This window comes from Chanos chanos, chromosome 8, assembly GCF_902362185.1.
Source record: "Chanos chanos chromosome 8, fChaCha1.1, whole genome shotgun sequence".
Lineage (NCBI taxonomy): Eukaryota > Metazoa > Chordata > Actinopteri > Gonorynchiformes > Chanidae > Chanos > Chanos chanos.
The window spans coordinates 20,490,592-20,562,680 of record NC_044502.1 but is presented as its reverse complement, the minus strand read 5'-3'; the positions used below and the strand labels follow the sequence as shown (position 1 = coordinate 20,562,680).

General features: G+C 40.4%; 3 gene segments (V, D, J or C); all 3 read left to right on the top strand.

The window, feature by feature from the left end:
• The first annotated feature begins 14,524 nt into the window (after window positions 1–14,524).
• LOC115819429 (Ig heavy chain V region 914-like) lies at window positions 14,525–34,320 on the top strand. The segment is given in 3 exon segments: window positions 14,525–14,567; window positions 23,263–23,590; window positions 34,179–34,320. Coding segments are annotated over 3 exon segments (513 nt in total).
• A 3,948-nt stretch (window positions 34,321–38,268) lies between these two features.
• On the top strand, window positions 38,269–38,711 carry LOC115819428 (Ig heavy chain V region 5A-like). The segment is given in 2 exon segments: window positions 38,269–38,311; window positions 38,392–38,711. Coding segments are annotated over 2 exon segments (363 nt in total).
• A 10,165-nt stretch (window positions 38,712–48,876) lies between these two features.
• Window positions 48,877–58,978, top strand: LOC115817977 (immunoglobulin heavy variable 3-43-like; the record flags this gene model as incomplete). The annotated part of the segment is given in 2 exon segments: window positions 48,877–48,919; window positions 58,677–58,978. Coding segments are annotated over 2 exon segments (345 nt in total), but the record flags the coding sequence as incomplete, so codon positions are not given.
• Window positions 58,979–72,089: the final 13,111 nt, after the last annotated feature.

The following is a 72,089-nucleotide window of genomic DNA, read 5'->3' as shown; positions in this document are numbered from 1 at the left end:
GTTCTACAGACCTTACAGAGGGCCAGACTTTTGTCCAGTTTTCCTTCCTTCTTTTAAAATGTAGATGTCTTCCAAACTTTAGATTTTAGATTTGATGGTGCTCTGTAAACCGTGTCAGCGCTGTCAGGCGTGTTCTTGTTTTAACCCTGCATACAAAGCTAACGTTGCTCTTATAAAAGGTAAAAGGTCAACGCGAGACTCTGTGCAGATTTAGTAGCGAATGAGAGGCGGTCATTATCATTTTGAAAGTAACATGACTTGTAATGTTAGATCAGGGAGTGGTCCACAGCAGCTAAATACTAGAATTAGCAGCAAAGCTTCAGTCAACCGATTCGTAACTTTAGATTCGACCGTTTTTTGGTACATTTAGACCGATCCAGGGGTCTGCGTGTTGATGTATTCGCATCTTTAACGTTAAAACCGGTTTCCGAGTTGGATCGGTGAATCGTTACACCTGTACTAAACATAGTACAATAACTTATAAACAAGTCATAAGTTTCCAAAAAAAATAATACAAGTAAAGTACAGATACTTGAAAAATGTACTTAAGTACAGTACTCAAGAAAATGTACTTCGTTACTGTCCACCCCTGATAGTAAGTATTTTCTAACGTTGAGTATACAAGGAGCCACGAACCTTCTGCAGAGGCTTCCACCGGCAGACTGCAGCTCTCTGTGCTGCTGGCGATGGCGTCCAAAAGCCTGACTGCTGAATCCTTTGTGTGCGCATTTCCGGTCTGTGGCCGAGGATACCGTCCAGAGTGCCATGCCAATTACTCGTTTTCGATCCGACCCGCTTTTGTTGTTATGGTCTTTTATTTTCTTGTAGTACTGCTTAAGTTTCTTGATTTTCCCTCTGCACTCTTTCGCTGTGTGGTGGATACCCAACGAAGCTAGCTGAGAGGAAATGCTAGCGAATATTTTCATGTTTCACTTGGAGGCATCAAAATCGCGCTGAATTTCCTCCGTTGAATATAGGCTCAGTAAAGCCTGAACTTCACTGTCGGCCCATTTTTCAGCGTTTTGTCCATTTTATAATCCTTGGTGCTGTGTTCTTCTTCTTGTTCTTTCTGTTATCTGTTTGCACGGCAAACAGGTTTTTAAAAATGGCGGTTGCATGCAGTACGCCTATGTCTGGACCAATCACCATATACCTACGTCTGGACCAATCACTACACCTACGTCACCCGAAGGTTCCTATTGTGCTGCAAAACCTACCCTGGAGTAGGGGCTAAAATAGCCCCTAAAACGGCATTCTTAGAACTAATTAGAACTAATTATTCTAAATTCCTGCGGTGCGAACACGCGTAAAAGGGGGTACTTTCTCCAACAGTTCTAAGAACTATGGAAAAGTTCCTCTGGTGCGAAAGCGCCTAATATTATAACCTAGTTTGCAACTAGATCAACATGATAATACTGTCTGAATCAGGAATTTACTGTACATGTTATATGTTTTCAATGCGATTGTTATATGTAATGCAACTTGCTGTGCATAACTTGCAATACTACTATCCCTATACTATAAACAAAAAATATACAAATCTAAACTAATCTAAATAGGAAAGCTTGAATATGATCAAATGAGATTTCCTGGAAAAAGATGTTGACACACTTTCCTGAACAAATATGAGGGAAAGCAGCTGTTACAATTTTCTTTTGCCTGTTGTTGAAGACATTAAGTCGATTACTACATTTACGTCAAGATCAGTATATGAGTAGTATATGGTATGCCATTTCGGACACAGCCGTAGTCTAGAACAGAACAGTATACTTATGTTGACTGAATTTGTTCCAAATACAAGCAAACTCATTAAAGAAAAAATACTGGTCACAATTGTTGTTTTATCTGACATTGTCACTTTTATGCATCTAGAGGGCAAACAATGTAAACCATTCCAACCTTTATAATTACATATAGAATCTGTTCATCCAGGTAAACCATTCTATCCTTCATAATCACACACTAGACCTGATAATAGGTATGAGGATGGTGATTTTTTTCTTCTTCTTCTAATTATTATTATTATTATTATTATTATTGTTAACAATAATAAAAATAATAATGAAAAGAGATGTACCAAACATAACTTTTTGAATCATAAGGAAATCACAAATTTCAAACTTCGATCACAGTGTTACTCATTGTATCTATTTATACTCTACTTCAGTCCTTTATACTCACATCTATTTTCACCTCTGTCAGTTTTGATGTATGAACCTGAATACTTCCCAGTTTCATATAATGCTTTCAGATTTATTATTTTTTTAATAGATTTTATTTATTTATTTTTCTCAATTGACTGTTGTATTCACTCTGTTTTCAGATGCACTAGGTCAGACATTGGCTGCGTCCAAAACCGCATACTAACGTACTAAATAGTACGTCAAAACAGTACGCCATCATTAGTAGTACATCAAAATACATAGTATGCATAGAGTAGTATGTGAATAGTACCCGGATCAAATACTACTTCTGTTGGAAAAACGAAGTATGCGAGCACTGGACACTTTTCAATCCCATAAGGCCATATGGAAAAAAGGGGCGTTTCTGATGCGTTGTTTAAATGTACAGCTGTTTCTGTTTACAGGTAATCGTCATTAAACCGCGATTATAAAGCTCACGCGCAAAATGTGGCGCATTTTGATTACCTCATTAGTGCGTCCAAATTCTAGCATACTTTGTCTAAAATCTTTTAGTACGTACTGTGCACTACGTACTTCAGTGCAAGTTTAGTGTGCAGTACGTTAGTATGTGGTTTTGGACGCAGCCACTGAGTCTGAACCAGTCTGAACTTGGTGGATCTGACCTGCGCAGCCTCGGGGTTTGATGTTGGTGGCTATGGCATGAACTGGATCAGACAGCCTCCTGGGAAAGAACTGGAATTGTTGTTTTTTTTTTTTTTTTCCTCAGCTCAGGCAATGTTTATTTATATATCCTTCCCTCAACAATACTGGACTAATATGTAACTGTGACAGTGCTTACATATATTACTCCAGTGTTGTTGAAGGACAGTTCACCATCTCCAGAGACAACAGTAAGAATCAGCTCTATCTACAGATGAACAGTCTGAAGACTGAAGACACAGCTGTGTATTACTGTGCCAGAGACTCATAGTGAGAGAAAGGGAGGAAGTGCTGAACAATAAACTGATGGAGCCATTGGCAGAAGTGTAAAAGTATAAAATCATCAGTAGAAAATCATATATATATATATATATATATATATATATAAAAAAAAATAAAAAAAAAACGTCACTGGAAAAGTGCTTAATGACTCATGCTGAAGACAGAATAGAGCAAAAAACAACTGATGATCAAAGAAATATTTACAGTGAATACAGTCCGGTTTATCAAGTTAAAACTCAAAATAATATCAACTGATTCTTTCTCTGAGGTTTAATGACAATTTCATTTCAATTATTTGCACGTCTACTTAAAAATGTACATTCACAAATGCTTACAACTCATTTCTTTGGCAAATATAAACGTATATTTTCTTTGTCAGTATCACGGATTCAAGAAGGGGCTGGGTGCATGTGCAATGTCAGAAGTTGCTGGGCTGAGAAACTAAAAGGAATGTTAAATTTGGATTAATTTTGTCATGGAGTGACTAATATTCAGTGAATGCAGTGAATACATTTTTCCAATAGCCAATCACTGTCTTTATTTTCATCCTGACAATCTGATTAAGTAATTCCTGTCCAGAACACTAAGAGTCACATTTAGTCCTCATTTACATAGTGTCTCTCACATACTTATAGAGCCAAGAAGTTCACACTGCTGTAGTGTGACATTTCTCAGTAAAAATGGATGTTCTGTAATATGGAGTGTTCCTGGCTTTCAGTTCAACTATGAAATATTTTCATGAATAATATGAGACAAAACTCCCAGAGGACTTGGTATTTATCCTCTCACTTTTCCAGGTGTTTATGGACAGTCACTGACCTCTGAGTCTGTGGTGAAGAATCCTGGACAGTCTGTCACTCTGTCCTGTACTGTGTCTGGATTCTCTTTGAGCAGCTATTACATGCACTGGATCCATCAGAAACCAGGGAAAGGACTGGAGTGGGTTGGATTCATTAACAGCAGTACTGCTATGGCATTTGCCCAGTCTCTCCAGGGCCAGTTCTCCATCACCAAAGACACCAGCAAAAACATTCTGCATTTAGAGGTGAAAAGCCTAAACGCTGAAGACACAACTATTTATTATTGTGCCAGAGACTGTCACACAAAGAGCTACAGTGCTGAACAAAAATCAGTGAGAGTTTTGCATGTGTCAGTGCGAAATACTGACATGGGACAGGACTGGACTAGAAATATTTTCTATGTGAAAACCTAATGAACAAAACAAACAGAAATAAGACAGTATAACAAAAAAGTGGCTTGGGTTAGCTGTGATCCCTTTCTGACCTGAGTGCTATGCAAGTAGCTGATTTTAGTTATGACTAATTGTTGGGAGTCTGCCTGTATGTGGCACCATGTATGTAAAGATCTACGTAGACATGAGGGTCGACCAGAACAGGCAAGAGGGAGTGTGATGTATTTATGAAAGTAAATGATTGGAGTTGGAAACAGTTCATCTAAGATCATTTCATTACCTCTAGTTTATATGTTTCTTTACCAGTTGGCCATGTGCTGTTGTGTTTGTCAGCAATCAGTGTAAACAGGTGGCCACTGTCTATAGTGTTGATCATCCTTTCCTGTGGTCTCCTATCAAATCCATAGAGCAGTGATGAATTATGACTCAGACTTATGTTCAGGGCTGGTAACAGTTTAGTGTCTCTGATCATTTTACTGCTAATGTTTCCACTGATTTACCCATCACAGTCCATCTTCTGGTGGGACATTCTATTCCACAGACATAGAGATAACACCCTATAAAAAACAAGCTTTTCATAAATATTCATGATGTCACATGACACACTCAAACACAGTTAAACAACCAACTATCATCTTGCAGTTATTCAGGAAAAGATCCAAAGAGCATTATGTAGTTACTTACCCACTTAGTCTACCCCAACCCCACCCCTCCATTTTCATGAGTTCTGCAAGAAGTGAATAATTGTTTTTGGTTTTATGAATTGTGCATTTAGTATTTACAGTGTGTCATGGTGTGACTGAATATATTTCACTCTTTGAGCACATTTTACATCATTAAACTGCAGTTTGCATCATTGAACTTTTGCCATCATCATATACTTGACTGCCCATAATACCTAATATTTTCTGAAGAATATTTGTTTCCCAAAACACAATTTGGCAGTATGTTTGATATACTAGTTGTGGAAAAATATTATAAATAAAACTGGATATTAGGAATATTCCAGAATATTGGTTTTCCCCACAACGAAACACCTTGCAAATTTCACACCGCAAAATTGCACACTGGGGGTGTGGTCGAAACAACAGAAAGCAAGTCACGTAGCTCAAGAGTGCATACTGTGGCATACAGTGCTCTACTTGCCCCAACCAAAGCTGCTGAGAGAGTTTTCATGCTACATGTAGCATTTAGTCTCTGCTATTTTGGTCAGAATTTTTTCTGTACTCTCACCTCTTGTCAGGGCGGAGTGGAGTGGACCCAAGCGCAAGACACAATGATGGTGGTGACAAAAAGGAGGACTTTACTTACAAAATGAAGATGAATAAACAGGTGCAAACAGGAACAAAAACCAGTAACAAAAGGGTGCAGCCAAACAGTGTGTAACCAAACACTAACAACAATAGACAAAGGACAGGTCAAAACACAAGGGCTTAAATACAAGAGGAGAACTAAACAGGGCAAACATGATTGGTTGAAATTAACAAGGGGAAAACGAGGTTAATAAATGGGACAAACAGGATCAGGTGAGGGGCGGAGACAGACACAGAACAGGAGCACAAGACATATCAAAACAAGAGTCCAAAGATGAGGTGCAGGCTGTGAGGATCTTTTCTAAGATTTTTGGACTTTTTTTTGGACTATTCTCTTTCACAGCTGTGACCGGTGGGATTAAATGGCAAAATACTCTGATCACCAGAAGTACTGATGTGGTTTGGGACGGTGTGATGGGTGGAGGAAAGACACGGACACGGTGAATCAATGTGTAGAAGGTCCGCGATATATTGGGGATATTTACAGAGCAATATTTACAAAAATGCACAAGTATATTTACAAACACACACACAAAAACACACGAAGATGGGAGAGGACGACAGACGGTGCCAAAGGAAAGAAACTAGTAAAACAAAAAACACCCTAAATGTCTACACCAAAACACACACTGAACTACAAAACAAAAAGGTGGCAGAGCCAAAGGAAACCTCACTGCACTGGCTATCTAATAACGAAACATACAAGAGTGGCACCCGCCTCTAACCTAACTCTATAAAGAGTGTACACTACTGTGGGGATCCCCTACCTTACCTGTCCTTCTCCCCGCGATAACCACATCACCAAAGCCGATGCGCAATCCACAAACAAAGTCAATAAACGAAAATTCAAAGTCGTACACAGAATGGCAAATTTGTAATACTAGAGAAAACCACGAAAAGCACAGAAACAAAGCCAGATCCAAATCTGAAAATGCACCCCATCCAGCTTCTTTAAATGTTGGCGCTCCACGTCCGGTTGGCCAAGCCGAAAGGGGCACTCCATTCCTGGTTGGCCAGGATGGCAGATGGAGGCGGGACGTAACATCAGGCCAGATGGAACTGACAGATTTTCACGCCATAGCTGGGTACCTGGGGTGAGAGAGAGAGAGAGAGACCCTTTTCTATGGAGTGGCCCCTTCTCTGTCTGCACCACGCATGCGCCACTCCGGTTAGACCAAATATACGAACTTGCGTTCCTACAGCTCTTTTTGGTCCTACCCTGCACCGGTAGTCCTATGCTACTGCAACAGAGATAACCAAACAGACAGACTAACAGAGAAAACAGAGGGAGACACGACAACCAACAAACATTACAACACAATAAGAATGTTTAAACAAAGCGATATGTAAAATTGAGACAGGACAAACATTTAACTGTGTAATTGTGTGTGAGTGTAAACTGATAAAGACAGTAACGGTAAAACCAACAACAGTAAAGACGCTAGCAAACATTTAGGTGTAATTGGGGGTGTTTGTAGGGTGTTTTAAACTGTAAGATTGTGAATGTGAATTGGAAATGTTTGTGTGTATGAAACCGGGTAACCTGCTGCGTGCTTCGAGTGTACACCCTCAAAGCTAGCGCAATATTTTATTGGAATTTGTGCGTTATTGATATACATGAATGACGTACATGTAACAGTACACAAACATGAATGAACACTGTACAACTAGGGAAAGTTTGGGGGAAAAGATGCCGCTTGTGGCCTGAGACAGAGCCCTCTGTCACAGTCCCTGATAGACTGCACAATTCTATTCAACATTATTCTCACTATTCCTGCTTAGAAAGAAAGAAGGAAAGAAATTCTACAATGGCAACAAACATACTTCATAGTGGTCTACATAAAGTCAGTGACACTTTTCTCTTGTTTTCCTGACTGACAGGTATTGATTGTCAGATATTCAATCAGTGTGAAGCTGTAGTTAGAAGACCTACTGACCTGTACATTCTCTGGACTCACATTTACCTTTATTACGCCTGGATCAGGCAGGCTCCTGGGTAAGATCTGGAATGGACTGCATTGATGGGAACAGCTGATTGTTGCTGTGCCACCTTCTCCACAGATGACCCAGCAGTAAGCTGTAATTAGAGTTGAACAGTGTGAAGACACTGCTGTGTATTACCTCACAACAGAGTCACAGTGAGAGAGAAGAATCACAAATCCATACAAAACAACTTCCCCATATATCTCAAACAAAACAGTTTATGTGGTGTGCTTACACAGTGCAGAAGTTTACAGAAAAAAAAAAAAAAATCTTTGTTTCATATATCAACTGAGATGCAATTTATATAGAATGACGCTGGCTATTAGTGCTTTTTATGAGAAAATGACTCGCTCAATGCAACTGCACTTTCTCCTAACTCATAGTGGTTAAAGGAGGCAGTAAGAATCAGTAGAAACCTTCACACTCCTCACAATAATACATCTAATCCATAGGGGGCATTTATTTTCTGTTAACTGAATCTAGATGAGCTTCTTATGCTTTCATTTGTAGATCCTGTGGATTCACATGTCCTGTTTATGCTAATGATCTCTACTTATAGCATTACTTGTTGAAACCCATACATCAATGCAAATTTGTTGAATTCTTAATTACTTTCACTATTTAATCAGCTGTAGTCTGAAAGTGAGGATATTCCTCCAAGTATCTGAAAAGTTCTAAATCAGCTGTAACCAGCATCAGGATAAACAGTGTACCCTGTTTCTCTGTTACTGCTGCTGGTGGCCTCATCCTGTGAGTTTTTTTTTTTTTTTTTTTTTAGTGTATTGATTTAAGAAATACTTAAAAATGATAACAGTGCCACTATTCTCTGAATAAATTTGTGTCTGTGTTCCAGGTGTCCAGTGTCAGGTTATCCTCACACAGTCTGACCAGTCAGTGGAAGCGTCCCCATTTCTCCATCAGTTTATAATATTTGATTATAATAGTCAGTTCTTTACTCTTCACTGACATTGCTGATCAGTTCCACATATAGCCACATAAACTGATACCTCTGTATTTGAAGAAGAACATGGAAAAGAGTTTCAATGAGGAAGTTCAGCTGAAATTGACTGTAATCAGCACAGTTTTAACATTTTACAAAATATGGCTGTAGCTGTGTTTTAGATACACATGGCCCATAGCTCCAGTCTGTCTCAGCACTATGGAGTCATATAAACCACTCCCATAGTAAGACTGCGAGGTTGCCTGTGATACGGTTAAATTAGGTTAAATTCTCCTTTATGGAAAGGTTTCATCTTAAGGAGGAAATGCAAACGCTGATCAATAAATCCTTATTGTACAACACTGACATAATTAAATTTATAACAATATATTTTTATGAAACCTACAGATGAATGTTTATTAATGAAATCTTCTGAAAAAGCACAATGAGATTAAAAGATCTGTCAGGGTGGCACTTGGATTGAGTAGAAAACTAAAACAAGCAAATAATTCTCATTATGTGTTTAAGAAAATGGATTTGTGAATACACATAGTGACTGGAGCAGAGCTCACAGTAAATGAGGAAACATATGAATTATCTCACAGTGCTCTCACACATAAAATATGTAAATGTACAGTATGGTCAATGGACTGTGTGTTACAGTAAAGAGAGCATGTTTAATCAACTCATATTTGCCTTTTAGGTGCATGTTTGATGAGATTCAGAAGAGTCAAAGTGTATTTTGAGAAGTGGACACTGTCTTTGGTCTTATATTTGCTGTGAAACAGAACTCATCAGCAGATTTCCCAGCCGGCACGCGACCGACCTTCAACCTTGGAATATAGCTGAAATAATGTCAGTTGTTGTTTCAAAGTTAAAAAAAACGTTGAAACAATGTGTAATGCTAATGGTTGTGAAAATATTAACAAAATACTTACAAATCAACGTTGCAATTTCAGCGTTGAAAGATCTGTACGTTGAATCAACATAATGTCTTCAACAATATACAAAAGACATTTCTGCCTGTTAAATTAGTAATAATAATAATAATAATAATAATAATAATAGTAATTGATTATAATCATATATAAAGTTATGTTCTTATATTTTTAGATACAATATAGATCTTACATAAAAATATATATTACATTCTCAAGCCCATCTTTATTTTTCTGTTCCATCCTGATCCAGATAGATTCAAGTGGTGCAGTAATCTCGCAAGATTACATGATTTGGCTCTAAATGACACATCTATAAGCACTCTAATCATTCAATCTAACTATCTACACATGTCTGCCCCAATGTGTCACAGAGTCAGTCATGTGAAGTTGGCACAGAATTTTTTTTTGTTGTTCTTAATCCCAGTTCCTTGCAGAATGAAGACAGACAAGCTGTGTGTGCGTGTGTGTGCATATGTCTGTGTGTGTGTGTGTGTGTGTGTGTGTGTGAGAGAGAGAGAGAGAGAAAGAGAGAGAGAGAGAGAGAGAGAGTTTTTCTGGGCATTTCTGGAGTATTTACAGGCTGACTCATTAGATATTTTATATACAGGTTGATTGGACATAGAGGAAAAAAATGAACAATCCTTAGAGATAAAATCCTTAGAGATAAAAACAGAATCCAAAGGGGGAAAAACTCCACGTTTGTGGATATAAAATCGCTCTCCAACAACTGTAGCTGTTGACCTACAGGGGTGATATCCATCCTTAAATGACACTGCATGATGTCTGAAAGGTACATTTTCTGAATATGTGGACAGAATTTAAACCACTAGAAACTAGATATTAATCTGGCCTTGAAAGAAATACATGTGAGGGTAAAAAAAGAGAAAATACTGATATAATCTCATTCCTTCACATTGGAATAACAGGAATTAAAAGTTTAAAGGTTTAATTTAATTCAGATGATGCTGTCATTTCAATCTGTTTCTTTTTTCTTTCCTTTTTATAAGTGGATAAAATACGTAATATATTACATTGGTGACATTGGTGAAAACGTCACCAATGTCATCGTTTATTAATTTTTGGTGCTGTCTTCAGCAAACCTTTGTTTGCTGAAGACAGCACCAAAAATTAATAAACAAACTTTTTGGTGTCATTTTCTTTATTGCTTAAAATATTGCTCTTTTTGATTTTTAGCAGGTCAAGGCCTGTCTCTACAACAGAACATTGTGTCCATGACAATAGAAGTTGTATACTAATAAACTCATTGCAATGACATGGTACCTACCAACAAAGCTAAACTGGACACTGGCAAATATCTGAAAATGTCGTAACAAAAAAAGAAGTTAACAATTCAGTTAAAACACATAGCCATAAGTATTAAAGCTAAAGGGAATGTGAACAGAAAAAAAAAAAAAAAATCAAATTCAAACAAGAAAATTTGTTGTTCCAGCAGTGTGTCAAGCAGATCCAACACATCTTTTAGCTCATAGAGCCTGAAGTTTGTCCTCCCAAATTAATATACTTTAATTGGCAGGAGATCTTTTCCTTCTGTCATTATTAAAAGATGCAGATGGAGAGTTCTGTCTGCATATTTTAAAGTTTAGTTACTTTTGTCAAAAGTAAGGGTTAAGGCAACTGAAGAAGAAAAAGGATATTATTTGTCTCACACACACACACACACACACACATAGAGTAGTGAGCATACACACACTAGTAGCTAGGAGCATTGGGCAGCCGCAGGCGCCCGGGAATCAACTCCAGGTCTTTTTGGCAGTGCCTCAGTCAGTGTCTCACATACACACACACACATGCACGCACACACACGCACGCACGCACGCACACACACGCACGCACGCACGCAAACACACACACACACACGCACACGCACACGCACACGCACGCACGCACGCACGCACGCACACACACACACACACACACGCACGCACGCACACGCACGCACGCACACACGCACGCACACACACGCACACACGCACGCACACATGCACGCACACACACGCACGCACGCAAACACACACACACACACGCACGCACGCACGCACACACACACACACACACACGTTCACACATACTTACATACACACACAGGTGCATCTGCCTGCATCTTTCATTCTGCCGGTCGTCCCTTTTCCCTTCCCATTTATCATTGTTATTCTGTTAAACCGCTGATTCTGTGATCACAAGCCTAGTGCTCTGATTCTCTGTTTCTCTTGATTCAGTTCCTGACTAGTGACTCATCAGTTCCCCTTTTCTCTTCGTAGAAGAAAAGGACATGATCCACTTTACCACCAGGTGAAGCTTCACCCCCTAACTGTTCCTTTTCTTATGCTCCTGGGGCAGAAAAGAAAGGTGGGGGTGTAGCTCTAATCTATAATACTAAATTTTCTCCAAGCACCCTTAGTTTGCTTAATTTTTGCCTTTGAGCTGCTCTCTGTTAAGCAATCAGGTACTGCCTCATCTTTTCTCATAGTAGTGCTCTATCGTCCCCGGGAGCCTATAGTCAACTTCTAGATGAGTTCTCTGAATTTATCTCTGTTATTCTAACTAGACTGGATAAAATCCTGATATTGGGGGACTTTAATATCCACATCAATAACAGTTCTGATTCTCTTAATAAAGCTTTTACAGCTATCATAGACACTTTTGGCATTAACCAATATGTCACGAACCAACTCATTTCAGTGGCAACACTTTAGATCTTATTCTAGCCCGCAGACTAGATATCTCTCACGTAGTCATTTCTCCTTACTAAGCTGCCCTCTCAGACCATTTTCTTATTACTTTCCAAGTAACTCTCCAGTTCACACCAGTTGTTTCTACCACGATTCGTAGTTGCTGTCGCATTAATGCTTCCACCACTACTGTGCTAGCTGACTTGCTTCCTACTGCTCTCAACTCTTTCAATGATCAGCAAAGATCTTTGAACAACTTGATGGACAGCATAAATTTTACCCTCCGTAATGTACTAGATATGGAAGCACCATTAACTATATAGAATAGGCATAAACACTCAACACGCTGGTTTAATAATGAAATCCGTGCTCTGAAACAGGTGTGTAGGAAATTGGAACAAAACTGGCGGGCAACCAAACTGGAGATTTTCCACCTCGCCTGGCACAACAGCCTGATAGATTATAAACATGCTCTCTCCACAGCCAAATCTGCGTATTACTCAAAAATAATTAATGTTAACAAAAATGACCCTAGGTTCCTTTTTGATACAGTATCTAAACTTACCCAGAATCACTCCCCTCAATCTAGCCCTTTTACTGCAAATGTTTTTCTTGAATTTTTCTCACAAAAAATAGACTTAATTCGTCGTAATATTCAAATTAATTTATCAAATCAGACTGCCTGTATGCTCTCTGTCATTGCACCTGAGATTAATCATGATGTGCACACTTTTATTCAATTTAACCCTGTCTCTCTAGACGCGCCATCCAAACTGGTGCACGCTGCTAAACTAGCCTCTTCCCTCCTTGATCCCCTACATGCTAAATTTGTCATGTAAATCTGGTGTTTTACCCTCCGCTTTTAAAACAGCTGGGATCAGGCCTTTACTTAAAAAAAAAAAAAAAAAAAAAAAAAAAAAACCTTTACCCTGAAGCCTTAAATAATTATAAGCTGGTATCTAACCTCCCATTTCTTTCAAAATATTTGAAAAAATTGTAGCTGCCCAGCTGATAGCCCATATGTCCTCTAACAGTCTTGAAATATTTCAGGCAGGGTTCAGGTGTTTTCACTCTACTGAAACCGCATTTACTAGAGTAACTAATGATCTTTTATTAGCCATGGATGCTGGTGCTACTTCTATTCTTATTCTGCTTGATCTGAGTGCAGCATCTGACACAGTCGATCACCCTATATTGTTAAAGCACGTAGAAACTCAAATTTGGATTCGTGGCGCTCTCTTGGTTTAAATCTTATCTCTCAGAGAGAAAGCAATATGTCCCGTATAATATTGTGACCTCTGAATACCGTGAGCTTAACTATGGTGTTCCTCAGGGATCAGTCTTTGGTTCTTTTATATTGTCCATTTACATGCTCCCTTTGGATGACATTATTCGTAGTTATAACATTAACTTCCATTGTTATGCTAACGGTACTCAGATTTTCTTACCAATCAAGCACAATGACCACTCTGAATTGGCTAACCTTGAGGCGTGTCTTTGTGCTATTAAGGGTTGAATGTCTTCACATTTTCTGATGCTTAAACACAGGCAAGGCTGAAATGCTGGGCCTTGGTTCCCCTACACATAAGCATCTTTTTAGTGACCTTACCCTAGATTTTGACAACTGCATCATCTCTCAAAACTCTACAGCTAAAAACCTTGGTGTGATTTTTGACTCTAGTCTCTCAGTAGTCACTCATATCAAAAACAAAACCAAGATTGCCTTTTATCACTTCTGTAATATCGCTAAAATCAGGCCCTTTCTAAATATGTTCATGCATTTGTCACTGAGCTTGCACCTTCCTACCTGTCTGATTTAATTTCAGTCCTATAACCCCCCTCACACCCTGTTTTCTCAAGATTCTTGACTGTTAGTCATTCTAAGAATTAATAAGAAGTCCGCTGGCAACAGAGCCTTTTCCTACTGCTCTCCCTTCCTCTGGAATGGTGTACCTACAGAAGTTAGGTAGGCAATGTTTCTCCATACCTTTAAAACCAGACTAAAAATGTATCTATTTTCTCAAACTTACAGATAAAATCAATCTGATTTAACTTTGGTATATTCATGTAAATATACCAATGTGATATTGGGCACTAAATAACCGTGTTATTATTATTATTATTATTATTATTATAATTATTATTATTACTATTATTACTATTATTATTAAGGGTATAATTGTGACATATCCTCTCAGATGTACATGATTAGCTATCACCCTATTCAAAGCAAACCTTTACCTTTTATTAACAGAGTCTGTGTATTAATAAACCAACAGCAGTCTCTGATCTCAGGAGAATAGAGAGAAGCAGATCAGACCAATTTGTTCAGGACAAATCATGACCCCTTTACCACTGTTACTGCTGCTGGCAGCTGCATCTTGTGAGTTCTCAGCTTTTCTTAAATAAATAGGAAACAGATAGTTGACAATATTTGCAGAGGGTTATATTTCTCTTGTCTTATTCCTTCTGTTTTCCTAATTTACAGTTTTGAGTGTTACACATTCACTCTGTCTGAAGCTGTGGTTAAAAGACCTGGAGAATCTCATAAACTGACCTGTACAATCTCTGGTGTACAATCTCATCTTCAGTGACCTTTATTTAGCCTGGGTTTGACTTTGGTGACTACTGGATGGCTTGGATCCCATCAGCTATTCCCAGTCTATTGAGAGATGACTGTAGCTCTAAGCTGTATTTACAGATAAACACTGTGAAGAATGAACACACACCTGTGTATTACTGTGCCAGAGTACAGTGCGAGAGAAATAAACTGACCTGTAAAAAAACAAAACAAAACCAAACAAAAACCCACTTCCCTATTCATATCAGCTTGTTTAGCCATCTTGAACCATTTTACCCTTTGTACTGACACACTGGATCTGTTCATCCTTGTAAACCATTCTACCCTTTAAAATCACACACTTGACTTGTTAATAATATTGAGAATGGTGATTATTTTTCTTCTTTATCTTCTTCTTATTAAAATTAATGTAACAAACATAACTGGATTATCATAATCTACCCTTTAATAATGAGAAATCTTCACAGATTCCAAACTCTGATCACAAAGTTTCTCTCTGTATCTATTTAAGTCTCTGAAGGGTGGACCATGCAAAGTTATACTCCACTTCAGTCCTTTATAATCTCATGTCTGTTTTCATCTCTGTCTGTGTGTACAGTATTTTCAGAAGCAGCTCCTGTCAGCTCAGTTAAGGAGTCAAGAGATCTTTTGTTTTTGATCATCATGTTGATGCTTGAACAATGTAAGACAGTTCTAAACATTTAAGTTTATTTTGATGCATGAATGTGAATATTTTCCAGTTTCACATGATGTTCTTAATTTTTTTTTTTTTTTTTTTTTAATTATTATGTATTATATTCTGTTTGTATACAGATGTAATGGGTCAGACACTGATTGAGTCTGAACCAGTGATCATTAAACCTGGTGGATCTCATAAACTGACCTGTACAGCCTCTGGGTTTGACTTTGGTGGCGCCTGGATGGCTTGGGTCAGACAGGCTCCTGGAAAAGGACTGGAATGGGTGTCAACAATTAAAGGTGACAGTAGTGGCAAATATTACTCCAGTGGTGTTCAGGGAAGGTTCACCATCTCCAGAGACAACAATAAGAAACAGCTCTATCTACAGATGAACAGTCTGAAGACTGAAGACACAGCTGTGTATTACTGTGCCAGAGACTCACAGTGAGAGAAAGGGAGGCAGTGCTGTACAAAAAACAAACAGAGCCGTTGAGGCAGCAAATCATCTACAGTGGGAGAAATACTTCAGTTATCCTACAAAAGGAGCAGTGAAAGACAGAACACTTTTAAAGCTTCAATTTTACTAAAACTGTTCCGGAACAGAGAATCCAACAGTGATACTGAAGGACATGATTTTGCTGAATATAGAAAAACACACTAACTAACTAACTAACTCACTACCATTTGTGCATTTATGCATTAGCCCCATCAACCAGGGCCGGCCCAAGCCTTTATAGGGCCCTAAGCAGAATTTGACTGGGGGCCCCCCACCGCCTCTGACCCGCCCCACCAATACTATTGACTATTATCAACACTTGATCATTCACACACCTACAATAAATCTAACACACGCATTATCAATTTTATTAGTCGCAGCTGTGCTGCTTACATCATAACAGTCAGCCTGGCATGTTTTTACCCTCCTATGGTTTTTAACTTAAAAGGTGGCAAACTCTCAAGAGTGGTCTGGTGTTATCTGCACTTTAATATTCAAAGTGATACAGTACCAAGTGGCTTACTGAACGTGGTGTACTGAAAAATAACCAAATAAACCAGTAGACTATGCATTTAATGTAAACAAGTCAACCACAGGTACACACAGGTTTACAGTTTTGTTCCTCATTTTAACACAGGCGACCAGGGGTGGACAGTAACGAAATACATTTACTTGAGTACTGTACTTAAGTACATTTTTCGAATATCTGTACTTTACTTGAGTGTTATTTTTTCTGGAAATGTATGACTTTTACTCCACTACATTTGAAATACAAATATCGTACTTTTCACTCCACTACATTTCTATGAAGGTTCTCGTTACTCGTTACTTTAACGCATAGCTTTGAAGTCAGCGGACGAATTTTCTTTTCTAAAATGTAATAGGCCATATTGTGTTCATTGTGTTGAAAAACCAATCACAGTAAACTGCTCCAATGCTGTCAGTCAAGTGCGTGCTGCATTGTTTTTAACAACTGAACTTGGCGGTTTTACTGATGGCTACTACAATGGAAGATAAAGATGATAAAGATAAAGTTTCCTCACCAGAGCAGCCATGGCCATATCTTAAGTCCATGTCTGAGACTTTTGAAATCAACTGGTTTCCAAGCTAATTGCTTCCTGTATGCGTTCACGCGCTGTGTTCGCCTAACACTTACAATCATTTGCCACAGTAGATATGAGATGTGACTTGAAAATTGCGATTTATATGTTTGTGAATGTGTGACGAATCTGGTGACAGAAGCAGACCGCAACTTCTACTGTTAATACAGTGTGTGAACACCTATGGAAACCAGTTGGCTTGAAAACCATTTTGGGCATAACACCGGGTCCTGTATGAATCCACTGCTGACGCATACTAATAGTTAGCTAGCGAAAATGCCGAGTTAACATTACTGACAAAAATCCTTTCAGAAATATATGTTTTAATCTTGTCAGGTAAACACAGTAATATTTGTAAGGTCAGCAGATTCACATAGGACCCGGTCCCAATAAGATGAGGGGGGCAGGAATCAAGCGGTGATGATGGTCATCCAGCTGTTTCACATTTCAGACAATGCTATGTAGTAGAAGTAAAATTAACCTAGCCTACAACATTATGACATGTTTATCCTTTTAAGGCCAATCTGAGTTAACCTTGTGCCTGTTTAACTGAAGCTATACACTGTCTTACAGAGGAAGCATTTGGTTCAACTGTGTTTCTATAGGCTTTGTAGCATATTCCACAAGCTTTTTATTCTACAGGTTCTACAAGTAAGTCAGTGTATTCAGTAGGTTATTTCAGAGTCGTTCGACTCTGTAAATACATTGTTGCAACAATACAACAATGTGATGACATTAAAAAGAAAATGTACTTTTGAATACTTAAGCATTTTTAAAAGCAAGTACTCCAGTACTTTAACTCAAGTAAAAATTGAACTGAACAACTTTTACTTGTATTGGAGTAATATTTGACCAGGAGTATCTATACTTTTATTCAAGTTATGGAGTTGTTTACTTTGTCCACCTCTGCAGGTGACAGGTTGCTCTTCTGATACTCCCCCTCTAAAATAACACATAGCCTAAAATCACGACTTTATTCTTGTAATATTGTGAATTTTTCCTCGTAAAATTACAACTTTATTTCAAGCACTCTTGTAGGCTCTCTTGTGGCCACGAGAGGGCCCTAAGCAGCCACTTAGTTCGCTTATGCGTCAGGCCAGCTCTGCCATTAATTAACCTACTCACCTGTGAATTAAGCTTCTGATCTACGGTTACTTTTTTCCTCCCTTCTTCAGTCCTGCAGAGAAGACAATTATTTGGCCTTAATGGACATTTTCCATCACCTCCACATATGCAGTTTTCTTACTGTACTCTGAGCTGTCTGTGCACTTTGTCCATTAGTTACTAGATATTTATTATTACTTAACTGTTAATTACTGCTGTATGTGTCTCTCTAAGTAAAGTAATGATACTCTCTATCAATTATGCTATGAACTCATGATAAAGATAGAGCTACTTACCGTTGTCTTAACCAATATCTACTTGTCTTTGTGGAAGCAAGGTGGAAACCATCATACATTATTTTTAACTAATTTATGCTGTATGATTCTGAGAAGTATGTCAAACAGGAATCAAGAACACTTCCATTTTTTTTACTTAACCTAACCAAGGTAAATATACCACAGACAAATAGCAAACCTGGAGAGTTTTGAAAACTTGTTTCATAAAACTAGGAAAAAAAAAAAAAAAAAAAATCTGGAATGGCATTGTCACGTGGCAAAGAAAGGCAAATAATCCTGCTCAAACACAAATTTATGTGAATGGATTTATATAAACACAATCGTGTTGTAAACCGTGTAACTTTCTGTAAGTTGTAACAAAACTTTGGCTTTATGGTTTGACATCTAATGCCATGACAAACAACAGTGAATATGTGCACATGTACACACACACACACACACACACACACTTGTACACACTGAAAAACATTTAAGATAAGCATTTCAATGAATTTAAGTTCAAGTTTCTGTGATTACACACACACTGTGAACAGTCAACAGTGAATTTGTCCTCTGCATTTAACTCATCTAACACACCAGTAGTGAACACACACACACACCAGACACAGGAGCAGTTGGCAGCATTCCTTGCGGGTTAAGTGCCTTGCTCAAGGGCACGCAGTTGTGGATGTTGGCCCTGGGAGTCAAACCAGCACCTCTCCAGTCACAAGGCTGGTTCTCTAACCTTTAGACCACGGCTGGCCCCCAGCGATTATGCTAGTTATTACAAGGCTAGTGCCAAATTAAACACTCTTTTCAGAATATTTAATATATTACATTGGAATATTGTAAAAAGTGTGCAGAAAAATGAATGTCTTTGAGCTGGGATATATACTGTAACTGCTCAGCTTTTAATAAAGGTTTTAGGAGTGAACCTGTCTAACTGATAAAAACCATGTGACCCTCAGTGGTGAAGTGGATAAGAGACATATTTATACCATGTCTGAGTGTATGTTAGCAGAGAAAGACCAACTCCAAACACATCTGTGTCCTCTTAGACCATGTTCTCCTCCTCTCTGCTACTGCTGCTGCTGCTGCTGGCAGCTATAAACAGTGAGTACCAGTGAATTCACCTGAATTTTAAAAGTGCAGAGGGAATGTGAATTAAATTATTTATATTTGACTGTGTTTGTGCCCTGCAGGAGTCCACTGCATTGAGCTGAACCAGCCTGATTCTATGGCTGTGAAGCCTGGTCAGTCCATGACTTTATCCTGCAAGGTCTCTGGATATTCACTGACTGATAGCAGCTTCTGTACTGACTGGATATGATAGCCTGCAGGAAAAACACTGGAATGGGTTGGAGCAATATGTGGTGATGGTAACACATATTACAGTGAACAACTGAAGAATAAATTTCAAGTCTTCTGCGATATCTCAAGAAGCAGAGTGTCTCTGCGAGGACAAAACCTGCAGACTGAGGACACAGCTGTGAATTACTGTGCTTGACAGTCACAATGATGCAAATCAGAGACCACCCTGTGTGAGAGCTCTACTGCTGTCAAACAGGCCTCTGGAGAACTGTAGAGAAATTGACAGTAGATCTTTTTGTGCGCAGTACACACAAAAATGTGCATCATAAAACTTTACTCCCACAGAAACAAGACAAGACATAGCCTCTCTCTCTCTCTCTTTCTCTCTCTCAGTCTCTCTCTCTCTCTCTCTCTCTCTCACACACACACACACACACACACACACACACACACACACACACACAGGGATCCATTAAGAGATCCATGTATCAGATGTCTGCCTTGATCTTCGGTCAAACAGTGAAACAGTAAAATCTAAATCACTGACACGACCGGAAAACTTATAAGTGACATTATTCTGTCCCCGGTACTGTGATCAATACTGCCACATAGAGGCGTAATTATGCGGTCTCACAAGTGAATTTCATTATGGCAGCCATTTTGGTTTTAGCTTTTAGAGTGGAAGGAATGTAAAAGAAGTGTCTATTTTCTTTGTTTACTGCCCTTGACACAGGACAATCTGTAAGAATCAGACAATTAAGTTCTATGATATCCCCTAGTTCTATCTGGACACATATCAATTTTGGTACTTTATATTACTGTATTCATGCTCAAGTAGCATCCTAGACTAGGCAGCTAACTTAGCTTGGTAGTGTTAAAGAATATTTATCAAGTCTGCTTGTTGTACCTGAATTTTACAACAGTTTTTTGTTTGTTATTTAGAAAGTAGCATTCTGATAAATTACTGAAGCATATTAGTTAACTTTACATACATATGTCATAATTTTGATTGCTATGTAGTTTATTTACATAAAGCTCTGTTAATTGAAAAATATTTTTATTTCTTTGTGTTTTACAGTTTTACAATATGGTTTCTCAGCAAACACTCTTAAGAGTTAGCAGTGTCCTGAGTATTTACTACAGCCTTGTTAAGCTCTCTGTCTAGGCTGTGTAGAGACACATAAGCTGAGGGCAGAAGAGACACTGAACAGTCTGCAGTTAAGAACATAAATTACTTGTTCTGCATTAACAATAAATTCTCATACATTAACAGTAGATGGCGCTTGTCTGCTTTAAATAATGCCGAGAGCATTCAGTCAGGACTGATATGAAAACTGAATGGGAACTGTGTATGCCACAGCCCCAGCAGGCAATGCAAATTCTCTACCTATAATAAACATGACAACCATGCAGAAAAAAAGCAGTCCAGTGAAAATCCCTCTGATCTCTGGAGAGGACTGAAGAGCAGCTTCCATCAGTTCATTTTCATCACAAAACATGTGACTTGTGTGTTTACTGCTGCTATTAGCAGCCATACAAAGTAAGTTCATGCATTATTTAAAACAAATAAAGGACTCACTTTCCAGATAGCTGTGCTACTTGTGATCTTTTTTTTAAAATGTTTTTGTCTGGTTTTCCTTCAGGTGTCCAGTGTCAGGTTCTCACACAGTCTAAACAGTGGGTGGAGCCCACAAACTCAACTGTGCTTGCAGTGGATTTAATTTACTGGATTTACTCTGGGTCTGTCAGGCTCATGGAAAAGGACTGGAATGGATTACGCACCACTACTCAGACTCTGATAAGGGAGCAGCCCAATCAGTGCAGGGCCGCTTCACAGTATCCAGGGACAACTCTAATTTCTACCTTCATATGAACCAACTGAGGACTGAGGACACAGCAGTTTATTACTGTGCTAGACATTCACTGTGATTAAACTCATACAACCAGCTGTACAAAAACTTAAAGGGGTGGGATGTAGGAGGAGAGTTGTAATTATGATACTGTAAGTCTCCCCCCTTAGGACTCATACATTCAGCACAACAGTAACATATGGTCAGACAGACATTTATTTATTTTCTCCACTGAATTTTTAATTACACATGATTGTCTCCCCCTCGCATGGCAGCCATCTTCATCTTGGTGAATGGACTAGAACATTCTAACCATGAACTGTAAAATCAACAATGAAGTGTTACACACTAACATCTGCAAAAATGTGAATCAATACAACATGTGTATTCACTGAATTCAACCTAAAAACCACATAAAATCCTTATGTCTAATGAAATGTCAAATGAAGGACAGTTTATTCATAAATATTCTTTATTAAAATACTTTTTTTTTTTTTCGTTTTTACCTTGTGGTAAAAATATACCAAAACGACAAAAATGGAACAAACGCTTAAACACTATTACTAAATACTCTTTTTTTTTTTTTTTGAGCTCCAACTTATAACTATGCTTTCCATATTTTCATATATCTCTGTGCTCTAAATAACACCTGCTTTTCTACCTCTGCTTATATACGAACTGACTCTCTTTTTCTGTTTTGTTTATCCTCTAGAGGGTAAACCATTTTACCCTTTATAATCACATACTGGATCTGTTCATCCATGTGAACCATTCTACCCTTTTACCCTTTATTTACAGATGTTTTGGGTCAGACACTGACTGAGTCTGAAGCAGTGATCATTAAACCTGGTGGATCTCATAAACTGACCTGTACAGCCTCTGGGTTTGATTTTGGTGACTACTGGATGGCTTGGGTCAGACAGGCTCCTGGAAAAGGACTGGAATGGGGGGCAGCCATATATGGCAGTTCTAACATATTTTTTTTTAGTTGTGTTCAGGGAAGGTTCACCATCTCCAGACAACAGTAAGAATCAGCTCTATCTACAGATGAACAGTCTGAAGACTGAAGACACAGCTTCATTACTGTACCAGAGACTCACAGTGAGAGAAAGTGATGCAATGCTGTACCAAATCAGCAGCAGGAGTCTACCTACAAACTAGATATCATAAACTAGAGCATGTGGAAATAAGTTTGAAGAGAGAGGAAAAAAGAAAAAAATCCCCCTCCTTTGCGTAGAGAATAAACTGCAATTAAAAATCACAAATTCCAGGTTTCACATGATTCCAATCATGCTGTATTTGTTTCTGGAAAAAACAAAAACAGTGTATGAAATATGTAATCACTCACAGCATTACAAGAGAAAAAGATGAAAGCATGGATCACACAGCTCATGTGATGTGAGTCCCCTATGCAAATTATCCCCATTTCTGATTCATGTGACCAATCTCTATTTAAATCATTTAAACAGCCTCTGAACTCTACAGGGGACATTCTCAAAGGTTGAGCTTCAAAACCAATCATGTTCTCTGTGTCTCTAGTGCTGCTACTGGCAGCCACATCCATTTCTTTGGTCTAATTACAGAAATGAAACCTGCTGTATTTCATAGTCCATTTTACAGACAGTATAATGTTCTTGACTGAGTGTCTCATGTTTTTGTAATAACTATCGAATCTCTTTCAGGTGTCCACTCTGATGAGCTGATTCAGCCTGACTTTCAGACTGTTCGTCCAGGTCAGCAAATGACCATCAACTGCAAAGTCTCATATTCTGTTACTAGCAAAGCTACAGCTTGGATTAGACAACCAGCAGGAAAAGCTCTGGAGTATATAGGATTGGTCAGCAGTGGTGGGAGCTTAGACTACAAAGAGTCTCTGAAAAACAAGTTCAGCATCTCAAGAGACACCAGCAGTAAAACAATAACATTACAAGGGAATAATCTGCAGACCGAAGACACAGCTGTGTATTACTGTGCCCGTTACACACAATGTTTCCATCTGGTAGAGGAGCTGTACAAAAACACACAGCCTCAAAAAAAACACTTTCATACATTTTTACACTTTACAACCCTGCCCAATGATCTTGCTACATATAGGAATATGTGTTTTAACTGTATAGCAAATATTTATTTTTTTCTGAACTGCGTGAAAAGAGGTGTATCCGGACTGGAATACTCCTGTATATTCCCGGATACTCCACAGATAATCGGCTGTATCCGGCAGTTTGCAGCTCTGTTATGCGGCATGGAATACTCCTGAATATGTACCGTGTTTGGGGGTCTGCCTAGAGCCCTTAGTTGCCATGGTGAATAATCCCTTGGGGATGCTTGCAAGGGAACATTTGCACTTCACATCTTGGGCCACCAGGTATCCTGCAATTGGTCAAAAGTCTTTCTTTGGATTGGTGGAGCAATGTCTTGCCCCTCCTCTAAAACCCTTCCCCATTGGTCCATTGTGGGCCCCCAGACATGAATTCATATGGTTTATATTATTAATATTATCACTATTATTATTATTATTGGTGGTGGTGGTGTTGTTTTATGTTCATAGGTAGATTGTATAGATAGTCTGGCAAACAAAAATGAATTACACAAATTTTATTATAAATAAAGAAAATACAGTATAACACAGATTATAAGGCCTATAAATTGACAATTATATATATATATATATATATATATATATATATATATATATCAGTGTACAATATATAACAGAATAGAATACATTAGAACAGAATATACTGTAATATCATAGTATATAATACAAATGCTTTTTGGGAGCATAAATGAAACTCTAAATGTTGAGCATTCCCAAGAACAACCCAGCTTCCGTGGTCTCTATTCTGTAGCACCCCACACAGTGCAGACAACTCTGTGCTAGGCGGGAGGACCCACGCTGGCCTTCCATCCAAGATGGCGGCGTCCTCTTCAGAAATGATATCTACTGATGCGGTCTTCCATATGGCAGCCTCTTCCTCAGTTTCAAGAACACTAGCTCTGGCCTTGCGCAGATGCAAAACACAGTGAAAACAGAAATTAGATCACTGAAAATAGCAAATGGAGAAAAAGTCTAAGAACTACTGGGGAAATGATGTTTTGACTTACTCTTCTCTTCCTTTGCCTCGTTCGAGTGGCGATCCTGCCCCCCTCTTTGTTCTCTGGATTCACCTGGTAACTCTTTCGAATAGTCTCAATCGGTCTTTCAGGATGCTAGAGAGAAAAAAAGCGGAGAAGAAAGGAAGATTGATTAAAAGTTTGTTTAGAATTCCAAGCACTGCTATGAAACAATCGCGACGATATAGTCTATCAACATAACACGTTGTATTACCTTGTCCGTGGATCATATCTGTGGGTGTTGTTTTCAGCATTATGCATTATCCGCACAGCTTCCTGTAGAAGCAAAATTAATACAAGAGTTAAATTCAACCACATTGAGGGATAAAGCAGATAAAGAAATGCGAACGTATCAGAATGCGCGGCAGTCAAAGACGAAAGCCAGAAGGCTAAAGAAATAAACTTACCGAAACAGAGTTATTCCCCGCTCGTCTTCTTTTTTTGGGCAGACTCCTCTTGAACCTCTTTGATGGGACTCCATCCTGTCCAACCGCCGAATGGCATTCTCCATGAACGTTTACTGCTGTTCAGACATCTTCTTAAAAATGCATTTAACGGGGACACCAGTTGTTTGTTTTCGTTTGGACTCGGCGTTGGAAAAATTGGATATTCCCGGCGCACGAGTAGCCTCTCCACTCTGCTGTCCGTTCGAAAACTCAAGTGTTCTTTTGCAAGTCATCTTCAAAATGCACACTATCGACAGAATACGGAGTACAACTTCTGTAATCCTTCTGTGACTTGCTTTTCCTACTTACAGATAACCCCTTCCCCAAAGCAAATTTCGCGCTGCAGTTGCACACAATGCTATTGGTTACTGTCACTCTACGCCATGCATGCACAGAAAACTGATTGGACAGGACTCAACCTTAGATTCTAAGTGGGTGGTTTGAAAACGGGGCGCGTTCTCGTACTGAGGAGAAACATTCCAAACAAACAAGCGAGGAACATACTGAGATAATGTCCCGCATTTTCGCTGGTCGTTTGGTTTTTAACTGTCAGAAATAAAAAATATATGGATCCATTATTTTACCCGCCCGCACATGAGCCGCTTATGCCATTGTGGCATAGTTTCTAATCTATTTAATAGCGCTATGTCAAAAGCAGTAAAAATGCAACATAGCCGAGTTTTTTTAAAAGCCTTGCTTTCACCAAATGGCTGAGAGGAGAGCGTTGAGGGCGGTCATCAAGAGGCTGTGGCGGCTGTCAATCAAACTGTGCAGCTGTGGGGCCGACGGATTTCTTTGCCATGTCACAAAAACCAAACTTAGTAAAACTTTACAGATATGAAGGTAAACGCTGTCAGCCGACATCATGGTCAAAAAGAAAGGAAAAAGTTCTTTTATCCCTTCTGACCATGCTACTCATCCTATAGAGATTTTGGCTTGATATAAAGATTTGCATTGAAATTGTTTTATTTTATGTAATATTTTATTTTGAGCCTTATTTATTCTTATAGTTGGATTTGGTCAGGGGTTTAACTTGAAAGACTTGAGCTGTATGATGCCTGCTTCTTTGCTTAAGTACAGTTGCCTTTGATGGGCCTGTAATGGCCAATGCATGCTGGATGTCTATCAATACAAGTGTCACTGCGTGAAAAGTGGTGTATTCGGAAATATCCGGACAAAGTAAACTTCCGCTAAACCTGCTGTTTTCCGGAGGTATTCGGATGTCCGCAGAACTTTGTCATGCGGACCTGAAAACTCCCGCAAATGTCCGAATACAGCTGTTAGACGGCAGTTTTCAGGCATCCGCGTGACCACAGTCGTTAGCTGATGGCTTGGCCTTTCAAATGCTAATAACAGTCAGTGGTCTAGGTGGGACTGAGTATAGAAGCCTGCCCCGCTTCCTCGCTGTAACTTTCTATCAGTTAGCCTATATGTAATATTTAGCCGATATTTTGATAACCACACAAACTTCTTAGGTGTTGCATGGTGTATAATATAGCAGTGGTAGGCCCATTTAGCCTTTAATGTCACTGTACTGTCATGCAGCTAAATTATGATGGACTCTTCAAATGGAGCATACAAAAACACACTGAAAACATAATTTAAAAAAGTCTAAATGAGAGGTTCATTAATTACATATTTGATGGTTATGCAACTGTCCTTTACTTGGGGTCAAAGGTACAGGGTGACCAGATGCAAACAGACCAAATGGGGGACAAGTAGTAAGTTTGTGTTGGACAATATGGGACATGTTACTAATGCTGAGAGATGATGTAAAACTTAGATATAATGTCAGTGTAACTGTATAAGAAACACTTGTATACACTTGCATTGATAGACATTCAACATGCATTGGCCATTACAGGCTCATCAAAGGCAACTGTACTTAAGCAAAGCAGCAGGCATCATACAGCTCAAGTCTTTCAAGTTAAACCCCTGACCAAATCCAACTATAAGAATAAATAAGGCTCAAAATAAAATATTACATAAAATAAAACAATTTCAACGCAAATCTTTATATCAAGCCAAAATCTCTATTGGATGAGAAGCATGGTCAGAAGGGATAAAAGAACTTTTTCCTTTCTTTTTGACCATGACGTCGGCTGACAGCGTTTATCTTCATATCTGTAAAGTTTTACTAAGTTTGGTTTTTGTGTCGTAGCAAAGAAATTCGTCGGCCCCACAGCTGCACAGTTTGATTGACGGCCGCCACAGACTCTTGATGACCGCCCTCAACGCTCTCCTCTCAGCGATTTGGTGAAAGCAAGGCTTTTAAAAAAACTCGCCTATGTTGCATTTTTACTGCTTTTGGCATAGCGCTATTAAAATAGATTAGAAACTATGCTCATGTGCGGGCGGGTAAAATAATGGATCCGTATATTTTTTATTTCTGACAGTTAAAAATCAAACGACCAGCGAAAATGCGGGACATTATCTCAGTATGAGGGATGCGGGACAAAGGATACAGGACTTTAAAAAAAAAAAAAAAGTTTACAGGGCATAGGAGTTTTTGTTGTTGATTCTTGCTTGTTTGTTCTGAATGTTTCTCCTCAGTACGAGGACGCGCCCCGTTTTCAAACCACCCACTTAGAATCTAAGGTTGAGTCCTGTCCAATCAGTTTTCTGTGCGTGCATGGCGTAGAGTGACAGTAACCAATAGCATTGTGTGCAACTGCAGCGCGAAATTTGCTTTGGGGAAGGGGTTACCTGTACGTAGGAGAAGCAAGTCACTGAAGGATTACAGAAGTTGTACTCCGTATTATGTCGATAGTGTGCATTTTGAAGATGGCTTGCAAAAGAACACTTGAGTTTTCGAACGGACAGCGGAGTGGAGAGTCTACTCGTGCGCCGGGAATATCCAATTTTTCCAACGCCGAGTCCGAACGAAAACAAACAACTGGTGTCCCCGTTAAATGCATTTTTAAGAAGATGTCTGAACAGCAGTAAACGTTCATGGAGAATGTTATTCGGCGGTTGGACAGGATGGAGTCCCATCAAAGGGGCGCAAGAGGAGTCTGCCCGAGAAAAGAAGACGAGCGGGGAACAACTCTGTTTCGGTAAGTTTATTTCTGTAGCCTTCTGGCTTTCGTCTTTGACTGCCGCGCATTCTGATACGTTCACATTTCTTTATCTGCTTTATCCCTTAATGTGGTTGAATTTAACTCTTGTATTAATTTTGCTTCTACAGGAAGCTGTGCGGATAATGCATGATGCTGAAAACAACACGCACAGATATGATCCACGGACAAGGTAGGACAGCGTGTTTTGTTGGTAGACTATATCGTCGCGATTGTTTCATAGCAGTGCTTGGAATTCTAAACGAACTTTTAATCAATCTTCCTTTCTTCTCCGCTTTTTTTCTCTCTAGCATCCTGAAAGACCGATTGAGACTATTCGAAAGAGTTACCGGGCGAATCCAGAGAACAAAGAGGGGGGCAGGATCGCCACTCGAACGAGGCAAAGGAGGAGAAGAGTAAGTCAAAACATAATTTCCCTAGTAGTTCTTAGACTTTTTCTCCATTTGCTATTTTCAGTGATCTAATTTCTGTTTTCACTGTGTTTTGCATCTGCACAAGGCCAGAGCTAGTGTTCTTTAAACTGAGGAGGAGGCTGCCATATGGAGGACCGCATCAGTAGATATAATTTCTGAAGGGGACGCCGCCATCTTGGATGGAAGACCAGCGTGGGTCCTCCCGCTTAGCACAGAGTTGTCTGCACTGTGTGGGGTGCTACAGAATAGAGACCGCGGAAGCTGGGTTGTTCTTGGGAATGCTCAACATTTAGAGTTTCATTTATGCTCCCAAAAGCATTTGTATTATATACTATGATATTACAGTATATTCTGTTCTAATGTATTCTATTCTGTTATATATTGTACATTGAGATATATACAATTGTCAATTTATATGTCTTATATTATACTGTATTTGCTTTATTTATAATAAAATTTGTGTAATTCATTTTTGTTTGCCAGACTATCTATACAATCTACCTATGAACATAAAACAACACCACCACCAATAATAATAATAATAATAATTATTATTATATAAACCATATGAATTCATGTCTGGGGGCCCACAATGGACCAATGGGGAAGGGTTTTAGAGGAGGGGCAAGACATTGCTCCACCAATCCAAAGAAAGACTTTTGACCAATTGCAGGATACCTGGTGGCCCAAGGTGTGAAGTGCAAATGTTCCCTTGCAAGCACCCCCAAGGGATTATTCACCATGGCAACTAAGGGCTCTAGGCAGACCCCCAAACACGGTACATATTCAGGAGTATTCCATGCCGCGTAACACAGCTGCAAACTGCCGGATACAGCCGATAATCTGTGGAGTATCCAGGAATATACAGGAGTATTCCAGGCCGAATACACCTCTTTTCACGCAGTGTGTACACAAGTGTTTCTTATTCAGTTAGACTGACATTATATCTAAGTTTTACATCATCTCTCAGCATTAGTAACATCTCCCACATTGTCCCACACAAACTTACTACTTGTCCCCCATTTGGTCTGTTTGCATCTGGTCACCCTGTACCTTTGACCCCAAATAAAGGACAGCTGCATAACCATCAAATATGTAATTAATGAACCTCTCATTTAGACTTTTTTTAGATTATGTTTTCAGTGTGGTTTTGTATGCTCTATTTGAAGTAACAATTGTAATTTACCTGCATGACAGAGCAATGACATTAAAGGCTACATGGGCCTACCACTGCTGTATTATAAACCAAGCAACATCTAACAAGTTTGTGTGGTTATCAAAATATAGCCCAAATATTACATATAGGCTAACTGATAGAAAGTTACAGCGAGGAAGGTGGGCAGGCTTCTATACCCAGTCCCACCTAGACCACTGACTGTTATTAGCATTTGAAAGGCCAAGCCATCAGCTAACGACTGTGGTCACGCGGATGCCCGAAAACTGCCGACTAACAGCTGTATTCGGACATTTCCAGGAGTTTCCAGGTCTGCATGACAAAGTTCTGCGGGCATCCGAATAGCTCCGGAAAACAGCAGGTTTAGCGGAAGTTTACTTTGTCCGGATAGTTCCGAATACACCACTTTTCACGCAGTGCTCATTCAAAAGTTGCTTCACCATCTCCAGAGACAGCAGTCAGAATGTTCTCTACTTAGAAATCAGCAGCCTGCAGACTGAGGACACAGCTGTGTATTACTGCGCAAAGACTGCCACAGTGTTACTGTACGTTCACACTGAGAGCGGCGAGAGCGTCAAGAGTCGCCCAAACCTCCCTGCCAACGACGCTGTTGAACACTGTGGACGCTCTGCCGTTGATGAAATAGGCGGGTACAAGTTCCTTCGGAAAGCTTGGTTATGCAAATGTTTTTAAAGGGGCTATAAAGCAAACAAACAGGTCGAGCGGTATCTTTGTGCTGACTGACCACCAGTAGGCTATAAGTTAACCTTTATGAGATATTTTAAATGTGAAGGTGCGAAATCGACCGATGACAGAAATAAATAAACAATGCTAATTACATATTTCGTAACAAAATTAACTAATGAAAAACACTACTTAAAAGCTTTTTGTTGTTGTGTGTCTTTTGTGTTAATGATAGGCTAGGTCAAATTCCAGCATGGAGTTTATAGGACACGTTTACTAGCCTTGGTCTTTAATTAACACTAACGTTTGTGCATAACCTACATTACAGTACAACATGGGGAAACCCACCACCGATATAATCAGTTTCTCCTCCATTTTGCTTAGGACCAAAAGTTTTGTGGGAACAATAGTTTATACTGTTGTGTTCTCTACAATTCTCTAGAGCAGAGCACTTCCAAGTTTCTATTGGTTGCCGCCAAACCGCGTCATATCTCATTACCATAAAGTTAACCGAACTTCAACTGTACTTTGAATTCACCTCCTGAATTGAGCCACAATAGAATATTTCAGTGACACAAACAAGCTGCTGAAATAGATATCATGCTTCTTAATTTTACTAATATATTACACTTTAAATGCATGAATTTCTAACTTTTGTATCAGAATTTAGAATAAGACTGAATGTGGAAAAGGGACTTAATCACTGTCCTGATTCTGACAAGAGACAAGAGTAGTGCAGGACAAATTTGAAATCAAATGAATACTGTCAAATTTCTGCCTGTATATGAACCAACTAAAGACTGAGGACACTATAGTCTAGTACCTACCCATCTGATACTTTAGAATTACACCTAACAATTATACTTTTATACGCATGTCTGCGTATGAATTTACTATCAGTGTCATTCTGCACGTCTTAGTCTGGGATCAGAAACAGCTGACAGTACATTTATTTAATTATGGGTTATAAGTATAATGACATGTGTAATTATGTTAGTGCAGCCCTCCCACTAAGCTGATTTTTGATTGTCTTAAATATGTTGTTACATATGTGTTGTGGCCTGCTACCACTCTATACACACGCAAGGGAGGAGCTTAGATGGAATCCACTGGCAGGATATATGTCTAGGGGTTAGTCTTGCCAAGGGTGTCTAAGAGGCCTGGGTTAGCCTATGAAAATGGCTATAATTTATGCTGGATGGATGACCTCCCTTGCTTAATCCACTATTAAAAATACGAGCCCCAACTTTGAGGTTAACCCTCAAAGATATAAGCGGTAAATACTGTGTCCTACAAATGAACACTTTAGTTATAAACTCACTAGAGTAACTCGCACAACGACAACCTACAGTTCATTTACCCCCTTACCATAACACACATACAAATCATTTAACTTTACCAACAATTACATTTATTTGGCCGCTCACGCTATCAGCAGTCAACAGAAGTTACACACATGCACGCACATATATTCACACAATAAACAACCAACAAGGTGACATAAAAATAAAATTCCCGGGTTTTGACATACAAAGGCAGTCTGGGGTACCCCTTAGATGGCGCGCATGTCGAAATGGTGGACCAAAGCACGTATTTTGTACTCACGGAACCATTTGACTGTTCACAAAAGAAGTACGGGCGGACCTCCACGGCTGAAGAGTGAAAAAGACCACGCTGTCTTTGCTGCTCCGTCCGCGCTGAAATCTCAGTGGCAGTCGTCCTTAACAAAGTCCAGGAAAACTCAGTGTCCACTGTAGTAATCCACAAAATAGCGAGCACTCGAACTGTTCTAATTTCACCAGCATCAAGAAAAAAACACCTCCAAAACTGTCCCGGAAAACAAATATACACTGAGGAAAAAAACAACAAAACGAAAAACGACACACGTACTTTGCGTTTCGCAACTTCTGGTTAACTTTGGGACACTTTTGGGTTTAACTCAACACAATTCAACATCCTCTCTACGCTCATTTTTCTCTCGCCGTACTCTCTCCCAATTACTTCTCGAACTCTCTCTCATTAACCAGACACGCCCATGTAAATTGCCGCAGTCAAACGATAGGGCAGTTTTAACCAATCATGTCTTGTTTCCTTATTTTGTCCTCCAATGAACTAGTTTTAACTGTACCACGAACATCGTAATGAGCTCTTATGAAATGAAAACCCTTGCAGATTTTAACAGCATTATCACGTTTTTTTCCCCACTTTTAAAATGAAAAGAGTAGGAAATTTTAACAGCACTTATTAAATGAAAACATTTGCAGATTCTAACATTATTAAAGACATTATGATGAACACACATGAAATGAAAACAGTTGGAAATGCCTCAAACATTGCAATCACACTTCTACCACATCTTGCCATTGTACACAGCAGTATACAAAAATAAAACTATGCCTCTCACATGGGTGCTACATTAGTTTCATAAAATCATGGTTTTTCACACTTTATATAGCATATAATTTCTGATACAGAAAATGAGCGTTACATTTATGATTTGACATAATATGCAGAATTTGTGTCTGGGGATTTTGCCAGGTTTGACTGAATAAAACAGTAAAATTTTGGATGTACAATATAAAATATGTATCCTTACAATTGAGTTTTTTTTTTTTTTTGCTTGTTTAGATGCACCAAAAAAAGGTCTTTGTCCTCATTCACACTGACTGACATATTTATCTCTGTCTGCATGCAAATGTCTCTCTATATGTTAGTGTTCTGGTATCTACGGTCATGAAGTCATGAAGTATTTAGGGGCTTCCAAACTGATCTGAGTTCAGAAGGGTAGCTTGATTCAGAGTCAACATGAGCATGTTTTCTGTTTCCCTACTGCTGCTACTGGCCACTCCATCCTGTGAGTCAAATGCTGGATAGACTTGTTGAAATTAAGAGATTTGTTAAAACATTTGATAATGAAATATTTTATTGACCTTATTGAGCTTATTCTATTGAGTGTATTTAGCCTGCTTCACTGGCTGTTAAACCTGGAACATCGTTTTCCATCTCCTGTAAGATCAAAGGTTATTCAGTCACAAGCTACTGTACCAATTGGGTAAGTCAAACTTCAGACAAAGCAATGCAGTGGATTTGATACATATGCGGCAGTAGCAGTGGCACCACAGATTCATTGAGAAGCAAGATCACACTCACCAGCGAACCAATAACACAGTGTTTTTACACGGGCAGAACTTTCAGACCGAACACACAGCTGTATATTACTGTGCCCGCGACACACAGTATTTCCATCTAGTACAGGAGCTGTACAAAACCCTCACACACAGCTTCAAAACAACACTTACCTACAGCCTTATACTTTACAGTGTTATATATTTCACATAAATCCTTGTTCATTCATAAATCTCTATTCATGCATTTTATTTGAGGGGCCTAGTAAACCTTGGATTTCTCACCCAAGACCAGTCTAAATGGGGTACATATGAATACATCTAATCAACTTCTTATTTCGTTCTCACCTTAGTTCACTCTTTCAGGTCAAATTATTTCACACTCCTAATCTGTGGATGACTGTTGAGTCAGCGTTTCAGACACAGGTCAGTGTGTTCTTTCAGTCACTCGGAGTTTATTTCAAACTGATCCATATTTATATATGAAAGACTGGCATTCTCTTAGAATTGTGTTTGTTGTACTCATAGTAAAAATCCTGTTGATTTATTATTTGTTTTATTGTAGGTGTAAGTTTAATGATGCTATGCCTGACAGCTTTGCACATCAGGCACTGGATCTCCCAGAAACCAGGGAAAGCAGTGGAGTTGACTGGGAAAAAATGTATTTATCAAGCAGAATCCCAGAAAAGCCAGCTCACCCTTACTGAGGATGTCTCCACAAGCAAGGCTGCCAGTGTAGCAGCAGGTCAACTCAGTGCTGCTTTTGGACTGATTACATTGTAAACTGCATATTTTAAATTTAAATTACTTGTCCAATGTAGTGGTTTCGGCTACTGTTATGCAGTTTAATTGTGTGATATATATTCTGTCACAATCCAGCCCGGTCCGTCCACTGTCTAGCCACGTTTACCCTCTCTGCGGTTTGAGTCCTGTTCCTGGGTCACACCGATCACCAGCCTTCCCTCAACTGACCTGTTCACCATCTCCTCATTAGACTGTTTTTAAAAGCCATGTCTCACCCATTCAGCCCTTGCCAGATTATCTTGCCAGTTCTTGGAAGGTTCTCTCGTGTTGTTTCATGTCTGTTCTGGTTCTTGCTCATGTTTTTTTGACTTCTGCCTGTTTTCTGGATTTCTGCTGTTGTCAAGCCTTTTTGGTTTTGGAGAATTCTGGATTTTTATGTTTTCTGTCCTTTGCCTGTGTTCTGCGAGTACTGTGTTTGCCCTTTTTGTGTTTTGGATTGGATTTTAGACTGATCTCTGGTTAATGAACTTTGCCTAGATTTTTGACACGAATTTTTGCTTAAGCCTCTATTTTGCCTTTTGTCTGATCACCTATGTGCCGACTCTGGATTTCCCTTTTTTGACTGTGAACACTGCCTGCTGATTTCGGATTTGCTGACATTTTTGATCATTCAAATTACCGTTTTGAGAGATCTCAAAAGAGTTTGCTTCTGGGTCCATACACCACATCCCAGGCCTAACAGGCCATGACATATTCCAAAGTTGTCTAGTCTTATTACTATGATAATATGTATATGAGATGCGACAAATATCCGTGGCAACTGAATTGAGGTTTTTGGTTTGATATGAAAGTTTTGAATCACTTCTACTTTAAATGAACCCACTCGCTTTTAATGCACACATACATGCACACACACACACATCTTCCTGCATCTTTCATTCTGCTGTTTAACCCAGTTCCCTTCTCACTTAACATCGCTATTCAGATCAATACCTGATGCTGTGACCAACAGAGCTTTGGTTGTCTGTTTCTCTTGATTCAGTCCCTTACTAGTCAGTCACCAGTACTCCTTTCCATTTCATAACAAAATGGATATAATCCACTTTATCACAGGGTGGCACAAAGGGTACCATAACCATTACATATACACTCAGCTGGACATGATTTACTGTCACTCTATGCAAATCAGTCCTCTTCCTTTCATTAACAGTGTCTGTGTATTAATGAACCAACAGCAGTCCCTGATTCTCAGGAGAACAGAGAGAAACAGATCAGACTAGTTTGTTCAGGACAAATCATGTCCACTTTACCTCTGTTACTGCTGCTGGCAGCTGCATCTTGTGAGTTCTCAGCTTTTCTTAAATTAATAGCAAACAGACATTTGACAATGTTAGCGGTGGCTGATGTTTCTCTTGGCTTATTTTTTCCTGTTTTCCTATATGAAAGTTATTGTCAGACATTCACTCAGTTTGAAGCTGTATTTAAAAGACCTGGAGAACCTCACCTCACTCACTCATTATCTAAGCCGTTTATCCTAATTAAGGGTGCAGGAGTGCTAGAGCCTATCCTATTCATTGGGCAGAGGGCGGGGAAACACTCTGGACAGGTCGCCAGTCCATCACAGATATCATAAATTGACCTGTACAATCTCTGGATTCACATTCAGTGACCTTTATTTAGCCTGGATCAGACAGGCTCCTGGGTAAGGTATGGAACTTGGACAGTGGATTTTCTTTCATCTCACCAATTATCTAGAAATGTCAGAGCCTGCGCTGGTGAAATTCATATTAGAAAACTTTGAAGATGATTCCGCAAACAAGAAGTGCTAGGCAACCTACAAAGCATTTCAATCAACAAATCAAAGGGTGCAACATCTTCATTCATGAGGTAACTTTCTTTGTTTTTGATGCAGCTATCATGCTTTTTTCATATTATTTCCTGTTTGTTAAAGGGCTTGGCTAACATAAGCATTGCCTAGCAGGGCCAGTCAGTTACAACTCCAGTGGTAGGCAGTGTTCCCTGAGGAGATGGATGATGTCAATGCCTGAACTGCCACATCCAGCTAGATCTGGTCACTTTAAATTTCCGTCAGAGAAGCAGTAACCTAACTCTCATGACATGAAACTTTCAACACTGACACCATTATAATACATAACCATTATATTAATCTCCTTCACTATTTGAAATGGACATTGTATAATTTACTTTGTGACTTTGCCGCATTGACTCTCGTCACCAGACATTTAGCCTAACTGCACATGTTTGAAATGTAAATTACAATGACAACTCACATTACAGAATTATTAGGCTATGACAGCTCAGTGTCAAGAGATGTTCTTGATCTTCATGAGAAGAGGAAGTTTTTAGCAAAGGCCCATCGTGTTGCATGCACTCAGAACTTTTGGACAGACCGTATGTGTCATTCTTTCATGACAGTAACAGCTCAAACACTTGTTGATTTCTTAGAAAAGTAAGCACACTGGAGCTAGGGTACAGAGTTCATTGATAATACTCTTCAGTAGAGTGATCTTCACTCCAAGGCATGCTTTTTAATGTAACAAACATAATCTTGCACACCAACCTTGGGCAACAAGCATGCTCCACACATTCACCACAACTCATTGTGAAAGATGAACTGGAGAAACTACGCGGTTTGAGGGCAACAACAGCTAAACACAAAAAGCCTGTGAGTTTTCTGCACCACAGATCCCCAATTCTAGGAGGTTTTTGAAGATACATTTGGACAGAGCAGGTCAATACATAATGCCATTTTCACAAGGTGGTACAAACAGAGGTAACAGAACTAGTCAATATCCTGGAGCCATTCGCTAAAGCATCAAGGTGTGAGCAACACACTATAATTGGTGTGGTTGTGCCATCAGTGATGACATTGCATGAGCGCATACTCAAAGCAAAGGTTTTCTGGAAAAGCAGCCAGAGCCAAACATTATGTAACAATTATAACCATTATGTTTTATTCTTTATGCGGCCAATTTGATGGCTTGTTTCAGCTCTTGCACATGGCCACACCTCATCATGCTGAATCAGAAAAGATAGTCATGTGGCAAAACAATATAACAAATATTTTCTGACCTTGTCCCAAACTACAGTTTTGCATGGTTAGAGAAAGATCACCATGTCTGAAGATGTGAAGTTGTCCTTGAAAAACAAAAGCAACAGATGGCATCATCAGAGAGCTGAAAATCTTCCTGATGTTGGAATCTTTAACAGCAGTTCTGACAGAGACACCAAACAGCAGAGAAGAACTCATGGATGGCCATCTTATGCAAAATGAAAAGAAAAGCCTGTACCCACCCATACCAGGTCAACAGTGGTCTGTTCACTGGTTTTGAGTGTTTTAGAGAAATATCAAGGGTGATGATGATCTATGGCAGAGTTTGCAAGAAAATGCTCTCTTCACTAAGCTTCAAATAATATTTTAAATTCATTTGTGTTCCAGAGACCTCCACTGAGGCTGAGAAGGTATTCGGCCGAGGGGCTCTATTCATGACCTCCACAACTCCTCTCCTTTTTGATAAACCACACATGTAACAAGCGTGCATAAGAAATTTCACAGAAAACATGAGACTGTGTAATATTGGGGAAAAATATTTATGCATTACCTCTTAGTTTTAAAGAGGAAATGATTATTTTAAGATATGTTCCCAAGTGTTCAGTTTAAATTTGGATTAGTTTTATGTCATGAAATGACTAATATTCAGTGAAAACCATGAATATATTTTTCCTATAGAAAGTTATTGTCTTTATTTTCATTTTTGCAATCTGACTGAGCAAATCCTGTCCAGAACACTAAGAACCACATTCAGTCCTTATTTACATATAGTCTCTCCCGGATATTTAAAGAGCTGACAAGTTGTCACACTGCTGCAGTTTGACATTTATCAGTAAAAATGGATGTTCTGCAATATGGAGTGATCCTGGCTTTCATTTCAAGTGAGAAATATATTTTTACTAAGAAGCTCTGAGATGAAAAAATCTCAGATGACTTGATATTAATCCTCTCTTTTTTCCAGGTGTTTGTGGACAGTCACTGACCTCATCTGAGTCTGTGGTGAAGAATCCTGGACAGTCTGTCACTCTGTCCTGTACTGTGTCTGGATTCTCTATGAGCAGCTATTACATGCACTGGATCCGTCAGAAACCAGGGAAAGGACTAGAGTGGATTGGATTCATTGACACTGGCACTGGTACAGCATATGCCCAGTCTCTCCAGGGCCAGTTCTCCATCACCAAATACACCAGCAAAAACATTCTGCATTTAGAGGTGAAAAGCCTGAAAGCTGAAGACACAGCTGTTTATTACTGTGCCAGAGACTCACAGTCACACAAATAGCTACCGTGCTGAACCAAAACTACTCAGGCATGTCTCAGTGAGAAATACTGACACAGGATTCAATATGAAATATTTTCTATGTGAAACCTCATGAGCAAAACAAACAGAAATTGCTGCTGTCAACGGGGAAAACCCAAATGCAGGATGCAGACTCAGCTTTAGAATAAATGAGATTAGGTTTATTTTAGTTTTAGTGAAGTAGACAAGGCAGGTGAGTGAAGACAAGGCTGTGAGCATGGCTGGATGAATGGTCAGCAGGCGAGAGGCAAGCATTAGATACAGGCAGGCAAGAGAAAGATCCTGGGTGCAGGGAGACAAGGATTAGTTCAGTAAACAAACAGAAAACACGAGAACAGGTAAGAATTCACAATTCTAAATGGTGAAGAAACGAGCAACAGGGGGAGCACAGGAGACACAGGGGAGAGGGAAAACACTAGAAGCATAAGGAATAACAGGAAACACGGCCGCAACCGTGACAGCAACCCCCCTAAATGAGAGCCTCCAGGGGGGGCACTAGGCTTATCTGGATGGTTGTGATGGAAGTCTGAATAACGGACTGACAGATACAGGCTTTAACTGGGAGACATGGAAGGTGGGATGAATCTTCATGGAGCTGGGAAATTTGGATTTAACAGCAGAGTGATTAATGATGCTTTCAGTTTCAAAAGGAATACAGCGGGGCTAGAGAGTCTGTCTTTAGTGGAATTTCTTTAGAAGGCAGCCAAACTTTTTAACCTAGTTGGTAGTCGGGTGCAGAAGTCTGGTGGTGATCAGCGATGCATCTATTGCAGTCGGCGGAACAGAACAGAGCTGAACAGGCATCCTTCCAGATCTTGTGGCATCGGCTGAGATGGGCCTGGACAGATAGTATAGCAATCTCACCCTCCTAAGCAAGGAACAAAGGGGGTTGAAAGCCTAAAGAACATTCAAAAGGGGACATCCCAGTGGCAGTTCTGGTCAGAGAGTTGTGGGCATCCACGATCCAGGTAAGTTGTGAGCTCCAGGAGGACAGATTCTGCGCAGAGACACAGCGAAAAGCTGCTTCCAGGTCCTGACTGGCCTGTTCAGTCTGTCTGTTTGTCTGTGAGTGGAAACCTGAAGAGAAATTCACCGAGGCGCCAAGGGCTTGAGAGAGGGATCTTCGGGCTTGATAGATGAATTGGGGTCTCCAGTCCAAAATGATGCCAGAGGGTATGCCATGAAATCGGAAGACATGATAGATAAGGAGATCGGCCATCTCGTGAGCTGTAGGAAGTTTGGGGAGAGCCACAAAGTGCACAGCTTCAGAAAAATGATCCATAATGGAGAGTATTACTGCATTGCCTTGGGATGAAGGTAGACCAGTGACGAAGTCAAGAACAATGTGAGTCAAGGGGCGACTAGGGACAGACGAGGGGGAAGCAGCCCCGCAGGTGGCCAGTGGGAGGCTTTTCTGCGAGAACACACAGTAAAGGTGGACACAAAGGCACCGGTGTCAGCATCCATGGTGGCCCACCAAAAATGCTGTTTCAGGAGCGAAGGGGTGCGACGAATGCCTGGATGGCAGGCGAATCGGGAAGTGTGCCCCTGCTGGAGAACCTGGGAATGGACAAAGTCAGGCACAAAGAGACGATTAGGGGAACAATGGCTTAAGTCAGGTTGAGTCTGTCGGGTCTCTTTTACCATGGAGTAACAGCAGCCACAACACAGGATGACGGAAGGATGGAAGGACTCCACGTCCGCCTGCTCCAAGGCCAAAATACAAAGAGTCGTATGTACGGCTCAGAGGGTCATCGCCGGCCACCTGCCCTCTATCAAGGACCTACACCACTCCAGGAAATGTGCATGGAAGATTGATATTAACAGGATAAGAAATGCATTGTCATTTCAAGATGCTGAAAAATTGGTTCATGCTTTCATTACCTCTAGGTTAGACTACTGTAATGTCTTACTGTCTGGATGTTCTAATAGGTGTATAAATAAGCTACAGTTAGTTCACAATGCAGCAGCCTGAGTTCTTACTGGAACCAAAAAATCTGATCACATCACCCCTATCTTATCCACACTGCACTGGCTCCCAGTCAAATCTCGTATTGATTCTAAAATCTTACTATTAACATATAGAGCATTAAATGGTCTTGCGCCACAGTACCTGCGCAAACTCAGGGAACAGCCTCCCAATTAATGTTCGAGACTCAGACACAGTCTCTATGTTTAAGTAAAGGCTGAAAACTTATCTGTTTAGCCAAGCCTTTTGTCCATTCCCAGGTTCTCCAGCAGGGGCACACTTCCCGATTCGCCTGCCATCCAGGCATTCGTCGCACCCCTTCGCTCCTGGATGTTCTAATAGGTGTATAAATAAGCTACAGTTAGTTCACAATGCAGCAGCCTGAGTTCTTACTGGAACCAAAAAATATGATCACATCACCCCTATCTTATCCACACTGCACTGGCTCCCAGTCAAATCTCGTATTGATTCTAAAATCTTACTATTAACATATAGAGCATTAAATGGTCTTGCGCCACAGTACCTGCGCAAACTCAAGGAACAGCCTCCCAATTAATGTTCGAGACTCAGACACAGTCTCTATGTTTAAGTAAAGGCTGAAAACTTATCTGTTTAGCCAAGCCTTTTGCTAATAGCTCCTTATTAGGCAAAGGAGCAGATCTGGAGGGTTCTCGGGCATAGAATGTTTGGTGAACTGGGATGTTTGGATGCTGTCCCCCCCCCCCCCCCCCATTCTAACATGTTCACTCAGGTTTGTTGACTGTGGAGTGGGTGGCCGCCTTGTGTCCCAGAGTGCCATCATGTCCGTATTACCTTCTAGCTCTCCCTTTTAACTATGCTGTACTAGCTAGTCTTGCTCGAGTCTCTGCCTGCACTCGGCACACGATGTATATTTACCTTAACCATTATGTGGAAATGAACATCTAACAATGTGTCTCTCTCTTTCTCTCTCTCTCTCTCTCTCTCTCTCTCTCTCTCTCTCTTTCTTTCTCTCTCCCTCTTTCTGTCGAGCCACACATGCTACTCCTGAGACACCGGTGATCCTGACTCCCCCTGCCCTGTGGACCGATCTATCCTGGTGTTATCATCTTTCATACCCGTGTCAGCCTCCTGTCTACATCGCTATCCCCTTTGTTCATGCCCCAATTTACTTTCAGTTGTCACCTAGCCCACAGCCTGTTTGTAAGACTCTCCTCAGGTGTACGTGTGAATCAAGACCAAGAGCACATGACAGCAAAACAGCTTCTATCCCAAAGTGGTAGTCCTTCTCAACACCTCCTGAACTCTTGCACTGTTTGTTGTGTCAGGGCCCTAGAAAATTCTTTTTTGTGTAAGGCCCTTAGAAAAAAAAAAAAACTTTGTTAATGCCTTTCTGATATTAGTGATATTTTGGTTGATGTTAATGCTCTGTACGTTGTATATTGAAAATAACTACAACTACCATAATCCTTTGTTTTTACTTATTTGGTAATAATGTGTGTTGCCCCGCAACCTTAATGATGTAACCAATCCTGCGCGAGTTTAAAGTTGTGATGTGTGTTGGGCCAATCAGAAACTGTGAGACATTAAGCCAGCATCTAGAAGCTACTGCTGCACGGCGGAGTGGAGAGGGAAGTTGGATTTGGTGCCACGAAGGTTTCTGTTGGAGAAACCGGGGACTAGATCGAGTGAAAGCGGACTTTGCCAGCCTGTGAGGCCACATTGTAGCTGATCTGCTGAGGAACTGCTGCTCAAGAGGAGCCTACAGGGTTTATTTTGTGAGGCTAAACTGTTCTTCGTGCCGCAGGGTAAGCGCGACTGCAAAACCAAGTGAGTGAACTTTGATGTCATCTATGTCGGATCTCATTCTCCATTCGGAGTTTCACGAACTGTGAGTTTGTCTCAATGTGCACCAACATAACAGGCCCCAAAGGTTTATTGCAAGTTTGTAAGGTGTAGTGAAGAGTCGAAACTTTTGCTTGTGTGTTCAGTGTATTTTGTTTTGTGATCAGTATCCATTGTAATCTGAGACCACTGTGTTACAACTGTATTGTTTCGCTGTCATTTTGTGAAGTTAGTGGGTTGCCTCGCTTAGCGAGTGCGGGGAGAGTATTCGGATTGCAATTGTTTTCTTTTGATAAGAGTTATTATTTGTCGGGTTGCCACGTAATTGGGTATGGTGACAAAACTGATTTGAAAGTATATTTGTTATTTCATGTTAGATAATCACACACACACCCCCATACGCTCTCATCCACATACACTCACGCACGCACATTCACACACATACATGCAAGCAAGAACATATCCACACTCACTTCTTTATTTCATGAGAAGTTACAAAGGGTAAAATAAATGTCACCAATTTGTTAAATTTCATCAACGTGTCATTTCATTACTGTTGTTCAACTGAAATACCGATAGTAGGGATCATTCATTGCATTTATTACTTTTATATTAAATATATCTGAAGATCTACATATTTTCTGCCAGGTAGCACTGGTATCGTATTTCTTCAGTGGAGGCACTGCTCTGTTTAGTTTATTCTCATCTTACTTGGGTTTTCCTTTTGTTATCGTCCATTAGTATCTGCAATCCTCACCTTTTCTAACCCTAGACCCGCAGGTCCTAATTTTAGTGGTAAACAGGAGATCCAGCTAGCTCACCATCAATGGTAGGGAACCCAGGATTCTGTTTTATTATATCAACGGGAGTGTGACTCGTGAGTACCTTCTGGCGCCAGGGAAGAAGGGGGTTACAGTTGTATTTGTATTTATGTGGAACCACTGTGCCTTCAGTATTGACTACTCATACTACATTACCACCTTCTGTGCCTCTGTATCAATCATTCATACCACACACCACTGACCTACTGTGAATTCTATATATCATCTACCATTTAGCACCTATCAATTGAATTACACCATGCACTATCCTGGTGTTGACTGTTGTACTGTATATCATACTGTGTATTGCAGATTGTACTGCATATTGAATTGTATTGTCTATAATACGTATATTGCAGGTCCTGTATTGCACAGTGTTGTATATATTGTGTATTAATTGTATATTTATTGTGTATTTTGTGAACCGCATGGCGAACACCAAGTAAAATTTCTTGTACACGTAATGTACCATGGCAAATAAAGGTGATTCTAATTCTGATTCTGAATTTGAGAAGTGTAACATTACTGGACTGTGTCCTCAAAACCTGCTGGGTGCAATACTACAGTTAAAGCAGGGGAATTTCCCCTCTCTTATTTTCAAGTCTTTTACATAAATGTTTCATTTCCATTTCATACTTTTCAGTTACTTTATGCAAATGTAGTGTCACCCATCTGTTTGAAAGAAAATGCCAAACAAGAGCAAATTTTTTTCTGTAACACTGATTTCCCCCAAAAGCATATATCAGAATTAATTTCAGAATTGCTTTATTAGTTTTATACGTTTATATGTGACAATAGCTTGACTCCTGAGTACCTTCATGGAGAATGTAATGGAATCTCTTAAAGTCACAAGACTTTGTTTTGCTTAAAATCTTGTGGGAAAAGGCTTCATTAGGCAAGATCTATAATAAGAAGTGGTTTCTCATAAGAGTTTTTTTTTTTGTATCATTATTTTCACTTTTGCACAATTTTAAAAAGTCCTGATTTATGTCATTTTTAAAAAAAGTAAATAAACTCTGTATATGAGTACAAATACGAGACAGTTCAGAATAACTGAATAACAAGAGAGAAGAGAACAAAATCATTTTCCCCTACAATCTGCATTTGAATTTCCTGAGGACAATGTACAGCAGTTCACTCTCTACTAAAGGTCTGTATAACAAACCCATCAGCTGCATGTTTGACTGATTTACTCACCTGTCAACAGCTTATCATACAACAGAACCATGGAGCTGTGGACTGTCCTGTCTTATCCCAGTGTTATGGTCTATGAAATACAAGATGTGTTTGATACGGGGGATGTAACAATTCATCTGTAGACGACTGACAACCGCAATGTTTAAGGGATTCATAATTTAAGTTTGAAATGTCTAAATGAATCAACAAATTTAATAAATGAAAATTTTTCATCTATAAAATTTCATTGTTAAAATATAGAAATTATAGAAAATATAGAAAGCCAAATCCTACATACTGAAATGTCTCCAAGACAAAATGTAACAAAATCTCACGTGAAACCGTCTCAAGACCTTGATTTTTTTTCTCTATGTCCAATAACAATGTTACTGAGTCAGCTGAGCTGCTCAGGATTAGTGACTAAATAGTTTCTATTTCCCCATCTCCTGACTCTGAATGACAAGGAGACAAAGAGACAATAAAGAATGATGAACTTGTTAAAACAATACAGCAGCTTTGACCATCATAGAGTCACTTTACAAAACACTCTGATAACCTCACCGTGAACCTAATATGTTTTAACTGAGGGATAGATCAGTGCAGCTAGTGAAATGAAGTGTTTGTTATGACACATTAATATTTTTGAAAGTCCACATTAAGAGACATTATCTTAGTTCAGGCTCTGTCCATAGACCCTTTGTCCTGAAACTAGTCCTTTCTCACAGTTGATGAGAGAACTGAAGCCTTCTCCCATAGTGACAGTAGGCAGTAGGCATAGTAGACATAAGCTGGTCGACGGTGGTATAGCAACGGCATGCTAAGAGCTGTTGTTTACACGGTTAACCAGGGTAGCGACACCTTTAAGTAATAATTTAATGACTTTTAAGACATTTTAAATACCTGTAAAAGGGAAAAAACCACACACACCATTACTGCAGCAAAAGCAATCGACAAACTAGTCAACAGTATACACATTTAATGAGTTTTATTGAATTTGAATGACATAAATATTGATTGCACATTAGATAACATAACTGCCTTCTCATTAATGAAAATAAAAAGTCATGGCGATAGACCCAGTCCAAGGGGGGGGGGGGGGGGGGGGGGGGGGGGGGGGGGGGAGTGGCGCGCGCTGCAGCCCTCAAATCGTAAGCTGGACAAACACATTCTATTCTAGGTTAAAATGTGGATCACAACCACACAAGCACCTACCAAAGCGGAGTGTACGCTACCTCTTTAACGTACAAGTATACATTGGACGTTGCGGAAATGGAGATCGTGAATCACCTAGATCGTGATATTCTGGGATGACAGGTCAGAAGGCTCGGGCTTGGCTGAGGAAGCAGCGGGCTCAGGAGACGGCTGATCGTAAACAGGTGGAATGACAATACTGTCTCCACTGACTTTACCAATACTGTCTCCACTGACTTTACCGGTCGCCCAATCTAGATAGGGGTTGTGTTGAGATAACAAAGAATGACCCAAAATCAGAGGTGCATTAAGGGAGGAAATCAGATGAAACTGAATCGACACAATGGTTATAACCTAGTGGAAATTCCAGTTGAAAACCAGTAGCCGGACGTCTCCGCAGGATGAGAGCGGGTGAGTGTCTGTATTGCGGACAGATCGGTCACTTTCTTGCCACCTGCTCTCTTCGCCCAAAATAATAGGCTCACCAGCTGCAGTGGGGGTGCTGGTGAGCCAAATGGCCTCCCCTATTTCACGACCCAGAATGCAATTGCCTGCAACACTGTGCTAGAAACAACAATCCTTACCCCTGCTTGCGTTGGTAGACTCTGAAGCTGATGAGAATTTCATGGATGCTACCCTAGCCTCTCAAGCCCGAATTTCACTCGAGCCGCTCACTCACACTGTGAACGCCAACGCATTAGATGGACGACTTCTAGCCCGTGTGACTCATCGTTCAGAGCCACTATTTCTGGTCCTTTCTGGTAATTACCTAGTGGAAATTCCAGTAGAAAATCCCAGTAGAAATCCAGTTGAAAACCAATAGCAATTTCAACTGGTTCCTATTGGTTTTTATAGGGAAATTGAAACATTCAACTGGTTTCAACTGGAATGCCCAGTAGAAAAACCAATAGAAATTTCTACTGGAATGTATTGGTCTGAACTGGTCTCAGATGGTCTGTATTGGTTTTAGCTGGAGACAACTGGGTTATTGAGTTCACGTGAACTCACGTGGTGTGTGAAATGTTACAGTTGGCATTTAAATGGATTAAACTAATTTCAGTTGGTGGAACCTGGAATTATAGTGAATACATCACTGCATGCAATTTATCGTGTGATCAAAATGCTTGCTCTGATGTAATATAATTGTTTCAGTAAGTAGTGATCATGTCCAAATAAACTGTGTGTGCACTTCTTTGGTCAGTTATAGCTGGCAAAATATAATTAATAAAAATTGACCAGCAGGAAGGCAGAGAACTTTCTTTAAGCAACATACAACTTTAAAAATTAGTGTTTTTAAACTGAATATGAATTCATGTTCAATTTAAAAACACTTATTTTTAAAAGAAACACTAATGGATCAAACGTTTTACAAATGACTGGACATTTAAAAAAAAAACAAAAAACAATGTATTCTCTTTAGTGCACTTTGTACGTTGTTAATTGATGAATCAAACAATTCATTTCATTATCTAATTATTATATAATTATATATATTTCATTGTTTTTGAGTGCATTCTCAATGTACAGCACTTTCTCACCAAGTGCAGGTATTGGGTTTGTTAGACCAGTTGAGACCAATTGATTCCAGTTGAAATGAATAGCAGACAACACCAGTTACATCCTATTGGTTTCAACTGGGTTGAACTGGTGGAGCAGCCACTGCCCATGGCTCTATTGGTCTGAACGGGTTTTAAATGGTTTCAACTGGTATTCTTAACTGGGCAAACCAGTAGAATCTGAAAACCCAGTTGGAACCAATTGAAACCAGTACAGACCAATAGAGACCAGTTCATCCCAATAGACTGGCTATTGGTTTTTCAACTGGAATTTCCACTAGGGTATGCAGAAGTATAAATCAGCCTTAACGGTTAGCGTCATGCCGAAGAGAAAGTCAGTCTTTTCTAAAGACCTCTAGAAGGCTACCCGTTTCTTCATGAAGTCGCCTGCAACGAAAATGCTGCGTTCTGCACACACTGCAGGAGTACATTCTTGGTCGTGCAAGGTAGAAATGCCAACAAAAGAGATGACCAAACATAAGCGGTGGCTACAAGCACTCGCGACCTACTTCAGCAGAGCAAACTCCAGTGACAGATTCAATTATAAATCAAAAGGGAGAAAAAATCGCAACTATTTTTTGGAATTTTCACTTGCTCCCGCAATTTCATTGTAAAAAAACGTCGAAGACCATTGCAACATGCATCGCAATTTTTTAGAAAAGCTGCCATGAAATCAGGCATTTTAGGCCACAGCAATCCCCAAAAAAGGCCCGCGAAAGCCTGGAGGGACTGATCAGCACTCTAATCATTCAATGTAACTGTCAACACATGTCTGCCAAAATATATTAGAGTCAGTCATATTAAGTTGGCATTGGATTCTGTTATGTTTTACCTAATCCCAGTTCCTTGGAGAATGAAGGCCCATAAATTGTGTGTGTGTGTGTTTCTGGGTATTTCTGGAGTAATAAAAGGGTGACTAATTGAAAATCTTATACATGGGCTGACTGGACATGGACAAGAAGCTGAACAAGCCATTCAAGAATCTCAACAATTTAAAATGTAATATTGTTAAAGCATAAAAACAGAGTAAAAAGGGAAACTTCACAAAGTGTTGGAGTATAAAATCACTCTCCTTCAAGTGCTGCTGCTGACTTGCAGAGGGCGATATCTATCTGTAAATGACACTGCATATTTTCAGTGACATCTGAAAGGCATATTTTATAAACATATGGATAGAATTTAAACCGCTAGAAACTTATGATAGATATTAATCTGGCCTTGACATAAGTTGATGAATATATAAAGGAACAGATAAAGAAAAAAATGTAACAAAAAAATGAAATCATCTCACTCTTTTGCATTGAAATAAGTGGAATTAAAGGTCACAAATTCAAGGTTTTACACAATTCGCATGATGCTGTAATTTGATTCTTCTTTTTCTTCTTCTTCTTCTTCTTCTTTTAAAGTTTAAATACTTAAAATGTGCCAGAAATTACAAAGAAGAAAAAAATATGGATGGTGTTGATGGCAACTATGCATGTGGTGTGACTCCTCTATGCAAATTCTCCCTACTTCTGTCTTGCGTGGCCAATCTCTGTTTTAATCCTAAACAGTCTCTGAGCTCTAGAGGAGCCATTCTCAAAAGTTACTATTTAATTTCAAAACCAATTATGTTCTCTGTGTCTCTAGTGCAGCTCTTGGTAGCCACATCCTGTGAGTTTCCTTTATCTAATAAGAGATTAAAGATGCAATATTTTGCAGTCCAATTTATTGACAGTATTTGAGTGTCAGGTCTTTGTGACAATGATTGAATCACTTCCAGGTGTCCACTCTGATGCGCTGATTCAGCCTGAATTCGTCCAGGTCAGCAAATGACCATCATCTGCAAGCCCTTATATTCTGCTACTGACTATGCTACAGCTTAAATTTGTCAACCAGCAGGAAAAGCTCTGGAGTTTATTGGATCGATCAGCTATGATGGGAGCTCATACTACAGGGAGTCTCTGAAAAACCAGTTCAGCATCTCAAGAGACACCAGCAGTAAAACAATAACATTACAAGGGAATAATCTGCAGACTGAAGACACAGCTGTGTATTACTGTTGTGGGGCTCATAGGAATAAGCACATTAAAAGGGACACCCCCCTCTTTATTATTTCTTTGTTAATTGTGTGTTTGTGAACGTAAGTTTATTGCATAAGATTTTGATGTAACTTTTGTTCTTTTAGATATATGTATTTGAGCAAGGCTCAGACAGGCACCTGTGACATCTCTAGGAAGACGGGGCGCTCTAGACTGGTCATGTTGAAAAAAGACGCGCGAGAGTAGAGAGCGCGAGAGAGGGAGAGCGTGAGAGAGAGAGCGGATGAGAGAGCGAGTTTAGCTTGAGAAGTGTGTTGTTGTGAAAAAGTTAATTAAAAAGTTTTCCGAACTTCACGTACGCCTGGCAAGTCCTTTGTTCAGGTGTGCAACAAAACTGGAGGCACCGCTGGGATTGTTAATGTTGTGCCTTGGAGTGACTAAGAGGGAGAAAACAAAGTCAGCCCGCAGCTGAGGGAAATTCGGAAGTGCGGACGAGTGTGTACTTCTAGAAATGGATCTGGAGATGCTAGCAGAAAGAATAACTGGACAGCTTTGGCTTCTTCAGTTTCATCTGGTTAAGGAGGTATGTACCCGCATCAGAATCCCGACCGAAAATGTCGCAACAAAGCGAACATTAATAAAATTAATAACCGAGTCGATAGACAATGCGATTGAAAATGAGGAGGAAGACGCTGCTAAACAGTACCTCAGTTCGCTGCTACAGCTAACGGAGCAACACGGGGAAAGTGATGAGAACGGAGTTAGTGAGGGAAAGGCACAGGGCACTGGACAGCGTAGCCGCGATGTAGCTGAAGAAATAATCCTACAACAAAAATATTCACTATAAACTGCAGCTTAATAACATGGCAGTGGGGGGCGAAGCTATGAGGCTGGATGAAAGAGTGGGCAGTTCGGAGCCTAGTCAGGCATCAGCACAACACCTTGTGTTAACAGCGCCAGTCAGCAGGCCCTCTGAAGTTACTATTAGGAGAGATTTCAAAATTTGTGGTCAGATTGGGGAGAGAGGACAGAAGGATAAGCTGTCATTTACGAATTTGATGCATCAAATTGATAAGGGATTGAATAAAGGACACAGTGAAGCGGAAATTATTGACGCTGTGATCAGGGCAATAAGTCCCGGTCTGAGCATTCGCGACATGCTGGAAATCAAAAGAGACCTAACCCTCTCCCAACTAAAAACAGTACTAAAAGGGCATTTCAAGGAAGACAGCTCCACTGATTTATACCACAAACTAGTGAATATAACTCAAGACAACCGTGAATCCCCACAAAATTTCTTGTTTAGGGCCATTGAGTTAAAAGAGAGGTTGTTACATGCCTCCAGAGAAATGGGGTCTGATGAGCACTACAGTTCAGAACTTATTCAAAAGAAGTTCTTGCGGTCAGTCAGCACTGGGCTAGCGAGCGACCATATCAAGTTTCAACTAAGACCTTACTTGGATGACCTGAAGACGACAGATGAGATACTGATTGATAAAATGAATGAGGCGGCCAGTGTCGAATTAGAAAGACTAAACAAACAAAGGAAAAACCCAGCTAACAGAGTGGCAAAAGTAACTGAATTGCAGTCAGAAGTGCAGATACAGCAGCGGGGTCAGGATGAAGCAGCGTTAATGGTAAAGGTGCAGGAACAGTCCAGTGATGTGGTGAAGCCCAAGAACCGCAAAACACCAGCTGTAGCTAGTTTGAGGGAGTCTGAGCTCTATGAAGCAGTTAAGTTACTTAGGGAGGAAGTTGCTGAGCTCAGGAAAAGCATGAGTACCACTCAAGAGTTTGCTCGCCGAGGCAGATGGAGTACTAGGAAAGGGTGTAGAGCTTGTCAGGAGAAAGGGATGGGTGATCAGTGTGAACATTGCTTTAAGTGTGGGCTGTTGGGTCACTCTGCGCGGGGCTGTAGAGCACAGAGGGGGCCAGCTGAAGAGACAGTCAATGTGAACATAGTTCACACAGTGACACCCACAAACCCACCCTTGGTGAACCATAGTGAATCCAATGGAAAAGTCCAGGAGCTCCTGTGTCAGAGAATTAAGCATCTGGAAGCAGAATTAGAGAAAAAGGGGAAGCCTGAGCAGGGAGTGGTTGCCACCTATTCCAGTCACCTATTTCTCCAACGCCAAGCTAAGCTACAGTCTCTCATTGGACCAAAGTGCATGGTTGACTGTTTCTTCGAGGGAGTGGCTGTGCAGGCATTGTGGGACACCGGGTCCCAGGTCACCGTCATAAATGAAGACTGGAGGGACGCCAGCTTTCCACACATACGGGTGCGCAGTATGAATGAACTGTTGAATGAAGGTGAGGCCCTTGTTGGTAGAGCTGCAAACCAGACACCTATACCTTTCTCTGGATGGGTGGAGCTTAAGTTCAGGCTTGGATCGAGCAGAGGGCCCCAACCAGAACTACTGATACCTGCGCTGGTCTCAAATGAGCCAGGAGTGGGACAGCCTCCAATTATCGGCTACAACGTAATCAAGCAACTGGTTATGAAAGGAATGGAGCAGCATCCAGATGTTATTCCAGAGGTGGTGAGAGAGGCTTTCTCCATTGACTGTAATAAAGTTGACGTGTTGATCCAAATGTTCCAGAACAGTGAGCAGAATGAGAAAGAAGGAGTGGTGAGAGTGGGACGGGGAGCAGGAGTGATACCAGCTGGACAGACGAAGGCAGTTAAGTGCAGTGTGCGAACAGGTCCTCTCATGACAAAACAGGATGTGCTGTTTGAACCTGAAGGAATCCCGACATGGCCAGAGGGGCTGAGTATCACTGAAACGGTCATCAGTCTTCAAAAGGGAAGCTGGTCTAAAGTCACCATCCCCATCACTAATGTGAGTAGTCATGATATTACTCTAGTCCCACGCTTGGTGCTAGGAAAGGTGCAGCAGGTCAAAGCTATATATCCAGCTGACACACGACCGGTGACCAGAGAATCAACTTTAAATGGAAGTGCGGTCAGAGTGGCAGCAGGGAAAGGAGTAGCTGCAAACCACAGCAATGCAAGTAAGGACGAGGGAAACAGCATGACAGATGCAAGCAAAGGGGAGCTGTGGGACCCACCTGTCTCAGTTGATCACCTCACCACAGATCAGCAGATGAAAGTTAAGCTGTTGTTAAGGGAAGAATGTGCTGCATTTTCAAAGGACGAGCATGACATAGGATGTATCCCCTCACTGCAAATGAAAATCAGATTGAACGACTCCACTCCAGTGAAGCGTACATATACATCAATACCTAAGCCACTCCACAAAGAAGTGAAGGAGTATTTGGAGGACCTGCTAAATAGAGGGTGGATCAAAAAGTCCAGATCCCCATACGCCTCCCCGGTTGTTTGCGTGCGTAGGAAGGATGGGAGTTTACGCCTCTGTGTGGATTACCGTGAACTCAACCGTAAATCCATCCCAGACCGTCACCCCATCCCACGGGTGCAAGACATGCTGAACAGTCTGAGTGGAAGTGCATGGTTTTCGATTCTCGACCAAGGAAAGGCATACCACCAGGGGTTCCTGGAAGAGAGTAGCAGACCATTGACTGCTTTCATAACACCTTGGGGCCTGTATGAATGGGTCAGGATCCCATTCGGCCTGTCGTCAGCCCCAGCAGAGTTCCAGCGCAGTATGGAGGAGTGCCTTGCTGGGCTTAGGGATGACACATGCCAACCATATCTGGATGATAACCTAGTGCACAGTAGGACATTTGAGGACCATCTGCATGACATGAGGGAAGTGTTACGTCGTTATCAACAACATGGAGTGAAGCTTACTGCTAAGAAGTGTGAGGTGTTCAAAGCAAAAGTGAAGTTCTTGGGTAAGATCGTCTCAAAGGACGGCTACACAATGGACCCCGCCGAGATTGCACCAGTGCAGGCTTTGAAAGACCGCAAGCCTCAGACAGTGGGTGACTTAAGACGACTGCTTGGATTCGTATCGTACTATCGTACATATATTCCAAACTTCTCACGAATCGCAAGACCACTGTATGACCTGTTGTCAGCTGAGAGAACTCCAGGAAGTAAGGCCCAAAGCAAAGCCAGAGTTAGTAGGAAAGGTGGAGGAAAGCACAGGAAAACAGACCAGCTACCATCGAGTCAGCCAATAGCCTGGACAGAACAACATCAGCAGGTACTGTGCCAACTTCTTGAGTACCTGCTCAGTCCTCCAATCATGGGCTATCCAGACTTCGATCAAGCATTTATTCTGCACTGTGATGCATCTCAAGAGGGGCTTGGTGCTGTGTTGTATCAGAGACAGCAAGGGAAATTGGTCGTCATCGGCTACGGGTCAAGAACACTGACTGCCCCAGAAAAGAACTACCACCTCCATTCGGGGAAGTTAGAGTTCCTCGCAATGAAGTGGGCAATCTGTGAAAGGTTCCGTGAGTACTTATATTATGCACCTTCCTTTGTTGTTTATACTGATAACAATCCCTTAACCTATGTGTTGACAACAGCTAAACTGAACGCCACAACACACCGGTGGGTCGCCGAGCTGGCTGACTTCAATTTTTCCATCAAGTATCGGCCTGGCAGGAACAATGGAGATGCTGATGGCTTGTCAAGAATGCCTCTGGACATGGAGCAGTATATGCATACGTGCTCGCAGGAAGTGGAGCCAGATGTGATTGGCGCTGTCATGCATGCACTTCAACTGAATTCGGAGGAGTATGAGCCTTGGATGTGCCCGATCACCCTAAATACAGCATGTGCAGAGGTAGAACAAGAAAGAATAGCGTCACCAGCGACAGAGCTCTCCCGAGAGGACCTACAGAAGGCACAAGAAGAAGACCCAGTCATTGGGAAGGTACGGGACTACATCATGGTAGGACGATGGCCAGACTTAGGCAGAAGGGACCGTCGTGACGATCTAACAGCTCTGGTCAGGCAGAGGAATAGGCTGTATGTGGATGAAGATGGTATATTGTGCAGGAAGTCATTAGCACGAGCGCAGCTAGTGTTGCCCAAGAAGTATCTCCAGCTGGTGTACAAGGAACTGCACGAGGAAATGGGGCACCAGGGGGTTGAACGCACACTGGGCCTCATTCGTGATCGATTCTACTGGCCCCACATGCAGAGGGACGTTGACCATTATGTGACCACGGTGTGTTGCTGTTTGAAGCGGAAGCGTCCAAACAAGCTGACAAGAGCACCATTGGTGAACATTGTGACTACTTACCCCTTTGAGCTGGTGTCGGTAGACTTCCTCCATCTGGAAAGCTGTAAGGGGGGATCTGAATACATCCTGGTGGTCATGGACCACTTTACCCGGTTTGCCCAGGCCTATGCATGCACTAACAAATCAGCAAGGACAGCGGCTGAGAAGATCTTTGGAGACTTTGTTCTCAGGTATGGATTCCCCACAAAGTTACATCATGACCAGGGCAGGGAGTTTGAGAATAGGTTGTTCGCTCAGCTTGAAGAATACTGTGGCATTCAAGGCTCTCGTACCACACCCTACCACCCGGCAGGTAATGGTCAGGTGGAGCGTTTTAATAGAACGCTCCTGTCCATGCTGAGATGCCTGACTGAAGAGGCCAAGTCGGACTGGAAGAGCTCCCTAGCAAAGGTGGTCCACGCGTATAATTGTACGCGTAGCGAAGCTACTGGGTTTGCCCCATACTATCTGTTATATGGAAGAAACCCTAGGCTCCCCATTGACGTCATGTTTGGCCTGAAGCCAAGTGAACAGAGTGCTTCCCATAGTGAATATGCCCTCAAGTGGAGAAAACGCATGAACGAGGCCTACAAGTTGGCATCCAGGACAGCTCAGGAGGAGCGAAGAAAAGCAAAACGTGGCTATGACAGAAAGATTTATGGGGCAGAGCTACAGCCAGGCTGTAGAGTGTTAGTGAGAAATTTCACTGAGAGGGGAGGTCCTGGGAAACTCAGGTCGTATTGGGAGGACCAGGTGTACGTAGTCACTGAGAGGAAATACAAGGATGGACCAGTCTACGTAGTCAAGCCGGAACGGGGTCCAGGGAAGGCTCGGGTCCTCCACAGGAACCTGCTGCTGCCCTGCAACTTCCTGCCGGTTGAAGAGGACAAGCATGAGAACAAGAAGGAAGACAGGAGGAAAATACATACAGACATAAAGAGAAAACGACAAATAAAGCAAAGAGAAAGAGAACCAGAAAGCAGCACAGAGGATGAAAGTAACTGGAGGTGCATTACTGCACTGCCAGCAGCACAATCAGACCAGACCAGAAGCCAGCTGAGACCGGAAGCAGAGGAATTCCAGCCAAGAACAGCTGAGAGGGAACCAGAGCCAGATCTAAGCGTAGATGAAGAACAGTGTCAGGTGCTGTGTGATGAAAACAGGAGAGAGCCAAAACTGGAACTGGAGAACAGAGATTGTGAAGAACCAGAGCTGGGGACCAGAAGGATGGCAGAGACTGAGCGGAACATGTCAGCTGATGAAGCAGATGAAGGGGACCCTGAGACACCATTCCCTCCAGCGGGAAAGTATCCTTTAAGACAAAGGCACCCCCCTAGTACACTAACATACAAAACACTAGGCCAGCCTTCCCTTACGTACAGACACATGTAATGGTGTAGTTAGAATGTTACTGTTACAGTGGAAAAAAAAGAGAGTTCATAATTGTGTTAGTTCATTGCAATACGACAAGAGACAACAGGACAGAGATTCATGGGTTCATAATTTAAGTTTTTTAATTTAATGAGCAAAGTACCAGGCAACAGACATTCTCACATATAATGGGTACTGACGTGGGAAAGATACACAATAGTACACAATGTGGGTCTGTTAAAGGGGCTATGGAGTAGGTTTAAGGTCATAACCTTTCAGTACATGATACGTGGCCCGTATAAGAGACGGAGTAACTCTTCAGATATCACCTGGCCAGTGATGTCTGTCCTTGACACGTGACATGAAGAGGGAGATACATGTCATGTAAAGACTGTTGTTAAGCAGAAAGTATCAGGCACAAAGACCGACTCCCGTACTTACCACCAAGCTCACCTGTTGAAGACATGAATACTGGGAAATGCTGAATGTCGGGTCGACATTTATTTTGGAGGGGAGAGTGTGGGGCTCATAGGAATAAGCACATTAAAAGGGACACCCCCCTCTTTATTATTTCTTTGTTAATTGTGTGTTTGTGAACGTAAGTTTATTGCATAAGATTTTGATGTAACTTTTGTTCTTTTAGATATATGTATTTGAGCAAGGCTCAGACAGGCACCTGTGACATCTCTAGGAAGACGGGGCGCTCTAGACTGGTCATGTTGAAAAAAGACGCGCGAGAGTAGAGAGCGCGAGAGAGGGAGAGCGTGAGAGAGAGAGCGGACGAGAGAGCGAGTTTAGCTTGAGAAGTGTGTTGTTGTGAAAAAGTTAATTAAAAAGTTTTCCGAACTTCACGTACGCCTGGCAAGTCCTTTGTTCAGGTGTGCAACACTGTGCCCGTTACACACAATATTTCCATCTGGTAGAGGAGCTGTACAAATACTCAATGTGGCCTATACTAACAGATAAATGACCTGTGATATCGATTTCAGCACTCCTGTTAAGGATGAGAGAGCCCTCAGGTCTTACTTTAGACTGGAGTTACCCACTACAGATGCCATTAGACAAATTAAGAGTGCATAGCTGGTGTATGGATTATTTCAGTTTATTTGTACCTGTTGTGCGGCAATAGGAGATACTTTTTACATTTACATGGGTTAAAAAATGTTTCTCTGAATGTGATATTAGAAATTATCTAGACTCCACTCCCGCCCCACCAACAGCCTTCTCTGACACCTCCTTCCCTAATTCCTCCTCTCCCTGTCCCTTTCACTTTGATCCTGACCATGCTCTCCCATTGCCCAAGCCCCCCCTGCATTCAGAAACAATGCACATTAAAGCAGAAACTCAGTTGTCACAACTCCTAAAAGACGCCAGGTTTGATGGCCAGTGAAGACCATGTCAGCTCAGAGGTTAGTGGATGGAATTCGGACCATGCCACAAGTCCAATCGACATTCCTTCACTCATTCGCAAACTTTATAGAACAAAAGAAAATAAAACTACCCTCTACAACATTATGGAATAATCAGGCATATTGAACCTGTAATCAATGATATAGCCGTGAACCTTATGTGACGGGGTGATTTATTTTACTATTCTTCTAAATTTCCACCTCAGTCTTGTTTGGTACTTTGCTGTTTGTGTTTGGATTGTTTTATTGCATTTATTTGTGGTTTGTGACAAACAAACAGCTGCATCAACTATCCTCTGCTGGAACGCATAACATGACACTGCTGTTATCTGAGTTGTTGGGTTTGCATAGTGTGGCATAATTTTTTAGAACACTGACCTTTCAGGCCACTCTGTTTTGCATGTAGTACTGCAGCCATCCACCAGTGAGTATGAATTAGAGTAGTGAGTGTTTCTGCTTTAAATGAGAGAGATGTATCAAATTATTTTGCCTTTCACTGTTTTGCCTTATACTTGACATCTGTACTCCACTCATATCACTTCTTGTATGAACCAAACCCACTTAGGAGATTTGAAATTCAAGCAATAAACTTCTGTTTGTGTTGATCAGCAGCTCCATCTGCTTTTATTCACCCAGTTGAATAGTACCAGATGAGGAGATAAACCTACCAGTAACTAACTTAATCTCCACTGGGAGCAGTATATTCCATTCAGTAAAGAAAGAGGAGTCATATACTACACAGGCATGGTTCAGTCCAATCAAACATCTGAAGGATAAGAGATAATTAGTTATGTGGAATAGAAAAGCTCCACAACCCAATTTAAAACAAAAGAGTCCACAAGGCTTTCCATATCTCATTGTGTCCATGCCACAATATTATTTAAGAACTCAGTTGTAAAAGAGATTTAAAAAAAAAAAGAAAAAGAAAAAGTTTTTGGTTAGTGTTAAAGTTTTTTTGTACATTTGTGAGCAAATTAATCAATTTGTACTTTAATTTCATCTTTGTTCACTTTATTCATTCATTTATTTATTGGTTGGTTGGTTTGTTTGCTAATCCTGCATACGAATGCAATATAAATAGTAATCTTCCTTATTAAATATTTTAAAGTGTTTTTTGATTCCTAACCCAGAGCACATTTCTTCTCATTGTTTCTAATTAAGTCTCTAGAGGGTGGACTATGCAAAGTTATACTCCACTTCAGTACTTTATAATCTCATGTCTCTTTTCATCTCTGTCTGTGTGTACAGTATTTTCAGAAGCAGCTCCTGTCAGGTCAGTTATGGAGTCAAGAGATTTTTCTTGTCATGCTCATGTTTAAACAATGTAAGACATTTTCAAAAAAAATTATTTCATTTTGATGAGAGACTTCTAATGTTTTCCAATTTCATATGATGTTCTTATAATTAAGGGTTTACGTGATTATTTACTATATTTTTATTTTGGCAGCTGTAATGGGTCAGACGCTGACTGAGTCTGAACCAGTGATCATTAAACCTGGTGGATCTCATAAACTGACCTGTACAGCCTCTGGGTTTAACTTTGGGAGCTATAGCATGCACTGGATCGGACAGGCTCCTGGAAAAGGACTGGAGTGGGTGTCATATATCAAATACGATAGTAGTAAAATGTATTACTCCAGTTGTGTCCAGGGAAGGTTCACCATCTCCAGAGATAACAGTAAGAATCAGCTATATCTACAGATGAACAGTCTGAAGACTGAAGACACAGCTGTGTATTACTGTGTCAGAGACTCACAGAGAGATAAAGGGAGGCAGTGCTGTACAAAAACATGAAAGAGATATTGGTAGAAGTACATGTGTAAAAAAAAATCAGGAGAAAAGAATAATAATAACAATAATAAATAATAAATACATGACACTGGAAAAGTGTTAAACGACTGTCATGCTGAAGGCAGGATGAAGAAAAAAATAACTCTACTATTCAAAGGAGTATTTACAGTAAATACAGTCCAGTGTATCAGGGGAAAACTCAGAATAATATCAACTATTGTTGTTTATTTCTTTTGCCTAAACAGACTTATATTTTTATTGTGAGTTTCATGAAGAACTTTGATTTCTGCATCGTTGTTACTGCTGGCAGCTGCTTCCTGTCTCAACAGACATGAGACAATAAATAAAAATCAGATTAGCAGGGTTACTGCGTTTATCATTTCAGTTTAACATCACATTTTTCAGCTGTGAGAGATCAGATACAGGCAACAAATGAACTCATACACAGATGTACAGACACACACACACCCACGCATGCACACATACACACTGAAATGTGAACGTTCATATTTTTACATTGTTCTCTTAAAAAAAAAAAAAAAATCTGAACCATAAAGGTTAATCAGCTATCTCATGCTGATCTTTTCCCATACTGTGCTAAGAAACCAAAGGGAATATCACATCAGATTTAGTTTTATTTCATGGAGTGACTAATATACAGTGAACAATGACAACATTTTTCCATGACCAATCACTGTCTTTCTTTTCATCTTTACAATCTAAGCAAATTTTGTCCACAACACTAAGAGCCATATTCAGTCCTCATTTACATACAGTCTCAGATGCTTATAGAGGTGATGAGTTTTCACACTGCTGTAGTTTCGCATTTCTCAAAAAACAATGGATGTTCTGAAATATGGAGTGTTCCTGGCTTTCACCTCAATTGAGTACTATATTTTTTTGACGAATTTCTCTCATTCACTCACTCACTCACTCACTCACTCATTTTCAAAGCCGCTTATCCTAATTAAAGGGTGCCGGAGCCTATCCCAGTGTTCAATGGGCAAAAGGTGGGGAAACACCCTAGACAGGTTGCCAGTCTATCGCAGGGCAGACACACAGACAAACACACACACACACACACATTCATACCTAGGCTCAATGTAGTGTCTCCAATTCACCTGAGCTGCATGTCTTTGGACTGTGGGCTGTGGGAGGAAACCGAAGCTCCCGGAGGAAACCCACGCAGACATGTGGAGAACACCCACGCAGGCATGTGGAGAACATGCAAACTCCACACAGAAAGGACCCTGGCCGCCCAGCTGGGAATTGAACCCGACAGCGCTACCCATTGCGCCACCGTGCTGCCCAGCGAGGAATTTCTCAGATATAAAAATCTCATATGACTTGATGTTAATTCTCTCTTTTTCCCAGGTGTTTGTGGACAGTCACTGACCTCACATGTGGCGAGTCTGTGGTGAACAATCCTGGACAGTCTGTCACTCTGTCCTGTACTATGTCTGGATTCTCTATGAGAAGCAACTGGATGCACTGGATCTGTCAGAAACCATGGAAAGGACTGCAGTGGATTGGACTTTGACAGCAGTACTGCTATAGCATTTGCCCAGTCTCTCCAGGGTCAGTTCTCCATCACCAAAGACACCAGCAAAAACATTCTGCATTTAGAGGTGAAAAGCCTGAAAGCTGAAGACACAGCTGTTTATTACTGTGCCAGAGACTCACAGTCACACAAAAAGCTGCACTGCTGAACAAAAAATACTTAGGTATGTGTCAGTGAGAAACACTGGGACTGGATGTACTCAATTTGGAAATTTCATGGAGAGAGCAGATATAAGACAACAAAACAAAATGCCTTGGGTTTCCTATGAAATCTTTCTGACCCTGGAGTGCCCATCTGGGAAGACTTGGTGGCAAAATGTATGTATTGGGAGCCAGATCCATGGGAGATGCTATTACTCTTGATCCAGCTCTCCTGTAATACCAGTGTTCACACCAGAACAGGATACACCCCCTTCTTCTCAGTCCATGGTTGTGAAGACAGGTTGTCTTTTCATCAGCTTCTCTCTGCTCCCAGCAAGCCTTCTGGTGCAACTCCTGGAACTCCTGTAGAACACACCATGTCTATCTGCAGGAAGCTACACCTGGCCTGCCAGTTGATCCAAGAATATGAACAAGTCAATGTTCCCATCTCCAGCAGAAGGCACAATATGACAAAAAAAGTGATACACTTGCCTTGCCAGAAAGGAGAGTTAGTCTGTCTGAATGATCCAGGTGTAAGCTAGCATCTCACTGGAAAGGACCTTGTGCTGTCATTCAGTCCATTCAGTCTAATCCAGGAACAGTCTGTTGCACTGCCAGCTCCTCCATAAGAGCTGCCTGTGACATCAGTGCAATCAGCTTGTCAGGCAGCATCACAGAACGAGGACTGCATGCCAAGTTCCTCAGAGGACTCTGCTCAGCTTTCTAGACCTATTAGCAGCCAGCCAGTTACATCATATTCATGTTTCAAACATTTTATTGTAAAGTGAAGAACTGTTGTGAAATGTTCATTGACTGTGTGCCTTGTGTTCTCACAGTTGATGCCATGGCTAAGTTGAGGAATTCAGTGTTTTAACCGAACTATATGTCTGTTGGTGTTATTGATGTCGTTGTGTATTAGATTCTAATGTCTAGCTTAATATTTTGCGTTACATCTAGAAACATGGACTTTTCCCATAGGGTGTCTAAAGTGAGTACAAGTATTGGTTGTTTAAATAAAAAGGGGGGAGAGAGAGAGAGAGAAAAGATGTGACTGGTCAAGGGAGACAGTGAGAAAGCTACATTAAATGATTAATGACTATTAAACAGAGCTGACCATTTGTTCTCTGCACTAAAGCAAGGTTTTCCCACCATCTTGGCCAACCACTCTGTCCTATGCCTTACACAATGTACGTTTAGTCTGTATCAATGCTAGTTTTCCAATCATATTTTAATACATCTTTTCCTGCTGTATTATCAATGATTGATCTAACGCTTTCAGTACCTTTTCCTATAGGTAGCACCCTGAGTTCATAAATTTAATTTTAGTTAAACCCTTATTCCTAGGTTTACACCCACAAGAAATCATAGAAAAACTATGTCCCCACAAATTAACTCAACATTTATTAGCTAACGGGGAAAACGATAATATCAAGAAAATAAAAGATTCAAAATAAAATAAATAGTAGTAAACCAAGAAAATAGTAGGTTACTGACCTTTCACAAAAGACACAAATTTATATTCACACAAATAAATCTTATCTAGGTCCGTTCAAGGTATGTTTGTTACTATAGTTTACATATATTTTATAATTTAATGTACTTTTTGTTCAACCACAAATACCCCAGAGCAATGTCAAAGAACAAAAAAAAAAAAAAAGAAAGAAATCCTATGGTGCCTCTAACTGACACTTAATAACCAGGTGGGCCCACACACACTAACAAAAGCCGGCAACCAGAAAAGGAAAATTAAAGAAAACAAACCCTGTTACAGGCCTGGTCGATGTTGGGGAACGTAGTGGCCAAAAACAGTTGAAACCGTTTCACTCTAACTGAGCAGCAAATAAAAGGTGCATACTCACAATAGTGGAGGCTGAGTCAGAGTCCTAATGTTGAGTCTCCAAACGTAGTGGTTGGGTCAAACTGGCGGGATGATCGCTGACTGTAGCGGACAGGGAAATCTTCTTTCTCCTTCGTTGCAAGAGGAGCTACCAAGCTTTCTCTGGGTCACCTGGAGCGCCATCTGGGCAGTTTGAAATGTCCCTTGTGGATGCAAGCTAGACTAGCTAACTTGAAGGACTAACTACACAATATCAGCAATGGCGTCAAAGTTTTACTGAGCTACTCACGGTATAAATATTCAGCTTTTCACTAGTTTGCAGTCTAATGCTCAGGTTTTTACAGCAGTATAACTTGCAAACACACTTTACACTGAACTACTCTTATTACTACATCTCTGGTAGTCTCATGTTTTTGTTGTTGTTGTTGTTGGTTTTTGGTTTGTTTTGGGGTTTTTTTGTTTTTGTTTTTTTGTTTATTACCGTTCGCTTTTCTCAAAACTCCGTCATCTCTCCCTCTGCCTCACTCACTTGCTCAACTCAGAGCCACCAAGCCAATGCTCTATGGATGGCTTGAGAAGGGTCTGTCTGCAGAGCCGCAGTTTTACTCCAGCAGTTTCAGGCCAGTGCCACTGAACACATGCGCAGTAGGGCATCGTGTGAACCAACGTGCAGGGATATATTATAGATCGTTGGTGTTGTTTGTATGTGTCGCCATGCATATTACCATTCAAGAAGGGTTTTCATTGCCAGTGTATGAGCGATGTCGCACATGCTGTGACAAATTTCACTGCCCATTTTGTTCAGTTGAATATTATAAGCCAAACTCAGCAAGTAAACGTAAGGATCATCTTTAAATTACATTTTAACCAGGCAGTCCAACAAGAAGGTAAGTTGTCTTTGGCGAATGTATCTATAACTTCAGAAAGCTTCATCTGTCTAGCGAGCTAACTGTATATATAACCATAACTATGTAACTAACTATATAACTAACTATAACCTGTAAATAGGCTGCTACTGCAATTTTATATTCTTTAGGCAGCGACATTTTAATACTAAATTGAATGCAGTCAGTTACATACCATCTTTTTACTTGTACACACTCATGACAAGAAATTGTAAAAGTTATAGTTTGAGGCTTATTGCATGTGTGCACAGTCCAAATAGCCTTGTAATTCTGTCATATGTCCTGTTCGATTTCTTTTCCTTTTAAATGCTCTTTGCCATTTCAGCTTATCCCCCAGCAACTCCACATGACATCGTGTGGGATCTTCATGATTATGGTAAGTTATTAGACCTATCAGTTTCTATCCAGTCTGTAGAATAAAAAGTAACATATTGCAAAATTGATATGTTTCAGTATACCCTACACATCATCTTGAATAAGTCCTTTGATTTCACTGCTGGAAGTATTACTGAGGCACATTAAATTTAAATTATTGTCACTTTTTTTCATTTTAAACATTAGTATTCATGTCATCAGCATGACAAATCCAGTCATCAGACGGTGGTGGTGCTTGCTCCTCATGGAGAATTATGCTCTCCACGGGTAAGATTTTCAAGCTTTTTTTTTTTTTTTTTTCTTTTTACAAACTGTCATGCTTTACATTCTCATTTTATTTATTTATTTATTTATTTTTTGTCATAGACATGGAAGGCAATTTGCACTCTGGAGTGAGGAGGCCATGGCAGTTGGGTCTGCCCTACTGAGAGTGTGGTAAGTTGATTTAATACTCATTACTCTATAATTTGACATATGATATCTCAAAACTAGGGTAGGGATCTTGACCTTTGTTGTTTGGGTTCTGTGAAATGGACTGATGCAAATACTTGAATTTTCAAGTAAGTGAATTAGAAATTCATCAGCACTTAGTCTGGAGCTGTATGATATATGGGACAAATAATACACTTCTTTAAATATGTTGCATTGTGTTAATATGATTGTGGCTCTGTGGACAGTTTAAATATGGTATATCACATTGTGCTATTTTACAGTCAAGGAATGGAAGAGGAGAAATGGAGCATGGTGGAGGGGCACTGGAGGGGGTCAGGCCACCACAGAGTCTTGAGGGATGCACAGAAAACAGTTGTGTTACTATACAGGTCTTCAGAGTGTTTAGATATTTACTCTTTACATTTTTTGAGGTTTGCCTCATATTGTAAAAATGTTGATTACTTTTTGTTTTCAGATATTTCTCACAAAGAACAACGATGTGATCAGAAACATCAGAGCAGGTGCTGAATGGCTTGAGAAACATCAACATGTGCTGAAGAGCTAATGGTTGATGCCACAGATTATTCGCGTGGAGGAGGAAGATGCACTGAATGCCCTTGCACAACTGCATGAACATTGTATGGCACTTATGGATGATGATGATAAAATAAGAGCTCTATTTTATTTCACATTCAAAACCATGTAAGACATTAACTTGTTCGTGGCAGAGGTTAGGGACAAGAGAAACATTAGGGTATCATCCTTTTACAACCCCAACATTTAAGTAATACCCTTACATTTCCTTACAGCTGGTTTCTTGAGTGTGTAATTGTTTTTTTTATGGTTCTTTATATTAGATGTTAATAATAATATCCTCTCAGGTTCAATATACCAGGGTTCTGTTCTCTGAGTGATTTTTAGGTAAATGTCAGTAAAGCTGTATTTTTGCTTGTGTAACTGTTTTGGTGGTTTCCAAATATGAATGAGTCCCTACTTCCTTTAACTTAAAAATTATTCCACATCTTCACAGTTTTTTTTTTTTACGATTGCTTACACACTAAAATTAAAAATAACACACGTTAGTTAAACCTGACATTCAAGGAGCGAAATCTCAGCCCAGATCTGCACAACTATAAGCACATTCTCAGTCTCACACTACAGTCTCAGTCTACACACAATGTTTTGCAAAACACTAAACACACTTCTCTACATTAGACACAGAAATCCAACATGATGTCACTTCTTTGCCAATTCAAGATGCTGCCCTTCAAAATACCACAATTATGAATCAATTGACCAAACACGGTCGTCAGGTGTACAGACACTTTTGTGCTTAACTGTAAACTCACAAATCAGGCATAAGCACTATAAAAAAAGCAACAGGTGAGCTTACCTGTCTTCAGCAAAAATGGAACATTGGCCACAGAGCTATTTTGAATGCCCCAGGCCAACGTGGTAGTAACAGCACAATGTGCACTGCAATCATGCAGAAACAGGTCCTCCACCTCCATGCCAACTTGCGTCCTTACAACACAGCCCACGTACTAACATTTGTGGACAGACTACACAACATTGTTACAGCAGAGGACCAAATGGATGCAGAGCAGATGAGATACACTGTCATCTGAGACAACATATCTTTCCACCAGTCTGCGCTGGTCCAAACTGGTTTCATCAGCATCCACACTTTTCACTCCAATACCTCCAACCATACTCTCCCTTCCTTAACCCTACTGAGTTTTTTTTTTCAGCATGGCAGTGGAGTGTTTTCAATCTCCAGTCCTATGTCAGGATACCCCTTATTCAAGCCATGGAGGAGGCCTGTGACCAAATTGATGCAGGGTCTGTGCAAGGATGGATTCACCGTTCAAGAAGACTCTTCCCTCAGAGTCGTGCAAGAGAGGATGTAGCCATACCCATAGTGATGTGGACGAAGTGTTACGTCCAGATCCAGCTAGGTAAAGAGATGATGCTTAGGGTTTTTTTTTTTTTTTTAATTCATGCTTTCCTTTTTGTCTCCACAGATGTTTTTGCTGCATTTATGGTATGTACTATATTCTGTTTAGAATATGTTCTGTTCTGATTTTCAGTGCAAAATGCAACCTTTGGAAATACATAGATGTATTGACTGATTTTCAATATGGAGAGAAATAACTATTTTCATCAGTGTGCAGTACTGGTCTTGTGTGTTGTGTTTGGTCAATATATTCATGTACTTTACTCTAATAATATCTTTGAAAAAAATCAAACCCAGACTACGTCATTAGAAAAGTAGAAACATTAAAAGTATTTTAGATTGACCACAGCAGTGTGTAACTGGTTCAAACAGAATTGGATCGTATGAACCATGTGTGTGCTATACGGTGACAAAGTTGGGTTTTTATAAATTACTGTATAGTTTTGAATGAAATGTAACAGATATAGCTGAATTTTTCTGACCTATGATAGGGAAAAATCTTCACAGATTTCAAACTCTGATCACAATGTTTCTCACTGTATCTGTTTAAGACTCTAGAGGGTGGACTATGCAAAGTTATACTCCACTTCAGTCCTTTATAATCACGTCTCTTTTCATCCCTGGCTGTGTCTACAGGATTTTCAGAAGCAGCTCCTGTCAGCTCAGTTATGGAGTCAAGAGATATTTTGTTTTTGATTGTCATGTTGATGTTCAAACAATGTAAGATGATTTCTGAACATTTCATTTCATTTTGATGTATGGTTTTGAAAGTTTTCCAGTTTCATGTGATGTTGTTGAATTTAAATTGTAGTTTAATTTATTATATTCTCTTTGTATACAGGTGTGATGGGTCAGACACTGACTGAGTCTGAACCAGTGATCATTAAACCTGGTGGATCTCATAAACTGACCTGTACAGCATCTGGGTTTAACTTTGGTGGCTTCTATATGGCTTGGGTCAGACAGGCTCCTGGAAAAGGACTGGAATGGGTTTCAACAATTACACATGACAGTAATAGCATATATTACTCCAGTGCTGTTGAGGGAAGGTTCACCACCTCCAGACACAACAGTAAGAATCAGCTCTATCTACAGATGAACAGTCTGAAGACTGAAGACACAGCTGTGTATTTCTGCACCAGAGACTCACAGTGAGATAAAGGAAGGCAGGGCTGTGCAAAAACCTGATGGAGTCAAAGATAAGAGTGCATCTACAGCATATCATCTCCAGGGGGAGAGTTACTTCAGAAAACCCTGTTGCTAAAAAATGATGGAAGACAAATTGTAGAGCCTTCAAAATAGAGTTCATTGACACAGCAGACAAACATATTAGTGTGATAAATACCAAGGAGAAGCATATGGAGAAGTTCATTATGTTTAATGACTGATGAAATCTGGTCATGTCCCTGAAAGAATATCCACTCAACTCTTGCGAATAAGCACTGAATGAAACAGAGAACAGAAGAGATTCTCCTCACTGTGTATGTTTAAGCCTCTAGAGGGCAGACTATCTAAACTCCTCCTCAACAACAACCCTTTATAATCATTGTTTCCTCTTTGTGTACCTTACAACTTCACATGAGACAGTTTAGTAATTATGATGGATTTTAATTTTCACATAAATTCTGGATAACCATAACCAGAAAAAGAGATTACATGGATTGTAGCTGCATTTAGTGACATTTTATTGCAATTATGAATTAAATGTTGTTGTGGTTTTTGTTCTAATAGATATCCTCTGTGATGCTATCAGACTGCTATTAGTCTCCTGCTCTGTCCCCTGATATGACTCGTGTGTATACACACACACACACACACACACACACACACACACACACACACACACGCGCACACACACATATATATATAAGTTCAAGTTCAAGTTTATTTAGAGCCCAATATCACTGTTTACAGTCTCAAAGGGCTTTACAGGTCACAACAGTCAAATCGAAATATGACGGCAACCCCCTGACTTAATCCTCATGGCGGGCAAGAAAAAACTCCCCAAAAACCCAAAAGGGAAATGGGAAAATGGGAGAAATCTTGAGGAGGACCACAGAGAGAGGAGACCCCTCCTTGGCCAGACAGGTGTGCAATAGGTGCCGACCACGTGGGCAGTTACAATTGAAAGTAAATTGGGGCATGAACAAAGGGGATGGCGATGTAGACAGGAGGCTGACAGGGGATGAAAGATGATAACACCAGGATGGATCAGTCCACAGGGCGGGAGGAGTCAGGATCACTGGTGTCTCAGGAGTAGCATGTGTGGCTCAACAGAGAGAGACAGAGAGAGAGAGAGAGAGAGAGAAAGAGAGAGAGACACATTGTTAGATGTTCATTTCCACATAATGGTTAAGGTAAATATACATTGTGTGCTGAGTGCAGGCAGAGACTCGAGCAAGACTAGCTAGTACAGCATAGTTAAAAGGGAGAGCTAGAAGGTAATACGGACATGATGGCACTCTGGGACACAAGGCGGCCACCCACTCCACAGTCAACAAACCTGAGTGAACATGTTAGAGTGGGGAGGCGACAGCATCCAAACATCCCAGTTCACTAAACAATCTATGCCCGAGAACCCTCCAGATCTGCTCCTTTGCCTAGTAAAGAGCTATTAGCAAAAGGCTTGGCTAAACAGATAAGTTTTCAGCCTTGACTTAAACATAGAGACTGTGTCTGAGTCTCGAACATTAATTGGGAGGCTGTTCCATAACTGTGGGGCTCTGTAAGAGAAGGCTCTGCCCCCTGCTGTAGCCATCATAACTCGAGGTACCAACAAATAGCCTGCACCTTTTGATCTAAGTTGGCGTGGTGGATCATAAAAGACCAGGAGTTTGCGCAGGTACTGTGGCGCAAGACCATTTAATGCTCTATATGTTAATAGTAAGATTTTATAATCAATACGAGATTTGACTGGGAGCCAGTGCAGTGTGGATAAGATAGGGGTGATGTGATCATATGTTCTGGTTCTAGTAAGAACTCTGGCTGCTGCATTGTGAACTAACTGTAGCTTATTTATACACCTATTAGAACATCCAGACAGTAAGGCATTACAGTAGTCTAACCCAGAGGTAATGAAAGCATGAACCAATTTTTCAGCATCTTGAAATGACAATGCATTTCTTATCCTGTTAATATTTCTAAGATGAAAGAAGGCTATCCTGGTAATATTATCTACATGAGCTTCAAATGAAAGACTGGGGTCAATAATTACACCAAGGCCTTTTACTGCCGCACCTGATGAAAGAGAAAGGCCATCCAGAGTAACTATGTGATCGGAAAGCTTACTCCTAGCTGCATGTGATCCTAGTCCAAGTACTTCTGTTTTTTCAGAGTTGAGTGAGAGGAAGTTCGTAAGGATCCAGTGCCTAATATCCTATAGACATTCCTCAATTTTGTTAAGTTGGTGTCTCTCGTCTGGCTTCGCTGAGACATGCAACTGTGTGTCATCAGCATAGCAGTGAAAGCCAATACTGTGTTTACGAATAACATTACCTAGAGGTAGCATATATAAAGAGAAAAGCAGTGGGCCTAAAACAGAACCTTGCGAGACTCCAAACTTTACCTCAGTATGTGCAGAGGACTCACCATTTACATCAACAAACTGATAACGATCAGTCAAGTGGGACCTAAGCCATAAGAGGGCCGTTCCCTTAACTCCAACAACATTTTCTAGTCTATCAAGGAGAATGGTATGATCAATGGTGTCAAAGGCTGCACTGAGGTCAAGCAACACAAGCAAGGAGACACAACCCTGATCAGAGGCCAGTAATAGGTCATTTGCAACTTTAACCAGTGCTGTCTCTGTGCTGTGATGAGGCCTAAATCCTGACTGATACGGTTCATGGATGTCATTCTTATGTAAGTATGAGCATAACTGCTGTGCTACAGCCCTTTCTAGGATCTTGGAGATAAAGGGGAGGTTAGATATTGGCCTGTAGTTGGACAATGAACAGGGGTCAAGGTCAGTTTTTTAATTAGGGGTTTGATAACTGCTAGTTTAAAAGATTTAGGTACATAGCCAGTGCTAAGGGAGGAATTGATTATTTTTAGAAGCGGTTCGATGACTACTGGTAGTATCTGCTTAAGGAAACGTATAGGTAAGGGATCTAGTACACAAGTTGATGATTTTGATGAAGAAATTAGTGAGGTTAATTCGGTTGCCTGAAGGGGAGTAAAACATTCTAATCGCTGATCTGATATAGTTATATTGTTATCTACAGTGTTAGTGATCAAATTATCTGGTTTAAAATTTATAGCCTGGATTGTTTGCCTGATATTTTCAATTTTGCTGTTGAAAAAATTCATGAATGCGTCGCCACTGAATATTGATGGTGTGCCTGTTTCCGAGGTGCTCTTATTCCCAGTTAGTTCTGATACGATATTAAATAAAAATCTAGGATCATTTTTGTTTTCTTCTATTAGGGTGGAAAGATACATTGATCTAGCGGCACTAAGAGCTTTTCTATAGCTCAGGAGGCTCTCCTTCCATGCTAACTGGAATACTACCAATTTAGTTTGGCGCCATTTACGTTCTAATTTTCGAGTGGTAAGTTTTAAGGCGCATGTGTGCTCATTATACCAGGGAGCTAGTTTTTTCTCTCTGATTATTTTCCTTTTAAGTGGGGCCACATTATCTAAGGTGTTGCGGAATGTTAACTCTAAAGATTCAGTTGCCTGATCAAGTTCTGTGGGGTGTGACAGTGTTCCAATCAAAGTTGATAACTCTGGGAGATTATTGATAAAGTTCTGCGTAGCAGCTGGCGTAAACGTACGTTTATTATGATAGCGTGCCGAGGTGCATATGTTATTACTAAGAAACATTTTGAATGAGATAAGATAATGATCTGAGATAGCTTCAGATTGTGGAAATGTGACTATACTTCCTACATTTAATCCGAGTGTTAGTATAAGATCGAGGGTGTGGCCACCATTATGAGTGGGCCCTATGACCGTCTGATTAATCCCTACTGAATCTAGAATGGACACGAACGTTGTTCTCAGAGGGTCCTGTGGGTTATCAAAATGAATGTTAAAGTCTCCGACAATTAGAGCTTTGTCCAAAGAAATAACAAGGTTTGAGATAAAATCTGCAAATTCACAGAGGAATTCAGAGTACGGCCCAGGGGGTCTATAGATAATAATTAGTGTGATAGACTGGGTAGACTTATTTTTTGTGGGTACATATGTTATGTTTGTATAAAGAACTTCAAACGCATTGAATTTATGTAGAGGTTTTTGTATGATGCCTAGGTTATCATTATAAATAACTGCAACGCCTCCTCCTCTGCTAGTTACACGAGGCTGGTGTATATAACTGTATCTGGGAGGACTAGCTTCATTTAATGCGACGTACTCATTCGGTTTGATCCACGTTTCTGTTAAACACAGTACATTAAACTCCTGATCAGTAATAATTTCATTGACAATGAGCGCTTTAGGTGTAAGAGATCTAATATTTAACAGTCCTAGCTTTAGATCGAAGGTGCTGGCAGTACATTCAGTATGATTTAAATCTATGTTAATTAGATTACTAGAACAAATTCTCTGAGTGTTTCTACATTTTCGTATAGGTCGGGGAACAGACACAGTCTCAATATAGTTTAACCTGGGTGACAACTCTGTGCAGCTAGCAGACGGTCGGTTTAGCCTGCTTGCCTGCTCCCTGGCCTTGGCTCTGGATTGTCACAGACTAACTGTTCTGAGACTATGCGCTATGTTACAAGAAATGAGAGCAGCACCTTCCCAAGTGGGATGGACACCGTCCCGCCCTAAGAGGCCAGCCTTGCCCTCAAAACTATTCCAATTGTCTATAAAGCCCACATTGTTGTCAGAACACCACCTGGACATCCAGCAGTTCAG